Consider the following 72,089-nt stretch of genomic DNA (forward strand, 5'->3'; position numbering starts at 1 on the left):
AAGTTATCCATTCTCATACTGTCAGCAGTAAACACATATACCTGTGTGCAACACAAACAAATACAGCACATGATATTTACAATTTATGTATACATATATGTGCAAGTTACTATACCATTTACAGAATAAAAAGCAATTAATTTGATCAGGAGTAGGAGAGCTCAGGAAAGATTGGAGGGAGCAGGGGAAAATGGTCTAAATGCAGTACTCATACAAAAATTTCTCAGTAAATAAATAAAGGAAACAAAACCAATTTAAGATAAAGTTCTCCAAATGTACTACTATTTCTAAAACAACTGGCATCGACAAATGCAAAATTGAGAGGTTATCTTTCATCTCTTTCTTAGCTTTTTCTTTTCTTCCTTTGGAGCATATGAGTGTGTGTGTCTCTGTTTGAGTGTAATGATAAGTATATCTGCATGTATGCATAAATTTACATATATAAGAACATGTATGACTAATAGGCATGTATATATACAAATATATACACATGAATAAATATATCTGTATGCTTTATAAAAGTATACACGTTCTCTGTACATATTTGTATTTTAATAATTGTAATATTCTACCATGTCTTTGAAAAACCACTAAGAGCACAAAGGAAATAAGATCACTCCTAAAACCTCCAACTTACTGTCATCCTCCTCTGATAGGCATGTTTTTGTACTACTATCATGACTGTTTTAAGTTTGCTATGCCTTCCTTTCCAGCCTCTGCCTCTAACCCTGCAGCTGCTGCAATATTGATGCATAAGAAGAACCGGATTGGAATCTATGAACTCCTTTTTAAGGAATGTGTGATGGTTGCCAAGAAAGATGTTCATATACTCAAACACCCTGAGCTGGCAGACAAGAGTATGACCAACCATCATGTAATGAAGGATATTCTGTCTTTAAAAATTAGAGGCTATGTGAAGGAACCATTTGCCTTGAGACACTCTTTTGGTACCTTATGGATGAGGATATCCAGTATCTCTGAGATTGCCTCCAACTACCTCCAGAGATCATGCTAGCCACCCTGCTTTGCAACCATCCTGACACTGGCAAGCCTCATCCCAAAAGTCCAGAGAGTGAGGGACCTGCAAGATTCACAAGAGAGGAGGTAGGGAGAGAGGCAGAAAGAGTGCTGTGTCCCATGGTGCTGACAAGGGAATTGAGGTTAGGCCTGGCTAGGCAATGGAATCCCAGCTTAGAGGCTGTGGTGTAGTTGTGTCCAGCCACCTGAGTGAAGTTAGAGATTGTGTTGTATTGAGTAAACTTTAAAGAAAAAACATGGCCCACAAGAAGACCATCATGGATGGCAGATCTGGACCCAGGGGCACATCCACAAACTGCTCTGTCAACCAAGGACAATGCATGCAGTAAACTCAGACCCTTGTTCAGATCTAGGCAATGGACAGCTCATTCTCCAAGGTTGTCGTGAGAGCAGGGACTGCCTCTGACATGAACTATGGTGCCTCCTATGACCACTTTCCCTTGGTGGGGATGCCTGGTGGCAGTCAGAGGAAGGGAAAGCAGGCTACCAGGATGAGACCAGATAGCCTGTGTTCATATGGTGTCAGAGGTCTAGGGGATGGAAATAGGGTGAAGGAGTGAGGGAGGATGGGAATGGGAAGACACAAGTGAGAGGATAACAATTGGGATATAATCTGAATAAATTATAAAAAGAAAAGAAAAAGATTACTTACAGTTGGCAACAGAATTTATGTTTTATCCCAGTTCTTTTCAAAGATTTGGATGCCCTTAAAATTGCTCTTTGCAAAAATGTGGAACAACCTTCAGCATATTGGCACCAAGAAGGCTTTTGGATAGAATACTGTTAACACAGGTATTAAGATCATCATTGAATAAGTGGGACCTCATGAGACTGAAAAATTTCTCCACGGCACTACAAAATATGCCATCATTAGGACAAAGCAGCGGCCTTCAGAATAGGACAAGTTTGTTTACACAGTCCATATCAGATAGAGGGCTAATTCTGAAAATATATAAAGAACTCAAGAAACTTGATATCAAAGGAAATAAATAATTCAACTAAAAATATGGTACAGATATAAACAGAGAATTCTAAATAAAGAAAACTCCACTGAATGATAATCACTTAAAAAATAATATCCTCACCTATCATGAAAATGTAAATCCAGACTACTTTGAGATTCTATCCAACACCTGTCAGAATGGCTGAGACCAAGAATGCATGTGAAAGTTCATGCTCGACAGGATGTGGAGCGAGGGAAATATTCATCCATTGCTGGTAGGAATGCAAACTTGTCCAGATACTATGATAATCAGTATTATTTTTCCTCATAAAGATAAGAATTGATCTATTTTGATATTCAGCCACATTTGGGCACATACCTAAAGGACATATCATCCTATCATAGAGACACTTGTTCAACTACTGATTTTCAATTTGTAATAAACAGAACTTGAAAACCACCTAGATATCCCTCAACAGAAGAATTGATTAAAGATGTAACACATTGACACAATGGAATACTACTCAGGTGTTTAAAAAGTGCAAATATGAATATCTAAGCAAAGTAGATGGAACTAGAAACATCATCCTGATTTTTGTTTATGTAATCCAGTCCCAGAAAAAAAATCATGATATGTATTCACCTATATGTGGATATTAGTCATTAAATCAATGGCAACTAAACTACAATATCTGGTTCCAGAGAGGGTAATCATAGAAGAAGGGACTAGAGGGCACATATGCTTCTTGCTGCCAATGGGAAACAGAAAAGCATTTATGGGTAGATTGGAGCCAGGGAAGAGGAAAGACAAGAACAGAAGGATCAGGTGGGAAGTCAGAGGAGATACAGGATTGAGGAAGGAAATGAGGGAAGAGACAGCTGGAAACAAAGGCTATTAGAGGAGAGGTATGGATTCCTAGTGCTGTGAAAACACTCTACTATATATGAAGGCAATCACACTGAGATCTGCACATAATGATAGAGATAGAACCCTGGGGTGTCATGTATTTTCACCAAGGCAAAGTTGCCAGCAGTGAGCCCAGGTTTCAACCAATTGAATTGTTGGCTGAGAAGGTACTGTGGAAATCCCTGAATAACCCAGGCTGTTTCCAAGACAATAGGTTGCTTTCTACTATCTGAAAACAAGGATTCACTGCTAAAAATAACACCCAAAAATGTATTGAATATGGCAAGGTTTATCTTGTGTCAATGTAGAACCTTCACCTGTATATTATAGTGTCTTTGGTATGGGAAGTTCCTCTGAACTCTACCAAAAGAGAAACACAAACACCAACGAAACCACAAACTCTTTCATTTAAATCTTTTCTGCTTGAAAAATATGATAGAGCAATGGTGGCACAAACCTTGTGGGAATAACTAGGCAATGTCTGACTTATGAACCACCCTGTGAGATGGAACCCATAATGGACAGTGCTTGGGTGACAAAGAACCGGAGGCTAGATAACTCAAATACCTGGAATAAAACCAAACATTTATGCTCTAAAAATACAGTAATGGTAAAATGACTCCTAATGATATTCTGCTGTACTCATAGATCTGTGCCTTATTCAGCTATTAACAGGGAGACGTCCTCCTGAGTCAGATGAAAAGAAATGGAGAGCCCCATAGCCAAATATTATGCAGGATGAGGGGGAGATCTTGGGACAAATATGTCCGTCATATCCCTCCCTTTAGTGCTCAGGAAACCTGTGGAAGAGGAACTAAAAGAAGTGATGGAAACAAAGGCAACAAGGGATACCAGGAGAACAAAGTTCTCTAAAACAACTTAGGAAAGCTCACATTAACTAACAGACTGAGGCAACAATCTCAGGGACTACACAGGTCTTCACCGGGTCTTCTTTAAGTTTAGTATTTTTGGGGGACACATGAATGCAAAAAGGAGTGGGTCTCTGATTCTTGTGCCTTACCTTGGGTCTTTTATTTTTATTTTTGCTTGGCTTGTTCAAGTTTATTATTATTCCTTCTCTCTCTCTCTCTCCTCTCTCTCTCTCTCTCTCTCTCTCTCTCCTCTCCTCTCTCTCTCTCCTCTCTCTCTCTCTCTCCTCTCCTCTCTCTCTCTTCTCTCTCTCTCTCTCTCTCTCTCTCTCTCTCTCCTCTCTCTCTCTCTCTCTCTCTCTCTCTCTTTCTCTCTCTCTCTTTCTCTCTCTCCTACTACATGTCTGTTCAAAACAGAACATGAATCTGAAAAGAATTAATTTAGGAGCATGACCAACAACATGGAGTATACAAAGAGAAAATGATAATATAATACAATGAATACAGCAACTTTGGTATACTTGAAGAGTTGTTGCTATCCTTAAGAACAAAAATCACTGACAAAGAAAGTGCTTTCAGGTAGATATCAAATAGATTTCAAGTATGACCCACTATATTAGTAGAACATTCTACTCGTACATTTGTTCTTTAAGTCATTTTCATGACAATTATTGGGTATATGCTGTCTATCAATTTTAATTTTTATTATTTATTTATTTTTGTTTTTTGTTTTTAAATTTTTATTTAAATAATTTATTCAGACTACATCTAAATTGTTATCCCCACATTTGTATCTTCCGTTCCTGCTTCCCACCTTCTTTCACCCTATTCCCCTTGCCTAGGCCTATGACAGAAGAGGACCTCATCACCCACCATATGATCACAGCTTATCAAGCTCATCCTGGTAGCCTGCTTACCCTTGCTCTGAGTGCCACGGGGCCTACCCACCAAGTGGAAGTGGTCAAATAGGGGTAGCCAGAGTTCATGTCAGAGTCATTCCCTGCTCTCCATACAACCCTGGAGTATGTGCTGTATGTTGGCTACATCTGAATAGGGGATCTGGATTTACTGCCTGCATTATCTTTGGTTGATACAGTAGTTTAAGCAGACACCCCTGTGTTCAGATCCACCAGCCTTGATGGTCTTCTTGTAGGATTCCAGGACTCACTGGTTCCTTGCATTTACCCATTCTCCCATACCTCTCTCACCTGGACTCCCAATAGGAAGTCAGAGCATCTATCCCAATCCCCCACTAAATGAAGACTCTTGGAGGACATCCCTGTTGGGCTAGTGTCCAATTATAAGTGAGTATATACCATGTGAATTTTCTGGATCTTGGTTAAGTCAGTCAGGATGATCATTTCTAGTTCCATCCATTTGTCTGCAAATTTCAAGATTTCCTTGTTTTTAATAGCTGAGTAGTATTCTATAGTGTAAATGTACCACAGTTTCTTTATGCATTCTTTGGCTGAGGGACATCTAGGTTGTTTCCCAATTCTGGCTATTACAAATAAGGCTGCTATGAACATAGTTGAGCAAATGTCCTTCTTGTGTGGTGAAACATCTTTTCCGTATATTCCAAGGAGTGTAATACCTGATGTTTAGGTAGCGCTATTCCCAGTTTTCCGAGAAAGCACAAGATTGATTCCCCCAGTGCTTGTACAAGTTTGCTCCCCCACAAGCAATGAAGGAATGTTCCCTTTTCTCCACATCCTCGCTAGCATGTGTTGTCACTTGAGTTTTTGATCTTAGCCATTCTGATGGGTGTAAGATGACATCTCAGATTTATTTTGATTTGCATTTCTCTGATGACTAAGGATGATGAGCATTTCTTTAAATGTTTCTTACTCATTCAATATTCCTCTGTTGAGAATTCTCTGTTTAGTTCTGAGCCGCAGTTCTTAATTCAGTTATTCAGGTTGTTTAATGTCTTGAGGTCTTTATATATTTTAGAAATTAGCCCTTTGTCAGATATAGGGTTGGTGAAGATCTTTTCCCAGTCTGTAGGATGTTGCTTTGTTCTATTGACAGTGTCTTCTGCCTTACAGAAGCTTCTCAGTATCATGAGGTCCTATTTTTTTAATTGGTGACCTTAAGGCTTTAGCTTTTGGTGTTCTGTTCAGGATGTCATCTCCTGTGCCAATGAGTTCAAGACTCTTCCCCACTTTTGGTCTAACAGATTTAGTGTATCTAGCTTTATGTTGAGATCTTTAATCCACATGGACTTGAGTTTTGTGCATATTGATAAATATGGATCTACTTGCATTTTTCTACATGTAGACATCCAGTTAGATCAGCATCACTTGTTTAAGATGCTATCATCTTTCCATTGAAAAGATTTGGCTTCTTTTCAAATATCAAGTGTTCATATGTGTGTGGTCTTCAATTTGACTCCATTTATCAGCCACCCTATTCCTATGACAGTACCATGATGTTTTAATTACTATTGCTCTATAATACAGCTTGTGATCAGAATCTAGCAATTTGTACAAATAAGAACTTCATACTTAACAGTTTTCTAATTTACACTTCAAAAGGAGAGGCACATGGCCCATGAAATTCTGATGAGGGTAGAGTTAAGTCAAAATGGCAAGAGTTTTCTCCCCACCTTCTATGGTACACTGCCTTGTAAGTATGTAAAACTCTTTCCTAGAGCCCTTTCTGAGAATATGTGGGCAACCTGTTGACAAAACATCTAATTTGAGTTTTCTGTGTTTCTAAGTCCACTAATTAAATAACATGTTTAAATAAATATATTTTGTCCTCCTTGAGTTTGGATGTAACATATTTCAGACAATTTAGGCTATGCCAATGAGCAAATAGATTATAATCTATTTTAACTCTCACAGGATGAAGGGATGCCTTCTCTCATCTTCAAGAAAGGCTAATTCTAAATAGAATTAGATAAAACACTGAATCCCACAGGTTCAGGAATGGGTTGTCTTAGATCTTTCTACTGTTGCAGTCCTCACTGGTCTCTATAAAGAGGACAGTAGCACATAACACTTAAAGGCAGAGTGACTAGTGCTCTCCCCTCCTGGTTGCCGCATGAATGTTAAGTTCAGATATTCTATAGAAATTAGGTAGGATCTCTGATATTGTCTTTGCAGGTCCCAAAGGAAATAATTATACTTTCTCACCTCTGGTCTGGTCTCCATTCCAAGACCAATGATATTTATAACTTTGCAATAATCTTCTGTCTATGACGTAAGTTGTTTCAAATCATTTACTTCTAATAAATATACCCAATGGCTTAATATTAGGATCTATCTGCCCATTGTCACTTTATCAGGAACTTTAGGGTCAGATTTATTTTGGAGGAAAGCACATAGAAAGAAAATCAAGGAAATATAGGAAATTTTCTGGTGTGTGTTTTAAAACATAGTTTTATATGTATTTTCACTCAAGATTCAACAAGTATATAATAAATAAATGAGTAAGCCAGAAAGTTAAGTGACAACAATTTACAGTTACTATTTTAAGTGCATAAATCGCATATACTCTGATAAATTTTCCTTAGTTTTGTCTCCATTTTTAATATGAAATATAAAAGACCCGGACAAGAAATAAATCATTTAAGACATGAATATTAGCTAATCCTCAAAAAATTTAAATACACAAAGAGAACTTATAGGAAGAAATGTAAGAGAAATGAAGAAGTATTAATGAATGATATTAATGGATTTTTGTTTTCTAAAATATAGTCCCAAGTTGGTATGAATAGAAAACGTTGAATCAAAATATAGCATTGTCTTTGTAACAGCAACACATATTAAGTTCTAAGAATTCTTCTTGAAACTATTAGTGGGCAGTATATTTTCTCTACTTCTTTTACATAATGTATCCAAGGGTGGGGGAGAAATTATTGCATGACAATGAAGGCTTTGGATTCATCTATTTCTTTTTACTTTATTAAAACACACAAAAATTGCTTACAACTTCAAATGTAAAACATGTTGATGTTTATTTAAGGTAAGTAACTTAAGGGTAGATATTCAATTTTAATTTTGTGGGAAACACCCAACTGAACCCAGAGATTAATTTTTCATGTGTGACTAGAATGGGGCTTCAGAGCATGTTCAGTTTTCCAGTTCTTCCTTTCTTTTCAGGACTTGCAACAAAGCTACAATGATTTTTTTTTTTTTTTTTTTTTTTTTTTTTTTTTTTTTTTTTTTTTTTTTTTTGATGGTCTATCTGTCTCTCTATTCTGTTCTGGGTCTGAATGACAAGTCAAGCAGGGAAATTGAATTTTTCACTTCTCTAAACATTTTTGGCCCCTAGGAACACTGGAAAAGGTCAATAATTTTGCAGCACGTTCTTCCCCAGGCTACAGGATCAAAACTTCTTTTTAAAAAGGTTGTTTCAGGCCCAATGAGACAATCGGGCATGATATAGAATATAAAGAGTAAGGTACATTCGCTGCTGCTACACATTCTCTGCTTGGGAAATTAATTCTGATGCCAATTAGTCCCCAGTTTTCCCCCAATAGGGTAACTGTTGGAACAAAGCTTAGTTTGACATAAATCAGAAAATATGTAAGTACACAGATGTGAAAATCATGGCCGTCTTAATTTTGATTTTGCTCTCATGGCTCCATTCATTTTCTGGTTGTGTTTTGTTCTTGTCTTTCTGTTGTCCTTTTCTTATGCCTGTTTCTTGTTATCAGTCATTTTTGGCATCTTTTTCTTAAATTTCTGATCATTACTTTTGTTAGAGTTTTGTTTGTTAACATATCCAAATACTGATCTCTCAACTTAATTTCAGTGGCCCCAACTTCTTGCAAACATATCCTGTACCAGTTGATCTTATCGATTGTATATTGAATCTCCCAACTTGGTTTCTAGAGGCAGAATGTGCTGACATCCTATGATGTATTTCATCATGGAGGTTATAAATATTACAAGGTTTGTATTGTTCAGAAATCTTTCCTCTATTGAAAGAGAGTGCTGCATGATGAATAAAGTATCTCAAGATACTAGCCATCGATAATATGACTTATAAATAGTGACTTAGCGAATTTGGAAGACCCTTCCTCAGTTCAGCCTTGGAACGAAAGATATCAAGGTCACAGACTTTGCAGAGGATTCAACTAAGCTTGTCTAGATACTTAATCCACAGAACCCATGACATGGTTTTTATTATTTCAGGCCACCAAAAACTGAGTAGCATGTTATTCAATAGATAATTAATGTTACCCGCAGATTTGTGTGTCTGCTTTTTATTGACATCGTGTTTAAAATTTCCTAGTTCTTATGTAGAAATATTCTAATTTTCAAGTGATATTGTAAGCTATGGAAATCTCTCTGTAACCTCCAAACCACATATGCATCTGAAAACAAAATCTGTATGACAATAATTTCAGTATTCATGGGTTTTACTTAATTATTCTTTTTGAAAAATACAAGTTTATTGATTATTTTGTTAAAAATAAGTTAACAGTCAACAACTGTCTTTAATATATTACATCTAGGACTATGTGGATAGCACAATCTCTAAATCCCTATACACTCTCATTAAAATACGTTACTTAAATCACTCAAAAGTCACCCAGGTTTCAATATTAATTGGTAAAAACCTACAATCATTGAAACTTTAAGAAATAATTGCCTTGCCACTTTGGAAATATCTGGCACTATCTCAGAAAACTGGGAAATTGGCTTCCTCAAGACTCAACTATTCCAATTCTTGAAATATACCCAGAAGATGCTCCAGCATACAGTAGGGATATATGCTCAACCATGTTCACAGCAGCCTTATTCATAATAGCCAGAACATGGAAACAGCCTAAGTGTCCCTCAGTAGAAGAATGGATAAAGAAACTGTAGTACATTTACACTATGGAATACTACCCAGCTACAAAAACAAGGAATTTACAAAATTTGGGGACAAATGGATTGAACTAGAAATGATCATAATGAGTAAGCTAACCCAGAAACCGAGAGACTCAAATTGTATATACTCACTTATAACTGGACACTAGGGCAAGGGGCATGCTCTCCATGAAAGTCTTCACTTACCAGGAAGTGGATCAGAGGGGAGGACATCCTATTGGGACGCTAGGTGAGAGAAATATAGGAGATGAGGAAATAGAAGGATCTAGAGGATCCTAGAAACTTACAAGAAGAACACTATGATAGGTGGATCTGGGCCCAGGAGTTCTGTTTGAACTATGGCACCAACCAAGGGCAATACGTGCAGTCAGCACCAAACCCTTACCCACATCTAGCCAATAGACAGGACATTCTCCACAGTAAAGTGAATAGTGGAGACTGACTTTCACACGAACTCTGGTGCCCCATATTTGGCCATGTTCCCTTGAAGAGGAGGCCCAATGGCACTCAGAGGAATGATAGCAGACTACCAAGAAGAGACTTGATACCCTAGCATCATATTCAGGGGGAGGAGGTCCCCCTCAGTCACAGTCATAGGGAAGGGAAATGGGGTGAAAGAGGGAGGGAGGGAGGAATGGGAGGATGCATGGGATGGAATAGCAATTGAGATGTAATGTGAAGTATTTTATTTTTCCATTTAAAAAAAGGAAATAATTGTATTGTTGACACAGTGACTCACCAGAATCTACCAGAGTAAGTAACTCAGAATAAAGCAGGGTGTTGAAAATTGGCATCTAAGATACATGGAGTAAACACAAAAAGTAGAAAATTATACATACCTCAAAGGGGAAGACTTCATCTGATTTTATTTGTTGAAAAGAGGGAGTGATAGCTTTCAGGCAACATTCTCTACATAAAAGAGTTTGACTTACATCTTGAAGGCTACAATATATTTTTGCATGCACATCTAATGTCCTTTGCACTTCCATTAATTTTACTACACTGATTGTATAATCAACGCCTGTTCTTGCAAAGCCTAACTGAAATTCCTTTTATGACACCATATATCATCCTTGAAGATGAATGCTGCTTTTGTTCATTCATCCTCAGATTCACTGACTTTATGTAACTAAAATCTTTCTTAGATCACTTATTTGGCTTTTTTATTAATCAAGGAGATAAACACAAATCAAGAGGAAAGGCTTAGTGTACTCACTGTTAGGACTCTACAAACATAGATGATGGAGATGAGAAAGAGACAGAGCAATGTTATGTAAGAGAAATAAAAAGATGTTTGTTGGAACAAAATATATTAGAGGAAAAGGTAACTTCTGGCTATTCATTGCTTCATTATTTTTTTGCCAATAAGATTACTAATATGATTTCCATTTCTCTATTTTTCTTTCTCTTGTTTTTGAACTTGAAACTATATTATTGTGATGCCTTATCATTATTTTTCTTTTTTCCATATGCATTTATATTTTTACACATATATACAATAAACAAAAGATCGAAAGAAGAACCATGAAACAGTCAGGGATTATGAAGATATTACATTCATAATGTTTTGGCTATTTGAATTTGGCAACCTTCAATAAAATACCATTCCAATCTTGATGAGTCTAAAATTCTGAAGGTAAATCATTATTTTTCAAATCTCATCTCTATCAATTTAAAACATCTATCTAGACTGATAAACATCTTAACCCCTAAGCAACTAAGCTTAATTGTAAAACTAAAGTATCTGGCCTTCAACTCTAACAAAGACTTGAGAAGGAATAACATTAATTATCTGAGTAAATAGGAAGTGCATATTTGCAGCTTCCAAAATGAAAACTTGATAGCAACAGTTTGCTGCTTGAGCAGTCACCTAAAACTCTCTATAACATTGGAGCATCATCTTCAGCCTTCTGGTGTTGTGATGTTTTTAATGGCTCAAAAACTACTGCAACCTGTAGGTGCCTTTATTTATCGGTTTTATTTTGTTGTGGTTTCTTATGCCTCTACCTTCCATCTCTACCCAAATGCATTCCAGCATCCCAACAATGGGAAGGAGAGAAAGAAGGTTAGTGGGGATAGACGGTTCTCTTAGAATACTTCCTTCTGTTGAGGGTCCTTGGCTTCCTTGGACAAGTCCAATCTTCATTTCAGGATATTTCCCACATCTCATCTAATTTCATCAACAAGGACCAAGAGCAGACAGGCGGGGACCACCAGAATTCTTTCTTGGAGCCCTTTGTCTCTCTCCAGGATCTTGGCATTTATTTTCTCCCCAGAGTCCTCAGAATTAAACTATCTGCAGTTGGCAATGAGCCCTTTACAGAGACTGCATGAGGCAAATAGTTCACTGCTGTTGGACAACCTGAATCAGGCCAATATCCCACATATGGGATTAAAGGAAAAATATGTTTACAACATAACTGAGTTTTAAAAGACACCAAAACTTTCACCACACCAACCTGCTCTGATTATTTCTTGAACTTGTAATATATGTTTTTATGGAAAATTAGAGAAAATGGTGACAAGTGATTGAAAGCTATCTTTTGTTTAGTAATAAACATAATTTTAGAGATTCTAAATAGAAGATAATTCAAGGTTTTGGTTAATTAAGATTGTGTTTATAATAACACACTTGAGAAAGATATTTTTTTAGAGATCATGTCATTGCTATAATTTAAAAAAATTAATGTTGATCAAATCTCTGAAAAGATACACTAGTTCTCAAAATTGACCATGAGAACATATGGAAGCCTGAAGGCCTGCACTTCAACAATAAAGATGCTATGACACCCTTAAAGAATCAGTCCTAATAATTTGTACAAAATGAGCAAAAATATTGGAAATAGTTTCAGTTATCAACAGCACTTCAATGGTATTGGGTATTTCAGTAGGTCAAATATTGGAAATAGTTTCAGTTATCAACAGCAGTTCAATGGTATTGGGTATTTCAGTAGGTCACCCTAATGAATTGTAAGGACATCACTATAATGATAAGTTAACAGGAAAAGTAATAGAATCATAAATATAAATGAATTTTCATGGTAATTATATAAGTCACAACATTCATAATTACTAAAAAGGAAGATAAGGTAAGAATAAGAGAAAAATTAAGTCAGATGCTATGCTAGAATAAATATATGTACATGGGGACATATATGTGTTCGTTTGGAGGATTTTGTGCAACCGTGAGTTTAGGCTCCCATTACTCCCTTGGTAAGGTCAGATTTTTCATGCTCATGATGCAATTCTTATTCATGTATCTAATAAGCACTTTTCCAAGTAGCATTTTCTCAGCTTTGATAATCTTCACCTATACATTGCCAGATCCCAAGCATAAAGCCGCCTCTAAATGTGTATCTCTACTTTATTTAAGTATTTTAATTTATTTTTCAAATACTCATTTTTAAATGAAAAATCCTCCATGGATAAAAATGATAAACAAAATATTTTATCCTTGACCTGGTATTCACTCTGTAACTTAGACAAAGAACAGTTGAAATCAGCAATGTTCTGCTTACATCAGACAGGGGAGTAAAGCATTAATGTGTGCTGACCTGCTTCAGGATGTCAGCAAACCCTACCTTTCTGAGTAGTTGCAAAATAGGGAAAAGAAATGAGCGTGTGTTATATAAGGATATCTTTTACTGACACTGCAAAGTATTTTTATCCTGGTGGAAGTTGCCTCTGGGCTCTGAAACCCTCTGACAGGGTGCAAAGAAAACTAATTGCAGTGAAATATCTTTTCAGGCATCTGCCCATCACCAAATTCTATATGTAATGGACAATGCCCATTTACTTTAGAAAATGTTTCAGGGAAGGCAAGTCCCAGAGGAATTATTTTTAAGGTGAAGGAAACTTCTACAGAGCATAGGACTGAAGTTCAATGCAAAAAAATGTTAAGTTTTGAGGGGTCATTAAAATCTTCAACAAAAATTCAAGGAACCATATCCTCAGTCACCTGGCTTGACCACTTGTTTTATATTCAGGGAAGTGATATCAAAAGAATTGTGCTATTCATGAATCCAGTACAATTAATTAATGGCACAGGATACTGTGAAGTCATGTCATCCTAAAGTTTCTTACCTTTAGGCAAACATATTTATAACAGAATGTTTCTACCCCGTCTTGTGAGTCATGTTGACACTTGGAGTCCTGCAGTTATCAAAAAATGCCATTGAATATCTGATCAGTAAGTCTGAGCAGCAACAGGAAGGACAGAATCAAACAGATACCTACCATTCCTTTAGGGAGAAAGAAGGACAATTGCCAAGAATCAGATCAGTCTCAGGGATCAGAGGACTAGCAATAATAATGTCTTCCCCGCTTGCATAGGGGTAGGCCAGCATCTATTCTCACCTTTAGATAGATACATGAAAAAGGGAAAAATCTATTAAGGATCCCAAGATGGGCCACTCTTTCTTGTCCATATTTGTAGCCAGTGTTTCAATAAGAACCCTCACTTATAGATATGCCAATGTGTCCACAGTGCCAAACACAGTAAAAGCTGTACCAGTATGAGAAGCTGTCATTGACCATAAATGCTTACAATGTGAGGCACGGCCTATCTATTAGTTTCTCTGTAATAATATACCCTGTGATATATCTACCTGAGTTGTCATTGTCGTGTTTTTAATGTAACCTGTTTGGGTCTTTGTGTGATGAGATCTTCTGAAGTCTGATGGCAAGTGCCAATCAAACAAAAATAGGCATTTTATGGGAAAGATGATGATACTGTTGGTATAACTGGTATAATGACTGAATACAAGTACCCCATCCTCAAGTGTTGTTGGCCAATCTAGGAGCTTGTAGATATAAACTATCCACCAAGGACCAGCAGCTAGGAACTCATACTAAGAACTGAGAGTGATGAGACTATGTACTAGACATTTAACAGAAAAGTCTCTTCCTTGGATATCAGTTCAATTTCTCCTCTAGTAAGTTACTCAGGCTTTAAGTATTTTATCATCTCAGCATTGTCGCTTGATTTTTTTTTTTTTCTTTTCAAAAAGGCACATCTCTTCAGCTACCAAAACGCCCATGTCACAGCACAGGGTAAAGTGAAAGTGTTTATTGACTTAATTGATAGAAAAGGGAACACAAAGCTGCAAAACCACGAACTTCAAAAAGCCTGTGTTTTTATATTTTTGTTTAGTTTGAATATTCCACTCCTGATGCTTTTCTTTCTCCCTTCTATTTGTACTAAGGCATACATGAGGCCCTTATAGTTTATAAACTAGGTCCTCTGTTTCTGTTGACAAGTTGTGAAGTAGCTGTTGATTCCATGAGGGTCTTTCTTTCCATCTCTAATATCACAAACCTCAGGAAAGTCCCCCAGATTTTGCAGGAATGCCAGCATGTACACAATGGAGGCACAGAATGCTAGCAACGAGGATATTAAAGCATAAAGAACAATCTGATTGGAAAAAAGTAGACTATTACCACTTATTCCAATTTTATGTTAGTGGAGAGTAATTGATTCCTTGATTACTATATCTTCTATTTAACTAATATATTTGTCTTGAAACACAAGAAAAAAATCCTGCATTTAGTGAAGCATTTGTTGGGTGCAACATTCTTCTTCTGTATGATAGCAGGGTTTGCGAAACTGGAATGGTAATTCTTATTCTGCTGTGTCATATCCCCATTATTGTGGTAGTAAGTAAAGAGCATTCAACTCATACTGACTGGAAACCTAGAATAGAATTAACATGCCACTGAATTCTTAAGTCTCCCCTCTGTACTTTTTGGATTAATTCTCTCACTGTTCTTTATCTGTTTTTTTAGACCCATAAATCATTCTTGACAAAATGTAGTCTAACGCATATGCAGTAAAAATGGTACCAAATACTTGTGTAATTTAGAAGAAATGTACTCCAAATAGCTAACATACAAGTAAAAAGAAAAAATTCTGCACACATGAGTAAAGTGGAAACTAAAAGTAACCGAATCTCACAAATTGTCCAACATCTGCTAAAGTTACGTGCTGGATGTCAGTTTAAGCAATGAGTGGTCACAAAATCTTTCTCTGTTTCTTTTTTTTCCTTTCCTTTTTTCTTTCTTTTCTTTCTTTCTTTCATTCTTTCTTTCTCCTTCTCAATCCTTCCCTTACTTCTTCCCCCCTCCCTTCCTTTCCTTTCTGCTATTTTAAGTTTAGTAGCTGTCCACTGAAACCAGACTTTTAAGTGTGTCCTTAAATTAGGTTCTTTTCTGATTGTGTCTAATGTGCAGAGAGCAAGACTACCTACTTGTTGGTAATAGCTAAGTAAGGATCCTAAATATCCTTAGTGTAGTGTATTGTTGTGTGACACTGTCCCTGTGATGGTATGAACAAAGATTTACTCACCCCAGATAGTTAATTGATGACATGCCAAAGTACAGATACAACCAAAGTTCAACTTGGTTACACAGTGACTTTTATTGGAATTTACTTAAAGGAATATAGGTAAGAGCCTTTTCTCTCTCTCTTTTTATTTACACTTTTAAGCATTATTTTTACATATATATTTATATTATTAAACAGATATAAAAATAAACTACATACAGCAAGAAGAACCACAGAACAATCAAGAATCCTGTTCATGATACATTCATACTGGTTTGGCTGTTTGTATTTGGAAACCTTTAATAAAATATTTTCCTATCTCACCGAGTCTAAAATTATGAATGTAATTCAATATCTATCATATCTCATCTCTATCAACTTAAAACATCTCTCTAGACCTAAAAACAACTTAATCCTTAAACAACTAAACTTAATTGTGAAACTAAATTATTTTGTCTTTAACTCCATCAGAAACTTAAGAAGGAGTAAAGTTTACACCTTCAGTAAAAAGGCTAGATTCAAATTAACTCAAAAATGTCAGTTGCCTTCCTGTATACAAATGACAATCATACAGAGGAAGAAACTAGGAAAAGTAAACTCTTCCTGAAAGCCACAACCAATATAAAATGTCTAGGAGTAACTCTAACCAAGCAAGTGATGGACTTGTTTGAAAAAAGCATCAAATCTCTGAAGAAGGAGATTGAAGATGATATCAGAAGATGAAAAAATATCCCTTGTTCATGGATTGGGAGAATTAATATAGTAAAAATGCCCATCTTACCAAAAGCAATTTACAGATTCAATGCCATACCTATCAAAATACCTACACATTTTAAAAGACATTGAAAGATCAATTTTCAATTTCATATGGACAAACAAAAAACCCAGAGTAGCTAAAACAATCCTGTACAATAAAAGATCCTCTGGAGGAATCTCCAAACCTGATCTCAAGCTTTACTCTAGAACAATAGTAATTAAAACAGCATGGCACTGGCATAGCAATAGGCAGTTGATCAATTGAATCGAATCAAAGACCCAGAAATAAATCCACACACATAAGAACACTTAATTTTTGGCAAAGAAGCCAAATCTATTTAATGGAAAAAGGATAGCACCTTCAACAAATGGTGCTGGTCAAACTGGATGTCTACATGTAGGAAAATGGAATTAGACCCATATTTATCACCATGCGCAAAACTCAAGTCCAAGTGGATTAAAGACCACAACATAAATCTCGATACACTAAATCTGTTAGAACAAAAAGTGGGGAAGAGCCTTGACCTCATTGGCACAGGAGAGAGCTTTCCGAACATAACACCAGCAGCCTGGCTCTGAGGTAAACAATTGAAAAATGGTACCTCATGAGGCTGAGAAACTTCTGTAAGGCAGAAGACACTGTTAACAGAACAAAGCAAGAGCCTACAGACTGGGAAAAGATCTTCACCAACCCTATATCTGACAAAGGTCTAATATCCAAAATATATAAAGAATTCAAGAAATTAAACACAACCAAACTAAATAACCTAATTGAGTAATGGGGCTCAGAATTAAACAGAGAACTCTCAACAGCAGAATATTGAATGGCTGAGAAACACTTAAAGAAATGCTCAACATTCTTAGCCATAAGGGAAATGCTAATCAAAATGACTCTGAGATTCCATGTTACACACATCAGAATGGCTAAGATCAAAAATTCAAGTGACACCACATGCTGGTGAGGATGTGGAGAAAAGGGAACACTCCTTCATTGCTGGTGGGAATGCAAACTTGTACAACCACTTTGGAAATTAATATGGTCTTTTTCAGAAAACAGAGAATAGGGCTTCTTCTGGACCCAGCTATTCCACTCCTTGGAATATACACAGAAAATGCTCCACCACAAAACAAGGACATATGCTCAACTATATTCATAGCAGCTTTATTCATAATAGCCAGAACCTGGAAACAACCAAAATGCCTCTCGGTTGAAGAATGGATAATGAAACTGTGTTACATTTACACTATGGAATGCTACTCAGCTATTAAAAACAAGGAAATCCCAAATGTTTCAGACAAATGGACGAATCTAGAAATGATTATACTGAGTTAACACAAAACATTCACATGGTATATACTCACTTATAATTGGACACTAGCCCAAAAAATTTATATTATGAAAGTCTTCACTTACCAGGAGATTGGGATAGATATGAGAACTTCCTATGAGGACTCTAGGTGAAAGAAGTATGGGAGAATGGAGAAAAAGAAGGATCCAGAGGGTCCTAGATACCTACAAGAAAAACATCATGATTGGTGTCTGCTCGAACTACTGTACCAATCAAGTAAAATACATGCAGTAAACATTGAATGCCTACTCAGATCTAGCCAATGAACAGAACATTCTCTAAAATTTTGTGGAGAGTGGGGACTTACTCTGACAGGAACTCTGGGGCCCCATATTTGACCACTTTCCGTGATGCTGAGGTCTGGTGGCACTCAGAGAAAGGATAAACTGGCTACCAAGATGAGAGAGACTTTATAGCCTATGACCATAATGGTGGTGGAGGAGGTCTCCTTTTGTCACAGACCTAGGGTAGGGGAAAAGGGTGAAAATGGGAGAGAGGGAAGAATGGGAGAATACACGTGAGTAGAGAACAATTGAGCTATAATCTGAATAAATTAATTAAATTAAAAAGCTGGAGTAAAGGTAATTACCTGATTAAACTAGAAGTATAGCTTAGTAGCTTCCAAATTAAAAAAAAAAATGACAGAAACAGTTTTCTGCCTGAACAGTCACCCATAACTCTCTAAAACTTTGGGGCACCATCTTTAGCCTCTGGCCTACTTTATCTGACAGACATATCTGTGAGGCAGGAGTTATTGAGGACATACTTTCCCTGTCTTGGCAGAGTTTATCCACAAAGTCTGCATGCATCCAATCTTGCCAAGTTTTAGGCAGAATTCTGTCAGTGGTCGAAATGAGGACATTTTTCCAAGTTGCTTGTTTTCCATATATGAAGCCATCTCTATAAGGAGGTTCATTGAAGCTCATCATCATCTTTGAGGTAGACTGGGTGTTGCCAGGAATTAATGTGCCTTTTTTGTCAAAGAATCATTAAAACAATAGCATAGAACAAATGACCCAAAGAGAACTGAATTGCCAAAGCCCACCCAAAGATGAATGATAGCGTATAAAAGCTACAAGCCTGCAACATACTGCACAGCCTACACACAGACCAACAGCTTGTATGTGTTTCTCCCCGGGCAGCTCATGTCTTTGCTTTTTCCAGGCAGTATAACTGGCCTCACCTAATATCAGGCTGACTTTCTGGTCTCTGCTTCTTTAAAGATACTTGTCTGAGAGTCTTCTTTGCAGCTGGCTTGTCTGGCATTCACCTGTTTTTCTTGTTTATATCTTCTTGGTGAGTAAATGACCTAGTGAATCTCATCAGGCTCCTGGATTTCATGGGGATATATTGAGTTGTTTCACTTACTATCATAAGGGTCTTCCTTGGGGGATAGAATGCTTTAATCTCAGAGGAATCAGCCATAGCACTAGTCTTTAAATAGAATTCCTCATATTTTAGGATTTACTGTAAAGACATGTAGCGACATGTATGAGCTACATGATATTTACAGCAGTATGGATTTAGCCTTCTACCTCTGAGGGGCAAAAGTAACACCAACAGCCAATAATGGTTTGGGAGCATCTTTGACAACACGGACCAACAAGTCAAAAGTCAGCTTTTCACACTTGGCATTGGATGTTTTATTAAATGGTCTATTGTTCTCAGATGTAGCACTGTCAGCCCAGATGAAAATGGGATACAATTCAATTATTTAAAAAAGAAATTTTCTTCCATTCCAGTCTTTCCCTCTTCATTTTAAAGAAAGGACTCTGGAGTTTTTACTCTGTTGCCTGTTCGGTGACAGAGCCTTCAAAGGACAATCCAAGACATTAGAGACCACGTGGTCTGTTGGAATCTGAATAAAGAGAACATTTCAAGAGGTGTTCTGTTGGTTTATATGAACTTAGTCAAAACCAGCAGTGTATGTATCTCTCTTGAAATGCTCTCTTTCTATGGATTCTAAATAGACCACATCACTATATACTGTCTTGGTATGTCCTTAGGAGGCTTTGTCATTGAACAGGTAACTTTTTAAAGATGGGTAATAGAGCTAACCCCATCTGTATGATTGAATTTTTATTGTTTTACCCTGTGTACAAAACCTTTTTTGCGTTGGGGATTGTAAAGGAATGTTTAACATGGTTTTTTTTTTCAGTGACTTTAGGACAGATTAAAAGTCCTAAAGTCTGAAAAAAAAAATAAAATAAAAAAGAAATTTCCAGGTAAAGGACAATACCAGAAAAGGTACCATTGAACTCAGTAATTCAGACCCAGAAAAACATAAATCACTTATTCTTTTTCATCTGAGGTTCTGAGCTTCAAGTCTTCAGATGGAACCTCAAGTGAGCACAGAAACCAGGAAATTGCAAAAGGTAATTATCCCAGATCTAGCCAATGGACGAGACATTCTCCACAGTTGAGTGGAGAGTAGGGTATGCCTTTCACACATACTCTGGTGCCTCATATTTGACCATGTCCCCTGGTGGGGGTGACCTGGTGGCACTCAGAGGAAGGATAGCAGGCTACCAAGAAGAGACTTGATACCCTATGAGCATATAAAGGGGGAGGTAACCCCCCTCAGGCACAGTCATAGGGGAGGGGAATAAGGGGAAAATGGGAGGGAGGGAAGAATGGGAGGATACATGGGATAATATTGAGATGTAACAAGAATAAATTAATAAAAAAAAGGTGATTATGTGAGTGTGGATGGAAAGGATTAAGAGATAAGGGTACAAGAGACATAAAGGGACTATAAAAAGGGAGCTCTAATTATGGACAGAAAGGGAGATAAATACAGATGGAGGAATTGTCAAAATAACAGCAAGGATGTATGAAAAAGTCATAAGGACTCATACTATTTTCTATCTAACTAAAAAACCCATTAAATTAATTAAAGCCAGATTGCTTTCTCATATAACAGAGGCTCACCTACATAGGGAAGGCACCACACACAATTGATTGGGTCCTCCCCCATCAATCATTAATCAAGAAAACTCCAATACATCCATTTGATAAAAACAACTACCCAACTGAGGCTCCTTCTTCCCAAAATGCTCTAGATTGAGTCAAGTTGGCCAAAACTAACCCTCTCCGATCTCAAATACGTAATGTAGTTGACCGTTTACATGAAGCCCATTGTACAACTTTGTTGTTTTGTACAAGGGATCTGGAAGAAAACCTGGAAAATAGATTTCTATGAATAATAATTTTATTTTCTGCTAGAGAGAAAAAAATGATTTTAATCATGTAAAATACTCACTTTCGCTCCCAGGTTAAGAGGCAGTACAACTGTGTTCAGTGAATTTTCTATTCATAATACCTGAAGTATTATTTCTTACAAACTAGGATTCTAATGACTATTTATGTACTTATTATAACAATCAAATTCTTAAAAAATTTAGTCATAGTCTTTTCATGTTTCAATTAAGAAAACAACTCATTCATTTTTAATTAAAATGTCAAGAGAGAGTCAGGGTTCAAAGTCATCAAGACACTTTCTCACTGAGCATGCTGTCTTGGAGGATACACTTTAGTGCCTGCATGAAACTCTGAAGTTTGGGAGATACTCCAAGGGCAGGCTTCTGAATTACTAAAGAACCACATGGTTTTTTACATGTTGTTTCCCCACACTGTGTTAAGATAGTTTTCTCTTATTGGAGGGTTCTTGTACAGAACACCTAGGTATCATTAATAATTATCAAGAAGTCACTCAATGCTTTTTCCTTGTCTTTCCAGTCTGTGCTTAATAACTGAGCACCATTTGGAAAACTCTAAACTTGGGGGTACATAAGGACACAGAGGCTCTCCTAATATCTGGCTTGAAAGTGCTCTTCAGAGCAATAATTGAACAGTGTTTTTGGCTTTAGCTCAACCTGCCTACGTGACAGTCTGTTCTCCCCGACTCAGCTCCCTGTGTCCAGACAAATGATTCACTCTCAATGCATTTTTTTCTGGTCTTACTAAATAGGCCCTCTAACCATCGCTGTATCTTTCAATTCCAGCTAGCAGCTTGGACAGCATGTTTCTTTCTTTTATTTTTTTTTTCTTATGTTACTAAGCAAGCATGCTTTGTCAGAGAAATTGTGCAGACCGCTCTGCAAATGCTTGCTCATATCCTCTGGGCTTCAGGAGATTGCTTCTGTCTCTTAACTCAGGACAAAGTCCATCTCATGCATACTATTCCTTGACACATTGTTTATCAGCACTGCCATTTTTTTGCAGTTGTGCCTGAACTTATTAAACTCTAAATGTAGGACAAGCATTATGATAAACAGGGTCTACATATAATCTCATTCGATTTCTACTCCTGCCTCTTTGAGATCAGTATTCAGAGCCATATTTTACAAAAAAGAAAAATGACGCTTCAAAGACATAGCTTGTTTGTCCAAAAGCATATCAATAGTAAATGAAAGAAAATAATTTATACCAGGTAATTGACTACTCACTGAAGAAACTATCTTAACCTTATATTCATATAGTAAGGAATAATGGACAGTATAGGCTAATATCTACCTTTAATATATTGTATAGCTTCAGCCATTTTACCTCAACTCTTTGTGAGTAATTTCCTTTACATCTAAAAGAAGTGACATGAGAGACTTTGCTGCTTTCAGTAAAATCAGTTGCCTGTAGCAACTCAATGCTTAAGCATAGCATTGACTAGACAGGTGAGAGAGTAGAATGGAGCAAAATTTTGCCTCCAGTTAGGGTTGTACATCAATGAAAGAGCAAGCTGGTGGCACCAAGAAAAATAAGATAACCTTTTTATCTTCAGTAGTGAAGCCAAAGAAATTACCCAGAAAAATTATTATCCATGTTTGGGCTCCCAAATTCTCAGTAATGACCTTCATAACAGTCCATGGGACCACGCATATTCTAAACTTAGAAATGAGATATGTTCATTTTAAAACGTGTTTATAAGTGCGTGGAAAGTGTAAAACTGTAGAGAAAGATATACAGAGACCTACATCATAGAGACAGATGACTCATGCCCTCGCTGCCTTATGTGTTTCCTGTGTATCCTGATTCAATGTAATATTCCTTTAATGTTATGGTTATAGTTTGTTCTAGTTGCTAGTTCCAATGACAAAACACTTCCAAAAACATTCAGAAATAATGTTTTATCACATTTCTTGGCTACTTTAAACCCTGTCAAGTTGAGATAGAAAATGAAACACGTCAAAGATTATTAGAAGAAAAATTGGGAATAAGATGGGAAAAGATACAAAAAAAAAACCTTTAAAATAATAATAAAAGAAATTATGAGAGTCAAACAACACAATCAGTTCCCAGTATTTTCTATGAGTAAATAGGTGGCATACATGATTGTATGTGTGTAAACCTGTGTATGTGCATACATATATGCACAGGTGTAGAAGCATGTGCAAAGCAGAGGCTGAGTTGGCCTTTTCCATATCACCTACCACCTTATTTTTACAAGGCAAATTCTTTCAGTTAAGTGGGAGATCACATATTTGACTAGTCCAGGTTGCTGGCAAGCCTCAAAGTTCTGTGTGTCCCTCATTCAAATCTCTGCTATCCTGAAGTTTATGAGGAGTCTGGCAATTAAGGCTTTTTCTTTATTTGTGGATGTTCTGAGGTTCTATGTCTACATGCTGAGCCACATGGAAAATTAGTTTTTAGAGTTGGAATTTTCGTATTTCTAACATTTCTCCTAAACCTAATTACTTGATTTGATTAATGGCCTAATTTGACTGTCATGGGAATCCGAACCCTTGGGAAGGGCTTTGTCTTAGCATTGGTATTTGACCCTACTGTGGATGGTCAGAAGACAGTCTTTCTTTACTTTTTGACAACTTCTATTAGATATCCTTTAAACTAGCAATTTTGTCCTTTTTTAGAATAGAATTAGGAAAGACAGTACCCCAACAGGCTTCATGAACCACTGATTTTGATTTTTCTCTCTCTGTGCCTCAAGTAGGAGTAGTTTTTCATAAATGAATGCAAAAGGTTTTGTTTTGCTTTGGTTTTTGTTTTAAAATGAGTATGGTAGGATACCCATCAAAAGATTTATCATATTGTAACATGATTCAGTTTTCTCTCAGCATAAATATGTCTTAGCAGAAAAAAGTGTATGGGACCAGAATTCTAGAAACAGTTCTGATAAGACAGTGATTAACTATCTGGATCATATCCTGTAAGTCAAATATTGAGATAATTGACCTGGAGAGGGAAGATTTGAGATTCTTAAACTTATCTTTAATCTTTGACTCTTTCTTGTGTATATATTGCATCTCCTCTACCCCTTGCTATGCTCTAGGACCTCTCATCATATCTCCTTCCCAGCTTCAGGTCTTCACTTTATAATTGAATTAGTTTTTAAGTGTTTGTATTACAGTACATCACATGGTACAGTAAGATTGCCCTGTCTGCCTCATGATGCTCAGAAGTCCACAATTTCTATTTTACATTCTTGTGACCTTTTTTTTTTTTTTTTTTGGTTTTTCGAGCCAGGGTTTCTCTGTGTAGCCTTGGCTGTCCTGGACTCACTTTGTAGACCAGGCTGGCCTCGAACTCACAGCGATCCACCTGCCTCTGCCTCCCGAGTGCTGGGACTAAAGGCGTGCGCCACCACGCCCGGCTCTTGTGACCTTTTTTGCTGTTAAAGTTTAAGAAAATGACGGGTAAATGCATCCTTTCTGTGATCACATCAGTATTTAAACAGAAGGAAAAAACCTTACCACTTGGCCCAGACATCTCCTTTTCAAATGGAATTGGGGTTTCCTTTAAGACTTTCTCACGTACTCTGGTGCCTCACATTTGACCATGTCCCCTGGACGGGGAGACCTGGTGGCACTCAGAGGAAGGACAGCAAGTAGCCAAGAAGAGACTTGATACCCTATGAGAATATATAGGGGGACGTAATCCCCCTCAGGAACAGTCATAGGGGAGGGGAATAATGGGAAAATGGGGGGGGGGAGAGGAATGGGAGGATACAAGGGATGGGGTAAACATTGAGATGTAACAAGAATAAATTAATAAAAAATAAAAAAAAAGAAAAGGGGACTCAAATTTAAATTCTGGTTGCTACCTATTACTTAATAACTAGACAGTCTTAGTCACATTACTGAATATCTAGGAGCCCTAGTTCCTGAATGTGGAGAATAATAAAATAAATAATACAAACAGTGCTATATATCATAAGCCTTTTTGTCAGGGAAAGTAAGATAGTATCTGTAATATGTTCAGAAAGAGTTTGCAAAGAAGAATTTGATAAATTGTAGTTAGTTTATTTTAATCAGTGTTCACACTCTTGAGCAAGTTGGTGCAACAAAAACTTTCTCCAGTTAAATAATAGTTTCTTCAATGATAAATCTATATAGTATAGAAGTTATACCTCAAATGCTCTCTGTATAGCTAAGTCTGAGTGACTCAAATGTGGACAAAGAACAATCAGTGAATATATTACTGACTTTTAGGAAGATAGTTTCCAATTGAGAAAGTAAAATATTTCATGGATGTTTTGCGGTGTTATTCAACAATGACAACAGAGCTTGCATTTTTATTTACCTTTAAAACTTCATTTAATAAAAGAATAAAGTAGAAGCAAAAGAAATAACCTATCCATCTAAAAATAATGTCTTCTTATGTCTGGATTTCAATCTCAGCATATTATTGCATGTTAGAAAATATATAGTTTATTTTCAATACCTTAAGAAATATTGTACATTATAATGTACATGCTCAATATATCTGTTCAATACATGTATCATTTGAAGTCAAGGGGATTTCTGCTAAGAACTCTGTAAGAAATTTGAGTTATCACAGGAAATCAGCTACATATGGTAAGCAAGGAGTTGACAATCCTCTATTAATTTCAATTTCACAGTGTTGCCTCAAACACACATCAATATATAATATACAAAATATAGTTTCGTGTCTTTCCCATTCACCTCCACATTTCCTTCTCTCTTTTCCCCCATCTCCAAGCTAACAAAAGAATGATAAAGGAAAAAAGTAGTTTGCTGAGTTGATAGCTCAACTTAAAGGCCTTAACTGTGCACACAAGGTTATTTTTAAGTCATTGGTGTTAGGCTAGAAAGCTGAAGATGAGGTTCCAACGTTATAAAGTGTATTGGGTGACTGGTCAGGCAGTAAACTGTCTTAAGTCAATTTATACATCTTGGAAAGTGCTAACCCACACTGCTGATTCGTTCAGGAATTTAAGTTTTATTCCTTCTCAAGTCTCTGAGGGGCATTGAAGACAAGATAATATAGTTCTATAACCAAGTTTAGCTGGTTAGGGGACAAGATCGTTTTAGATCAAGATAAAGAAGTTAAGCTATTACAATTGAGATAAGATAGCTATTGAATCTCATTGGAAAATCTAGACCCAACAAGGCAGGAAAAACACTTACTTCAAAAGAGATGAATGCAGATGGCCAAGTCACTATGAATGTAACATATATAGAACTCATTGTTCTCATGATTGTCACATGGATCTCCCCACTGTATGTAGTTTGTTTTATACATGTGTAATAAAATAAAAGTATAAAAAACAAAAAGAAATGTATATGTTGGTGCAAAATAAGTTTAATTTCAATACATTGGTTTAGAATTCAAATTTAAGATTGTTCTTCATTCAGCATATATATATTCTTTTTTGAGTTATTAAATCCATACCACTCAACTAGAATACAATGTTTACCTCCAATACTTTGAAAATGCCACTGCAGGCTGTTTAGGATAATGAAGTTAGACTAGTAATCATCAATTGATCAAATCTTGGTCATTTCAATTGCTCATTCATCCTAGAAGTAATAGATAGATATAATTCTGTAGACAAATAAAGTAAAATAATTAGTTACGGTCTTCAAAAACCTCAGAGTCCTACAGCATATAACATTTAAAGATATGTATATTGTTTTAACCATTCTTTGACAAAACGATAAGTTAACACCTGGCAACATGCAACCTACCTCAAAGAGGATGGAGATCATCAAAGAACCTCCTTATGGAGATGGCCTCAAGTGTGGTAAATGAGCCACTGGAAAAAATGTCCTTGTATCTACCACAGACAGACTGCTGTCCAAAAAAGGGCAAGCTTGGATGCAGGTAGAGTCAATGGCTACACTCTACCAAAACAGAGTAAGCAAAGTCCTTAATGGTTCCTGCCTTACAAATATTTCTGTCAGACATACTGGGCCAGAAGCTAAAGATGATGCTTCAATGTTTTAGAGAGCTATGAGACTGGTCAGGGATCAAACTGTCTCTGTTGATTTTCCTTTTATTATTAAATTAGGAAGCTTCTGAATCGTACTTCCTCTTTATTCGTGTAATTAATTTAACTCCTTTTCAAGTCTCTGATGGGGTTGAAGACCAAAAAGTTGAGTGCCACAATTGAGCCTAGTTGTGTGGGGACTGAGATGTCTTCATGTCTAGATAGATGTTTTAAGTTGATAGAGATGAGATATGGTAGATATTGTGTTATATTCAGAATTTTAGACTCATTCAGATAGAAAAATGTTTTATTCAAAAATGCCAAATAGAAATCCCCAAAACACTATGAATGTAACATGAATGTAGTTCCTGAATGTTGTTTGGGTTTTTTGCTGTATGTAGTTTGATTTATGTAGGTGTAATAATATGGATGTATATGTAAAAATTAATCATAATATATATATATATATATATATATATATATATATATATATATATATTTCCCTCAATGCTGAGTATGAGCCAGGTGAAAAACAGTAAGGAGAGGGCCTCTATTAATAGCTGCAAGGAAGTGGGAACAGACTGAGGTGGATATATTTTTATTGCTAGAGCCCATTTTCCCAGTTGTGCAGGTATCTATGTATAATCCAGACAATCAGCATCCACTCATAGGAGAATACTTCAGCTAAATGCATTTCAGTATAGGATAATGTTCTCTTGTTTCAGCCTAGCTTTGAAAGTCTAAGAACTTATTAATGAATATATAAACACCACCTGTATCCAGTCAGGACTTCCAGTGGCGGGAAGAGATCCCAACCTACCACAAAAACCAATCAACTCAAAATATGCCCTGCCTAAGAAGTATAAGGATAACAGTGGACACCTGATTGAGGGAATGGCCAAGCGATGACCTGTCCAACTTGAGACCCACCCAATGGGAAAGAGCCAACCCTGACATCATTAATGATATTCACTTATGTTTGCAGAAAAGAGCGTAGCATAACTGGCTTCTGAGTAGCTTCATCTAGCAGTTGATGGAAACACATATAGAGATCCACAGCTAGACAAGAGAAAGAGCTCAGGAGTATTGAGGAAGAGTGGGAGGAAGGATTGGGGGAACTGGGTAAGTAAAGGTCACCACAAGAAGACATACAGAGTCAATTACCCAGGCCCATTGGGGCTTACAGAGACTGAACTACCAAAGAGTCTATGCATGTCCTGAATCTAGGCTCCCTACATATATGTAGCAGATGTGCAGGCTATTCTTCATGTGTATCTCCTAAGAATTAGAGCAGAGGCTCTCTCTGACTCTGTTGCCTACTTTTGGATATCTTTACCATAGCTGGGCTGCCTTATCTGATCTCACAAGGAGATGACGCCTTTAGTCTTGTTGTGACATTATGTTGCAGGTTGTATTGCTGCCCATGGGAGGGGATTCCACTTCTCTGAGGAGAAAAGCAGTTGAGAATGGAGTTTTGAGGGTAGGACTAGGAGGGGAGGAGGGAGGGGGCCTGTGATCAGGATGTAAAGTGATTAAGTTAATTAATTAATGAAAAATATCTACCTTACCTACAAATGGCATGTCTATAAAAATGTAGCAAGAATAGATCTCTATACCAGAATATAAGCCAAATGCAGAGGTGTAAAGTATAGCAGTTACCCTCTACCAGTAATGAAATCATGTTGTTAAGAATGTTACGTACATCCTTCTCTGGTAACAAAGTAATATTTTGTTTTAAAACTTGCTTTTTTCTCTCTGACAGTTCAGTTGTTCAATATCTTCTACAGGGAATGACATTACCTTGTGAATGAACTAGAGGAGAAACTTTTTAAATGTTCTCTACGGTCATGTATGAATTGAAAGGTGAAGAGCATGTCCCTGTTTTTTTTTTTTTAATAGTTTTAGCAACTTCCTTCATCCCTGTACATGTTTATAGCTTCAGACATTGAGCAAATACTGTCTAATACAAAACATCCTTGGTTTCTCTCACAACAAAACACAGGAAGAAAAAAAAGAACAGGTCTAAGGTAGACACAGAGTACACGCTTCCCATTTAGAGGTGTGTTTATATTCACAACCATACAGTCTTTACATTTGTATACTTATGCTGTAAATATTATCTTTTTAACCTGCTGATTCTGTGAGTATATTGTCTCCTTGATTGATTCTGTGTGATCTGTGTATCTTGAAGGAATGGACACAGTTGAACGTATAAAAGAAGTTAGGCATTACTTATCATCTGATTTTTGCTGATGGAATTGTACCTGGTGACAAGCGTATTTGCTTTAGAATATAAATACAATTGAATTTTCCACTCAGAGATCTCTGAGTGTCTAGGTTCCCAATTTAAATCACAGCTTGTGGATAATAATGTTGGTAGGCATTAGTCAGTCAGCAGAAATGCTTTTCGAGCAAAGCAATGGCTTCTCTGAAGATGAATTTTCTCCTCGAGACAGAAGTTTAAGATTCTCCCTAGGGGTTTTATCCTATATATACTGATGAGTTCAACCCCCCAAGAAGTCTGCCTGACATATTTTGTGGTTTCTTAGCAAATAACTATACCCGTCTAAATTTACATCATGTTACATTTAATAGTTTTATAGTTTTAACATTTTTATTGTTGAATATGGGCCAAATCACAGTTATTAGCATATAAATATAAATTTTATAATTCTTTATTGTAATTATATTAAAATTCTTTTATACATATTTTTATGTATAATGCATTTCTATAAGCTTTATTCCTCATACTGGGTTATGCAGAACAAGTTATAAAAGCATAGCTTCTATACTGGTTGTCCAGTCTACTTGATTCCATCCTCTGCATATATTAGATTACACTTCTGCAATTAAACTCTGGCTAAGGATCTTCCTAAATATTATACAAAGCACCAGTCAGAAGGGAAGAAAAAGGGGAATGGAGAACAAATGGATTTAAAGATGAAACATAATTTCTTTTCAAAATTGGAATTTAGATTTAATATTATCTCAGTATAAATTTGAAGAGAATTCCTAATAGCAACTAAGGAGTTGATTTTTTAAAAATTCCGTCATATGGTCAAGCTCCAGGAGTTTCTTCTTTTGACATAAGGTAGTTGGTGGACTTTCTATATATGATTAACATATTTATCTAATTTTGAGACTTAGATTTCTTCAGTACTTATTTTCGGGGCCAGAAACAGACAGATGAGCCTATGGTACAGATGCTGATATTCTCAAAAATGGATTTATATATCTGATATCGGTTATTTTCAACAAATGCTCACATGCAATTTAAACACAAAATATCCCACATTCATTTTAACATATACTGAAATTAAAACAAAATTAACTGCAACATAATCCTGAACTTTAACAAAATGTTTAAAATGACTTGAAAGTTGATCATGTGCCTAACTAACTAATATTTGATATAGAACATGTAACTTAAAGCTATAATATTCAGGAGAAATCTAAAAGAAAAAAATCTTCAATACCTCAGCTAAGACTCAGGGAAAAACTCATCCATGAGATCTTCTTTAAAAATGTATGTACAAATAATTTTTTTCTTCAATTTTTTTTAATACAATGCACTCACATTAAATCCTGCTTCTTATCTCCTCACTTGTATGTTCTTGTTTCTACCCTACTCCCCTCCTCTAGACTTCTGACAGAAGGGGACGTCCTCCTCCACCATATGACCACAGCCTATCAGGTCTCATCTGGATAACCTGCTCCCCCTTTTTCTGTGTGCCTCCAAGCCTCCCCATCAAGGGGATAAAATTGTTCTCACCAGAGTTTAAGCCAGAGGCAGTCCCACTCTCCCCACAACCATGGAGAATGAACTTTCCACTGGTTAGATCAGAACAGGGGGTCTAGGTTTACTGCATGCATTGTCCTTAGTTGATGCAGGAGTTTGTGCAGGCCAACCTCGATCCATTTTCCCCAGCCTTGAGGGGCTCATTGTGGGGCTCCTGAACCCTCTGGGTCCTTCCATCCCCTCATTCTTCCATTCCACTCTCATCTAGAGTGTAGAAATGAATGCAAACTTGTACTACTGCTTTGGAAATAAATCAGGCATTTTCTCAAAAAATTGGGAATAGTGCTACCGCAAGACCCAGCTGTACCACTCCTGGGCATGCTCCACCATCCAACAAGGGCATTATCTCAACTATGTTCATAGCCACCTAATAATAATATCAGCAACAACAGCAGCAGCAGCAGCAGCAGCAGCAGCAGCAGCAGCAGCAATAACAATAAATAATACCCAGAATCTGGAAACACCCTAGATGTCCCTGAACTGAAGAATGGATAGAGAGACTGTGGTACATTTACACAATGGAATACTCCCCAGCTTTTAAAATCAAGGAAATCTTGTAATTGTCAGGCAAAGGAATGGAACTAGAAATGATCAACCTGAGTGAGGTAACCCAGACACAGAAAGACATACATGGTATATACTACATATAAGTGGGAATTAGCCCAACATAGATGTCCTCTGAGATCTCCACTCACTGAGGAATCAGGACAGATACCATGCTATTTTTATTCTCTGTAGTACAACTTGAGACCAGAGCTGGTGATACTGCTAGCAGTTTTGTTAATTCAGGATTATTTTATCTCTCTTGAGCTTTTTGTTTCTCCATATGAAACTGAAAATTGTCCTTTCAAGGTACACAAAAACTGTATTAGAATTGTGAAGATCTCATTGAATAAGTAGATTGCTTTTGATAGGATGGCCACTTTTACTGTATTTATCCTGTTGTTTCATGAACATGGGAGAGCTTTCCAACTTCTGATATATTCTTCAGTTTCTTTGTTCAACATCTTCCTGGTTTTTTTCTCTCCTATAAGAATATTAGTTACTGGTAAGAATTATCTCAAGATACATTTTAGTTTATTATGAAGTATATGGTTTTCCTGATTTCTTTCTCAGTACATTTGTTATTTGTATATAAGAAAGGTACTAATTTTGTTAATTTTGTATCCTGCTACTTTGTTTGAAGTGTTTATTAGATGTAGAAGTTTCTTAGTGGAAATTTTCGAGTCATTGATGTATAGTATCATATTATATGCAAACAGAGATGTTTTGAATTCTTCCTTTCCAAAATGTATCTCCTTGATCTACTTTAGTTGTCTTATTGCTCCAGCTAAGACTTTAAATTCTATACTCAATAGGTATGGAGATAGTGGACAACTTTGCTGTGTTCTTGATTTGGGTGGAACTGCTTTGACTTTCTCCCCATTTAAGTTGATGTTGGCCATGTGCTTGCTGTAAGCTGCTTTTATTATGTTGAAGTATGCTTCTTTACATTGATATTCGAACCAGGACTTTTCTCATGAAGGAGTGTTGTTTATTTTCAAAGACCTTTTCTGCATCTATTGAGATGATCTCCTGTGGTTATGTGATTGTGTGTGTGTGTGTGTATGTGTGTGACTCGCTTGTTTTCAGATTGTCTATATGGTGGCTTACATTTATCAATGGGCAATTGTACATTTTACAATGAAGAATCACTGCATGTCTAAAAGCCTAAAAGATAATGGTGGATGATGTTTTTCTCAGTGTGGTTTCTCTATTGGTTTGCAAAGCTTTTATTAAGATTTATTTTGCATCTACGCTCATAAGAGAAAATTTTCTGCAATTCTCTTTCTTTGCTGCAGCCTGATAAAAAAACATTGGCCAATATTCCTTCTGTTTGTAATTTCTAGAATAATTTGAGGAGTATTGGCATTAAATATTCTTTAAAAATCTAGTATAATTCTGCATTAGAAAATTCTGACCCTGAAATTTTTGCTTGATAACTTTTAATGACTGATTCTTTTTCAATAAGGTTTATAGGTCTATTTACATTGATAAATATGATCTTGATTTAACTCTGATATTTACATTTTATTAATAATTATAACTTATTCATATTACATCCAAATTGTTATCACCACACTTTATCTTCCAGTTTTTACCCTCTCTCCATCTTTTGCTCTATTCCCCTCCTCTAGACCTCTGATAGAGGGGCCCTCCTACCTCACTGTCTGACCACAGCCTGACTAGGTGGGGAAAAGATCCCCCTGGAAGGGGAAATATATTAGGTGGTTAGGTATGGACAGGGAAGGATGACGGAAATAGGGTAATTGAACAAGAAAAGTGAGGGAAATAAATGATGAGAGAAGGAATATGCAGATGGACATCTAAAAATAAAGACCATTTGAGTGGTCATTTGGTAGTCTAACACAGGGGAGCTCCCTATATTATATACATGTATGAAGGTCATCTAAATGAAACAGCCACACAACAGGGGATACAGAGCTCTAACTGGGCATATCTCATCAACAAATAAAGCTTCACACTGTGAATAGGTTAAAACTAATCATGTTGATCGCCAAAGGGGTCTCATGGGAATCCCCAAGCAGGCTAGGCTGCTGCCGAGTCTATAACGTTTTCTCCACATATCAAAAGCAAGGCCTTAATGATGAAAAGAATACTTCTGCAACTCATTAAACATGGAGAAGTTGAGCTGGTGCCTACCTAGAGCCTTCGTCTACCATCTTGCGTACAGGTTTATTCTCTTCTTACAGGAATGTGCTCTGCATGCTACCCAAGGAGGGACCTGCAAACAAAACCTGCAGCTATAATCTCTTTGATCTACAATGGTATCCTGCTTGTAAAATATGCTAGTGAAATACCGACACAACACATTTGGGAGTAACCAACTAATCCAATTTTATGTAAGGCCCACTCTATGTCATGCAACCCATGACCAACCCTGCTGAGGTGACTAAGAACCTGAAGCCTAAATAGCTCAGTAGCCTAAAGGAATCCCAAATACAAACAGGTTCTATGAAAAAAGCATAGCAATAAAATAATTCCCAATGACATTCTTATACTCATAGACCCGATCAGTGCTTTGCTCAAGCTTCATCAGAAACCTTTCCCTGTAGCAAATGGGAACAAACACAAACACTCAAGGTGGACATTATACAGAGAGTGAGAGATTTGGAAGTCTCAGTGCTAAAGATGATGTCTCCATTAAATTATAATCCTCAGAGCCCAGTGAACCCTGCAGAAGAGGAGGTGGGAAGAGTCTAAGAACCACAGGGAATGGAGGACACAGCAGAACCTATATACATATGAACTCATGGAGACTGAGATAGCAAGCACAGGGCTGTATAAATCTGCACCTGATGGGGTCATAGAGCTGAAATGGGAAGTAGACACATGCTCCCATTCCTTACTCAGGAGTTCTCTCCAAATGATAATCACTTGCAAATGAAATTTTAGCTTACCCCCAAGAGAGTTTCACTGGAGAAAACTCCAGGGGATGAGTTCTCCTTTTGGCACAGAGCTGGGGGAGGGCAATAGGATGAAAGAGAGTGGGAGGGTGGAACAGTAAGATCCACGTGAGGGGATGATGACAATTGGAATGTAATCTTAATAAATCACTTAAATAACAATTAAATAAAAAACCTACTTTTAAAGGGAGGCTGCATGCTCAGAAGTAGATGATAAACAGAAAACAAACTCAATGGTATCTTTGGAAGGTTCTGGTCTCATAACTTTGTATCAGGGCTTTTATTATTATTATTATTATTATTATTATTATTATTATTATTATTATTATTATTGGTGGTAGTAGTAGTAATAGTAGTAGTAGTAGTAGTAGGAGGAGGAGTATATTACTTTTATTTTACTCTATTTTATTACTCTCTAGTTTTTGTATATATTCTGATTTTGTGTTTTCAGAATTTCTGAATGTGCAGTGTGCAAGTGTGACTGTGTGTATCTTTATCTGTTTCTTGTGCTCTTTTTCTTATGTTTATTTGTCTTGTCCTATTAAGATAAATAAATAAATAAACGCATGAATAAATAAAAGGATGAGATATATTTTATGATAACAGAAAGTTCCTAAAATCTCAAGAAATATACACATTAATACCTACAGGAAATCCGTGAACCTATGCAGATTAGGCTCGTCCCTCTCCTAACATCCATAAGTAGTAAGAACTGTTGAGAGATATGCTTGCAACAACTGGAAGGGCTCATATAGGCTCAATTTTCTTAACAATTATATTTTATTATGAACTTATCAAATTAGCATACCTCCCTTATAACCCAACTAGCATAAACCCAAGGAAGAGAAAATTAAAGACCACAGAAATGAAACATCATGGGTATCAGTTCCCAGGAACGACTCTCCTTGCGCTGTCAGCAGAATTTCTTCTGCTGACTCCTGGAGCAACTGGAACCCAAACCTCGGCCAGAGCTGGAGCCCATTGAGCAGTAGCGGAAGCCCAGAGTTCTGAAGCCTTCACTGGAGTGGTTCCCTTGAGGAGTGTCTTGAAAGCCAGCAATGAGCAGCCACTCAATCAGAAGTCTAAAATGACCACTCCTCCTGTTTTTGGCTCACCTTTATATCTCCTCTCAGAATTTGTTCAAGGATGTTTTTCAGCTGGTAACAGCCAAGTTCCCCCACAAAGTAGTTCGACTTCTAGTGGGATAAACATCACCTGCTCTCTCACAAGTCCGTTCCTCATCCCACACTGTAGATCTGAACAAAAACATGTTTATCTCTCCTTCAGGCTCAGATCTAGTGATCTGTCTGGTAGAGGCATTCTCCAAATTAATGAGTTACCTGCAAGTTCTTTAGTTTGATCCAAGTTTTTAGCTTTCAGAAGCCATCATTTTGATGGAGTGAGCTTTTGGCAATGAAGTTATGTTTGAGTAATTTCTCCTCCTTAGTAAGCTTTTAACTATAATTATAGTACCCCAGTATACTCGTTCGTGCACAACAAACAAATTCGATCAGACATGAATATAAAAGGAAATAAAACATTTTAGATTTTATCAAAAAAACTAAACTATGTGTCTTTCAAATTCATTAATAAGGAAATGAAAACTCATATCAGGGATTGATTGACAAAATAGGTGGCTATCTAAAGCAGAGTGGTAAGCCCTGAAATCATACATACACAAACCAGAAAAACAAACTCAGGATGTTATATGTCTCTCTCTCTCTCTCTCTCTCTCTCTCTCTCTCTCTCTCTCTCTCTCTCTCTCTCTGTGTGTGTGTGTGTGTGTGTGTGCGCGTGAGTGTGTGGTATGTCTGTGTGTGTATATTTGTGTATACATATTTATAATACATATGTATATGTGTAACAGTAATAATCTAAGAACTAGAGGCCATCAGATTGAGAGTAGGGTTCATGGAACGCATTGAAGGGAGTGTACATGGAAGAAGCTGGAGGGTGGAAAGAGAGGGGGAAAGTGATGTATTTATGATTCAATTAAAATATGTTTTGAAAGATTTTCATAAAAATATCTAATAGAGACACATTTTTGTAATATACAAAGACATCTTTCAGCTCAATGATAGATTAATAAGAAACCAACTAGAGAAAAGACAACAAATAATTTGAACAGGTAATTTGTTACGAAGAAGCACATGAAAATACACTAATTATCATCAATTGTTATAAAGATCATTTTAGAGGACAAATCGCTAGTGACAAAATAACTAATATGGTTTTTAAAGTGGATAAAATAGGGACTGAGATGATGATTTAGAAAATAAAAATTTTTGTCTTACAAGCTTGACTGCCTAAGATTAATATTGGAAACCCACCTATAGAGGCAGATTCAGTGGAACATGTTTTCCTCCCAGCACTCCTATAACAAAATAAGACACAGGAGACAGTAAAGTAAGTATTTCAGAAACTTGAAGGCCAACTAGACTGGGTTATCACAGCAGCAGATATAAGAAAATAATTTGGGGTAACAATGTAGAAGGAGAGAACAAACTTCCAAAATTTGCTTCCTCACTTCCTCATTATACCATGGCATCTGTGTGCCTGAACACGCATGCATGCACATGCACGCACGCACACACACACACACACACACACACACACACACACACACACACACACTACACCATATGAAATCTATCTGTAAATTACAATATAAACATTTTATTCATTTTCAAATCATTTATTTTCAGTGTATATGTTTCCTTATGTGATTAAGTGTGTCCCATATGTATAGAAGAGTATGGAGATGTCAGAAGGTGGCAAAGAATCCTCATAAATTGAAGTTACAATAGTTTTTGAGCTACCATATAAATGCTGAGCACTAAACGATGGTCCTTTGCAAGAGCTATAAGCACTCCAAACCACTGATTTCTCTTTTCAGCCTCTAAATATTATATTTTTAATGACAAATAAATATTAGCAGGAATACAGACATGGGGATCTACTAGGCAAGTCTGATGAGTAGAGATAGCTCTGAAGAAATACTTAGCAATTTATAAGTATAACCTTATCATATGGGTCAGCAAAATACATATACCAGTAAAATATAAATGCATGTTCAAAGAACAAAAACAACAAAATAGTTGTTTATAAGCATTATTAGTAGTTTTATTTATCATCATTCTACAATGGAAACAAACTGAATATTCATCAACTTAACATTCTTTATCATCTGTGTTGGTAGATAAAAGACAATCATAATTTCTCAAAGTTCACTTCACTATACACATTGCACACCTGTTATTTTCATTTTCTTCCACTCAATAGTATTTAAATATACCTAACTTTGAAAATGTAAATCACAAATAAATTAAATTTCTAAACAGGAAAGAAAAGGAAAAATTCTATATCTGTTATAAAATATTATGCATATTTTAACAATTTTTCTTAGGAAATATCATATTAAACAAGAGCCAGTTAACAAGACTGATCATTTAACTACATTAAAATTGAAATTCCTATTTGTCAAGACAAATCAAAATGTCAAGTGGCAAGCTACCAACTGGAAGATATATGCTGAAGGACGGCGTAAAGTATTTCATAAATCAGTAGGAAATGAGACAAAAATGCACTATTATTATTGACAAAAATTCAAGAAGGTATTTTGCAAGGATAAAAAATGATATAACATGAATATATAAACATGTTCATCTCCCACAAAGATGAATTGCTAAGTTTTGAGATAATTTTACATACATTATTACATATTTGTAAGATGGTAAACTGGTGCCAATGCAACTTAAAGTAGAAATGTGTATTTTTATAAGTAGGTTACCAAATAATGAGGCCTTGTCATTAATTGGGACCAGAACAATTCAGTCCTCATATGTGGATGTAACATGAACTCTTGTTAGTGTAGCTAGTCATTACATAAATGGATTGTAGAAAGACTATTTTGAATATGAACAACACACTTTGAAAAAAATCTTTAAGAGATGAGTCTGTGTTCACCATGTGTATACATAGTAAAAGTGCAGAAATGAAAAAACTGCTTATGGACCAGGAACTCTGGACAAAATTTATTGCTTTACAATAAGGGACAAAGAGAAAACAGCATAGCTCAGTGATTTTAGAAGTGACATATTTTAAGCCATGAAATTGTTTCTGAATGAAACTTTATCATGCATTGTGGTTCTATTATACATATATGTATAAAAACATACATTTTAATTTATTTTTGACTGGGTGGAGGCTTGTGCATGGTCCCACATACATGTGAATATCAGAAGGAATATAGTGAACTCTCTTCTGCATGCATATAAGTTTCAGGGATCTAACTTAGGCTGCCTGAATGAAAACAGTGCTTTATCCACTAAACCTCTCTGCCAACACTATACTTACCAACTCTCATAATTATAAAGTTCTACATAATTGAAAAATGGTACCATGACTAACTAGGAATATTGGGAAGGTCTGAAAGTTGCTGATGTAGAAGTAACTAGAACTTGAATGACGAGAGCTAGGAATTGGATCACTTGATTTCTAAATTTTGAATAGAGATTTATGGAATGATTAATCTTCATAGTAATGTGTCAGGTAAATATGTGTTTGGGGTTAACCTAGGGTGACATGAAGGTTAAGTTATCCAAGGAAGCACTATGGCATTTTATTAAGTGTTTCTCAGCCATTTGTTATTCCTCTGTTGAGAATTATCTGTACAATTTTGTACCCCGTTTTGCTTTTGTTTTTGTTGTTGTTTTGGGGTTTTCTTCATGGTTTTTTTTTTTTTAGATAGGGTTTCTCTGTGTAGCCTTGGCTGTCCTGGACTCACTTTATAGACCAGGCTGGCTTCAAACTCAGTGACCCACCTGCCTCTGCCTCCCAAGTGCTGGGATTAAAAGCATGCTCCACCACTACCTGGCCTTTGCAGCCCCATTTTTTTTTTTTTTTTAGAAAAATCAATACAAATATATTACACCAAAAGGATAAAGAACAAAAATCAATTTATGTGAGAAGCTAGAAAATACAAGGAAATAAAGAGTAAACAGATTGGAAAGGGATGAACAGAAACATTTCTGCTCTTATATAGTATGAATTGTCTCCAGGAAAACATCTTTTACAGTACCCCTAAAATAATTGGATGATTTGATTTGGTGGTGATTAATTTCCTATGTTCTTTATATATTTTGGATATTATCCCTAGGTCAGATATTAGCCCTAGGGTTGATGATGATCTTTTCTTAGTCTATAGGCCATTGTTTTGTTGTTGACAGTGTCTTTAGGCTTACAGAAATTTTCAGTGTCACGAGGTCTCCTTTATTAATTCTTGACCTTAGAGTCTGAGATACTGGTGTTCTGCTCAGGAAACTGTCTCCTGTGTCAATGAGTTCAAAGCTCTTCTCTGCTTTTTCTTCTAACAGATTATGTCTGGTTTAATGTTGAGATCTTTAATCTACTAGGTCTTTAATCTTGTGCAGGGTGATATTTGCGTATTTCTACAAATAGACATCCAGTTATATCAGCACCATTTGTTTAAGATGCTATCTTATTTCCATATGCTTTTAGATTCTTTGTCAAGAATCAAGTGTCCATAGGTGTGTGGTTTATTTCTGGATCTTCAATTTGATTCAATTGATCCTCCTGTCAGTTTCTACACCAGTATCATGCTGTTTTTATTACTGTTGTTCTATATTACAGCTTGAAATCAGGGACAGCACACCTCCAGAAGATCCTTTATTGTGTAGAAGTGTCTTAGCTATTTGAGGCCTTTTGGTTTTCCACATGAAGTTAAGACTTGTACTTTCTGTGAAGAAATTGTTTCTGTAAAGAATTCTGTTGGCATTTTGATAGGAATTGCACTGAATCTATAGACTGTTTTTTGTAAGATGGCCATTTTTACTATGATAATATTACAGATTCCTGAACATGGGAGATCTTTCCATCTTCTGATATCTCCCTCAGTTTCTTTCTTCAGAGGCTTGAAGTTTTTCTCATACAGGTCTTTCATTTGCTTGGTTAGAGTTACACAAAGATACCTTAGATTACTTGTTGCTATTGTGAAATGAATGTTTTCCTTAGTTTTTATTTTGTCTCTGACCCAGATGTCATTGGGTATGGAGTTGTTCAGTTTCCATGAGTTTTTAGGCTTTCTTTTGTTTCTGTTGTCATTGAGTTCCAGTTTTAATCTGTGGTTGTCAGATAATATGCAAGTGTTAATTTTGAATTCTTATATATCTTGAGGTTTGCTTTATAACCAATTTTCAAGAAGGTTCTGTGAGGTGCTGAGATAAAGGTATATTCTTTTGTGTTCAGGTGAAATTATCTGCTGATATTATCCATTAGGTCCATTTGATTCATGATATCTATCAGTTTATTATTTCTCCATTAATATTCTGGCTATAAGTGAGAGTGAGATGTTGAAGTATTCCAATATTAATATATGGAGTTCAATGTGTTTTTTAAGCTTTAGCAATGTTTCTATTATGGATGTGTGTGCTCCTGCTTTTGAGCCATAGGCATTCAGAATTGAGAAGTCAACTTGGTGCATTTTTCCTTTGATGAGTATGAAGTCTCCTTCCCTAACTATTTTTGTTAGTTTTGGTTGAGATTCTATTTTATTAGATTCTAGAGTGGATACTCTAGCTTGCATATTGAGGCTGTTTGCTTGGAATGCCTTTGTGCTACTCTTTACTCTGAGGTAATGTTTATCTTTATTGCTGAGGTGTGTTTCTTGTATGTAGCAGAATGATGGGTCTTGTTTTCACATCCATTCTCTTAGCCTGTGTCTTTTGGAGGGACTTGAGGCCAGTGGTTGTTAGTTCCTGTTTTTTTTTTTTTAATATTGTTGTTGGGTGTGTGTGTATGTGTTTCCTTGTTTTGGGTTTTTTGTGGATGAGGGGTTATTTATTTCTTGTGCTTTCCTTTAGTGTAGTCAGCCTCCTTCATTAGAGTTTTCCTTCTAGTATCTTCTGTGGGGCTAAATTTGTGGCTAGGTATTGTTTAAACTTGTTTTCTCCATCTATGGTGATTGAAAGTTTTGCTCAATATAGTAGTCTGTGTTGACATCTATGACATCTGTCCATGTCCATCTGGCTTTCATAATCTCTGTTGAGAAGTCAGGTTTAATTCTGATAGTTTTGCTTTTCTTTGTGACTTGTGGGATACCAGAGCAGCTTTGGGCTTATACCTCTCTCCACTTACCCAGTCTTTACTGGACTGGCCCATCTGGGACACAGAGAATGAACAAGCAAATGTGAGTTGGACACAGGCCACAACGCACATTAGCTTCCATCCCAAAGAGGCCTGTGAGATACATTAACAGTTATGGGTTTGGGTCTCTCTCTCCCCACTACTTACCAGCCTAGACCTTCTGGGACATTTAAAGTTGTGGGTTCCTTTCTACAGAAGATAGGGCTGAGAATCTGGTCACAGAGTTTTCTTCAGCCTTCTAGAGGATAGCTAAAGAAGGTTCTATCCTGAGAACCCGTGTCAAAGAAGGCCTTCTGGCCAGGGAGCGAGAACAGGGAAGCAGCGGTCAGCTGGGTTGAGACAATAGAAATCCGCTTCCCTCGCAGAGGGGAAAGGGAGACTCTGGCTTGTGAAAGGCCGGACCACACTTGATTAAAATACAGACAGTCAAGAATCAAACAACTAGATTTTAATTCACTAAGCTTAATGATAAAAGAAAGACAAGGACAGAGAGCTATGAGGGAGAAATAAGGATTGTGCTCCCAAACCTTCCAGCCTCTGGGTGTTTAAACTAAGAGTACTTGAATAGCAGGAGACACTTCCCAAGGCTTGTCTCCAGGGTACCTTTGGTATATTTTTCTTCAAAGAGGCAGCTTTTGACACCTTTTGTGTGTGTTAGACAAGGAACTGTCTTTTTAACACATTTGGATCTGGTAAGTTGTTATCAGCAGGGGGGGTTCGCTGACCTATGTCCAAACAGGAAGGTTACCAGGAGGGAGCAACGTCTCCTCTGCATGTAGACAAGGGCACACAGAAAGTGAACAAGCAGAGGTAAGTCCGGCACCTTCCATCACCCAAATTATCCAACATACCAAGGAGGTTTGAGGGGCACAAAAGCAGCTTTCGGTTTGGAGCTCTCTCAGCCTGCTCCTCTCTTACCAGACACAACTAGGACACAGACAGAGAACCTACCAGAGCTGAACTGCGTACAGTCTCTAACACCCAATGTTCACCATCTTTCAGAGGCCTCTGGGGAGCCCTTTCAAACATTCTTTGGCATACAGCTGTCTTTTCTGCCCCCAACCTGCCTTACCCATTTTGGAGGAATCTCCAGCCCTACTAACACCAGAGACAACCAGACAGCTAGAGGCCAGCACAAGCACTCAAGCAACAAAACTCAGAGCTATAAGACACCACTGGAAACCAATAATCCTACCACAGCAAGACTTAGAGATACTAACACCCACAAAGTGCAAGAAGAAGAATTTAAGTCTGATGCGATGAAAGTGATAGAAGCTTTGAAGGAATAAAATAAATCTCTTAAAGAAATACAGAAAAATACATTTATACAGATGTAGGAATTGAGTATATCTTATGAGGGTTTCAGGAAAACTCAGGTAAGAGAAATAAAGGAAAGAAATGAATAAAACCACTCAAGACCTAAAAAGGGAGTTAGAAGCACCAAAGAAAACACAACCTGAGACAATCTTGGAGTTGGGAAACCTATGGGAAAAAACAAGTGCCTCAGACACAAATAACACCAAGGGAGTACAAGAGATGGAAGAGAGAATCTCCAATGTGGAAAAACTGGTTGAAGTTATTAATATACCAACCAAATAATGTTAAAACTAAAATGTTCCTGACACAAAGCATCCAAGAATTCTGGGACACAAGGAAAATATCAATCTTAAGAAAATTAGGAATAGCAGGAGAAGACTCCAATCTCCATGTCCAAGAAAAAATTTTCAGCAAAATCATGGAAGAAAACTACCCCAACCTAAAAATGGAAATGTCCATAACATATAAGAAGCCTACAGAACTGGAAATAGATTGGACCAGAAAAGAAAACACTCCCAGAACATAATAATAAAAACACTAAATGTACAGAACAAAGAGAAAAAGGCAAAGTCTGTGCCCAACTCACCTTCACTGGTTCACACTCTGTTTCCCTGATGGGCCAAACTGTTAAGAAGCCAGTAGGTAGAGAGAGGTAAAAGCCCAAAGCTGCTCTGGTGTTCCACAATCCTTGTCAGGATGGTGGCTACTGTGGGTAGTGACTGCATGTGTATATTTTAAACAGAAGTCAATGTTAGAACTCTTCTTTAGTGAGTCTTTAGCTCATTTTTGAGATAGGCTCTCTGATCCAACCTTGAAGTCACCAGTTTTACTATAATCATAATATCCAACTAGCCATCACTGAGATCTTCGGGTCTCTTTTTCTATAACATTTCAACCACAGGCACATAATACAATGTCCAGTTTTCAGGTGAGTGCTAGGAACTGATTTTAGACTCTAATGTTTGCACAGCAAATATTTAACCACAGAGCCATCGCCACAGTTCCTTGTGATTTGTTTCAAAAGATCCAATTTGTAAATAGCGAGAAAAGGTTTTTTCAGTGTTGCCATAGTAAAGTAGAAGGAAAATTATTGATGCGCAATCTCACTCTAAAATACTTAAGGAGTATGCTTAACGGAAAATAGTTGCACCAAGTATCAATTAGAAAAGAAGATAAAAATATCTTTAAAGTGGAGATCAGAGAGTAAAGAGAATCTGCCTATAAGTATACAAAGATATAAGTATATATAAGTATACAATATTGGTAATGTTAGTGAATAAAACAACAAAAACTGGTAACATGTACAAGTTTTTAGTTCTGATGGTATAACGCAGACCAAACATCACAGCTTAGATATTTCTTGGTAAAATCACATATGATAGACTCTAATGTTTATGTAAACATGGACACCTTAAAGTCTCACTATTGCTGTGTCAGAGGACAGCGGGGTAATTAAGGTTAAATATATTCACAAGATGAAGGATTGTATATAAGATGGTTGATATGCTCATAAAACACCGTTCATTTTCTTCGTCCTCTTCCCACCCCTCTACACAAGCACCAAAGAATGTCTGCTGAAGTAAAGGAAGCAATGTACAAGACACTAATTATTAAAGTATGTATATTTTACCAGATATCCTGGAATATCATCAGTCCTGAAATTAGTGAAATGTGAAAGGCATGCCAAATAGTTAAGGTGAGAATCTTTAAAGATTTCATTCTTAGAAAGGGAAGGAGCTGGGTTGGCTTTATTTAGAAGATGTTGTGTGTCTATTGTCTCCCACAGCTGGGGGATTGTTATCTTGGACATACACAGAAAACAATGGGTGTATATCTCTATTTTCCATTAGCTGAATGAGTTCTTTTCTTTATTATTAATTCCAAAACTCAGGGCATCCCTTAGTACCTTCAGTTCGGTATATTCTTGAAATCTTAAACAAGTAAAAAGATAGAATATCTCCTATTGAAAAGAGGTTTTTTACAACATATAACACTGAACGACAAAAAATGCAAAATTACAAAGGTCATAGACCAATAGTGGCTAGCAGGAATTCATTACTTTTATCAGGAGAAAGATTTTATTAAATTGTACTGTCTTGTAATTTTTGCCCAGTAGTCCTAACTGTGCTTCTAAAAACCAGCAGGAATTCCTTAATCACTCAGACAGAGGCAGCATCACAAGTTCAGAAAGATAGCTTTGATGACTTCTTGTGATAGTGCCCAGTGGTACTAACTGCGCTTCTTTAGACCAGCAGGAATTCCCCAATCACTCAGATATAGAGAATGTCAAGTCCAGAAACATAGCTTTGGTGAATTGCCATGATAGTGCTTTTCCAGGTTTTATGATCCTCCTCCCCTCAAAGAAAGGTAGCACATATCCCTTCCATCTAGACAGAGATTCTCAGTTTGCTAGTGCCGATCTACTTCTGTTAAGACTTCTCATCTTCTACCTCTAGCCACATGAACAGTTCTTACCTACTAATAGTTTTACCCACCTCTCCTTCTAAACCAGTGTTTCAGTCTCTTATTTTCCTCTGAATTAAGTAAAAACTCCTTACAGCAGGCAACTCTTTTTCAGCTTGCTTCTTTAGCATCGTTCATAGTCTTGGCCCCACCTGACCCATGTTCAGGATTATGTACATTTTTGATCAGTTCCCACCTAGTATTCATTTACTGACACGTTTTGCCTATGGTGTTATCCTTCTGTAATTATCTTTTTATTGTTATTTTTGTCTATAACTTACCTCTACATCTTAATCACCTCAAAACAGCCACCTCCCACCAGAAGGCCAGGGGAAAAAGCACATGTACTTACTTTAGATATGATTAATTTGTCATGTCAACAATTTCTTTCAAATAATGGTCATTCACACTTTCATAAAAACATGTAATAGAATTTACCACAAGTACACCATAATTCTATGACGGTTGTTTCATACCTTTCTTTGTGGTCTGTTAATGCATTCTCTCAACACAGGGTTGGGCACAGAATAGGCATTCAAGTAATAATCTGAGAAAGAAGGTAGGAAAAATAAGAGGATGGCCCAAAAGAAAGAAACTATTGGGAAGTTTAAGCTCTGTGTTAGACTAACAACAACAACAACAACAACAAACAACAAAGTCATAGCCTTTATATTACATCACTACATGTATGTGAGTGTGATGGTAATATCCAAGGCTGAAATAACATGAATTTTTATGGGTATGCTATTGTCTATACACTTATACATCTGGGCCTGGTACCACCAAAACTCTACTATATCTTGCTCTTTCATTTTTTCAATATTTTTACTGTTTGAAAGCTTCTTACATGTATATAACAAATCTCAGTTATTTTTTAAATCATGCTACTCTCTCATCCTCATCCTACTGCTACAAATTTTCTCTTTCAATAAATCTGCCTAATTTTTGTATGTGGTCAATTGTATTTGATTGGAGTTTCTTGCTCCAGTGTAGGTAGGAGGTTATCAATTGAATCAGGGCAACTTTTCAGTGGTCAAATCAATGAAGAAAATTATACTCACTCCCCCTCCAACCATTAACTGCCCATAGTCCCCCAGGGATGCCTAAAGATTCATTGGAATCCTTCATCCATCATAAAATGTTGATGGGCCCAAGCAGATATAGTAATCAGATTTAGTAATCAGTTGATGTCGAAAATGTTTGTGATATCATTTCTTTATTGTGGCCCATAAACTAACTCTCACATTCTTTCTGTCCTCTCTATGTTGTTTTCCTTGAACCCTGGAGAAATGATAAAGGGTTGAGCCCTACACCTTCACTTCTCTTTGTACTTTGGCTAATTATGGGTTGATGAATGCTTGCTTTTATTCTCTCTTTTCAGTTTATGAATCTGCTTAACTGGGCCAGCTCAATCTCTTTAAGGGATATTTTTAGGTGGGGGAAGTAATGTGATTGCTGTAATGTAGATGATATAAAATGAATGATTTGCATATTTCATTATGCTAATGTAGTCTTGTGGAGAAGGGAAGGATTTGTTTTACAGTATTTTAATTCATTAAACTTATTATTATTTGGAACAACAATGCCAAAAACTAAAGAGGGAAAACATAAGAAATAATGCTGAGCTGAATTCAAAGATTTGTTCCATACTCAAAAGTAGCTTTTACCATGAGAGAGGACATGATCAGGCGGTTTGACCTTCTCTATTTCTTTCCCTAACCTCTGTAGGAGATTGTATATAAACGTGTCACGTGAACATTAAATGGACAATTCTTCATTATCTGAGTGGACATTAAAGGAAAGGTGAGATAGTCTTCTACTGAGGTTTCCCTTATTACTCATTCTAAAGCCAGAAAAGTATTGCAATATTTTAATTACCCAAACTGGTCACTACTTCTGAAACTATGAGAGAAAACAATGTGAGTAGATGTCATGTGTGCCTCTCTGGGTATGGCTTACCTCTCTTAGGATGATTCTTTCTAGTTCCATCCATTTGCCTGAAATTTTTACTATTTGCTTTTTTTAAAAAATTGCTTAGTAGCATTCCAGTGTGTAAATACATGATATTTTCTTTATCCATTCTTCAGTTGAGGGACATCTAGGTTGTTTCCAGATTCTGGCTATTATAAATAAGGATGCTATGAACATAGTTGAGCAAATATCCTTGCAGGATGTTGGAGAATCTTTTGAATATATGGCCACAAGTGGTATGGCTAATTTTCTAAGAAATCACCACATTGATTCCCCAAGTGGTTGTCCAAGTTTGCACCCCACTAGTAATGGAGGAGTGTTCCTCTTTCTCGACATCCTTGCCCCCACATGCTTTCACTTGAGGTTTTGATGTTCACCATTCTGACAGGTGTAAAATGGCATCTCAGTCTTTTTTATTTGTATTTCCCTGAAGACTAAGGGTGTTGAACATTCCTTTAAGTGCTTCTTGGCCATTGGAGATCCTCTGTTGAGAATTTTCTATTTAACTCTGAACCCTATTTTGAATTGTATTATTTGGTTTGTTAGTGTTTAATTATATATATATATATATATATATATATATATATATATATATATATATATATATATATATATATATATATATATATATTGGATATTAGCCCTTTGTTAGATGGAGGGTCAGTGTAGAGCTTCCATCAATCTATAGACTCCCTATATGTTCTGGTGACAATGTACTTTATCTTACAGATTTTCAGGCCCAGAAAGACACACATTTTATGTACTCACTTATAAGCAGATATTAGCCATTTGTTACTTGATAACCACACTACACATCACAGACCCAAAGAAGCTAAGTAAGGAGGAGGACTCAGAGGAGGTCTTCCTTGAATTTCATTCAGATAGGGAAATAGAATAAACAGTGGAAGAGGAAGTAGGGAGGGAACTATTTAGGAGAGGGTGTTGGGAGGGAAAACAAGGTGGGGATCAGATATGCAGAGAGTGGGGAAGGGAGGTTTATGGGCCTGGAGATAAAAGGGAAACCAAAGGCAGGGCCATCATTGAGACAAGCTGGAGATCTATAACAGGGAGGACAATAAGGAGGATATGGGGATGTCTCTAGCTGAGCTTCCTAGCAGGAGCGGGGAGGAGACTGAGGAGACCACCTTCTAGCCAAGCAGGACCTGTAGTGGTGGGAGGGGAACACCAATCCACCTATAAAATCTTCAAACTAAAATCTACCCTGCCTACAAGATGTGCAGAGATTAACATATAGTATACACTGAGGGAATGAGCAAACAGTGCCTGGCCCCACCTAAGACACACCCCAAGTAATGTAGCCAATTTTTTACACCATTAAAGATAATAAGCTAGTTTATAGACATGAGTCATTTAACCATCCTCGGAGACACCCCACCTTGCAGTTGATGGAATCAGATGCTGAGACCCACAGCCAAGAGTTAGGTGGAGCTCAGGGAGTCTTGTGGACAAGAAGCGGGGAAGGAGAGTAGGTTCCAGAGTGGACTAGGATTTTTTCACAAAGGCCAGCAAAGTCATTAACCTAGACCCATGGAGGCTCCCAGACATGGAAGTACCAGGCAAAGAAAATACATGGATTGGCTCTAAGCCCCTTACACATATGTAATCAATGAGTAGTTTGATCTTCAGGTGCATCTGATAGTAAGCTGAGCCACTGCTGTCTATGATCTGCTGCCAGCTTTTGATAACTTCTTCCTAGCTGAGTTATTTGTCTGGCCTCAATGTATGAAGGGAAGCTCAGTCCTGATATGACTTGATATGCTGGGGTATGTTATTTGGGGTAGGGTCCCATAGGGGATGGGATGCCTGGGAAAGAGAGTAGGAGGGCTGGAAAGAGAGGAGGGAGGGGCATATGATTGAGTTGTGAAGTGAATATATGAATTAAAACTAAGTTTAAAAAAGAAAACAATATCTCGTCAATTAGTACCATATGTATTTGGTTTTTACTTCCTTCTCTGATTTTCCATGTATCTGAGTTTGTGTTATTCATTCTTCTGTTGTTGATTTTGATACATTGTCTCACTAAGTTGTCCATGGTGGACTTTTGTTGCTGTCTTCTGGTCTCTGACTCCAAGTGCTGGGATTGTAAGCAAGTAACAGCACTCTTAGCTCTGATGCCTTCTATTCTAATACTCTTTAATGGGGATAAAATTTGCAGCTAATAGATTATGAGGCAAATATATTCTACTGGTATCTTAGTCTTTAGAGTGCTATTAAGAAAGCTGTTAACCTTCTAGTGGGAGAAAGGTCAATTTCCATAATATAGTTTAATAAATGAGACAAATGAACTAAGAACAATTGAATTTTTAAAGCTGCAGACAAAACATCATTCCAGAGGTCCTACTATGTATATGGTATTTTATTCTAATTATGTATACATAATAATGGAGGAATATATCATGAGCCTTTTCTGTAGTGAAAACTATTTTTATGATTAACATATGTCAAACACGTTTATACTACTACTAATATACCATGTTTAACTTGAGAAAATTAAGACACAAAGACAATTAATTTACCTAGTGTTTTGCAAATCAAAGATGAAATGTAAACCTAGGATGTCTGACTCAAAAGGTCACATTCTTCACCATGACTCTGTATGTTTTCCTGGAAGTTGTACTGTTGTAGACTAGTGTGAAACCACTGCAGAGGAGTCTAATGAGACAAATATATTAACATCCAAACTCAGATCTCCAAATCCATTGCTCATTCTAACACAGAAGACAACATTTTTTTCACTTTATACAATGTTCCTGGTCTCTACCTATAGGATAAGAAAGAAGATGTACATCATTGAGTGCTGAGGGATTTGTTTATATGCTCAGTCCATCATTAGGATTCATTCTGGGCACCAGGGAATTGTTAAATCATTCTGTGTCTTTGTACAACTGGCTGAATGCTATGATGATCCAGTTTTTTTTCTGAAATAAAATAATGCTAGCAAATGGAGACACAGTGTTTAAATAAATTTGTTAGTTTACAGCATTGGGCCCAGGCTTACCCTAGCTCTTTGCTTAAGTGTCACATCTAGTATAATGCTATGAGTGGTAGCTATACTTTACATCATAATTGTTCAAAAGAAGAATTTGTCATTTCTTGGAAAGACAGGAAAGGCTTCACTCAGAATCATATTCCTTTAAAGGTGGTTTCAGGTATGACATGAGGAGATTAGAAGATTTTACAACAAAAACATAATAGTAAGCCAGAATACTGACTAAACTTATGCTCATGGGGCTGCCCTTCCTCCACCCAATTCACCAAGGCTGCTGCAGCACTAGAGAGAGATGAAGGCATCCTGACTGTCAGATTTTGGAGGTCACAATCCATCTTAGAGTGATGATAAATTGCAGTTAATTTAGAGAAGACTATTTGGGAGCAAGTTGACACAGAACTGATCAAATTAAGATTTTTGCCTGCAAACAGGCATGTCTCTCCCATATAAATGTGTAGGCATTTTTCAGACCTTAATGTCACTTTTGCAAAGTTGCTTGAGTCTGCCCTGGTTTCATTGTCAGATGACTTAGTTCCGGTTCAAATCCTCCGCTTAAGCCCTTAAACAAATGAAAAGCAAAATTGTCACTTTTAAATAGAGTCCACACATAATCACATTTTGAAACGGTGCTCTTCTGGCTGAGGAGAAGTTGTGTGCATGATAATATTGAATTTTAAATAATATATTACACAAAATAGTTTCCAATTTGATTTGGGGGCATATATTTTCATGAATTATTGAGTATCTGATTATTGTAGAAAGCTTTAGCCATTATGCACTGAAACTGTCATTCTCTCAGCTCTATGATGTATGAGCCCACTTATCAATATTTAAAAGAACAGTTAGCTCACTGTGTGGCAGCAGAAAGCCTAGGCTAGACAGAATTTTGCAGCAGTGACTCAGACAGGACTCCTGCCAGACTCAAAGGTGCTTATGGATGCTTTCCTACCCAGTATTCCATCGGATGTTATTGATACCTGCTAGACAGCAAGCATCAGTGGAGGTAGGAGTCAACATTAAAACAAACTTGCATCTATATTTAGGCTTTAGTATTCCTACAGATAACGTTTACTGGCAGCACAACTAAATGAGGGTGAAGAAATATGTTTCAGTTGGTCTGATTCCTGTAGCTATAGAGTAAGTTCCCAAAGGAGAGTGTTACTACCTGTCTTGCTCATGATTTGGCCCAATATTTATTGAAGTGTGATTTGGAACAAGTCACTGACTTATTTTTTAATTAACTCTGTATTAAAAAATGGCTCAATGATGGAATGAGTAATAGGTTTTTAATCAGTAACAACTCTTTCATTCCTTCTCCTTCCTTCCCTTCTTTTCTCTCCTCCCATTTTCTTTTCCTCCTTTCTTTCTTTTGTTCTTTCTGAGAGAGTCTTACTCTCTAGCCCATGTGATCTTAGAAAACAGTATGAAGCCCTTCCTGACCACAAAATCACAGCAATCTTTGCACCTCAGCCTCTTAAGTACTGGTTTTATAGGTATGAGTCATTCTATCTGGATATTTGTTAGCAAACTTTGCCTATGGTAGAATAATTTTAAAATATCATTGTAAGAAACTAATATACTATGATTGCGTTTTGCCAAAGTATAACATGGTACATAGATATCAGCATTCTTGAGTTATAGGCTTGAACTTGGTAGGCATTTCTCTTTTCCTTGGGGATTTTTCCCATGTATACAAATTTGAAAAATTATATTTATTAATATGGTAAAAATATACAAATAAAAAAAAGAGGGCATCTTAGTACACAATGGTGGAAAAAGAATATCTCTCATAAAGAGGTTTTTCTTTTAAAGTAAATAAAACATGGTACAAACAGAGATAATAATGGCCCAAATGAAGTGGGAAGGGAAAAGGAAAGGCTAAGTGTTTCCGTGGGCAGGGACAGACTTCTCTGAACACATTTGTCCTGAACCTAAATATATCAAGTAATCCGGTATTATACTCCATATAAAAGTTAGTTGAGAGTTAATCTCCTGTTCAAGTGATTTTGCGAAAAGAATGAAACTTAACAAGTACTAAAATAAAGAGTAATGGGTGAATTGATATGCCAAAAGTACCCTGTGCTGCACTCTTAGATAAGGAACAAAAATGTACCTTGGCCACGACATGTGCCTTAACTTCCTCCGTAACAAGTGAAATACCATGCATGAAAGAAAGCAGAGGTTCTCACAGGCAGAATTCCATGAGGATCTTAGGACATCTTAGTTCCCTTAGCCTGTCTCTTATCTGGTGCTCCTCTCTCTCTCTCTCTCTCTCTCTCCTCTCTCCCTCCCTCTCTCCCTTCCCCCCCCCCTCTCATGGGTTCCTCCCTCGTTTTCCCCTCTTTCCTCCCTTCTCTGTCAACACCCACCATTTTCACACACAGCATGGTAAATAGGCTCAACACACATAATTCTCTGTATTATTTCAAGGGTCCGGATTCTCTATAACATAAATCTCATGCTGATTTCACTCTTCATGCTCATAGATGTCAGTGACAAAGCACAACGTCATCCATAGATAATTAGCATGACACTTTGTTTGACAAAAATGCATCAGTATATTTCAAGGCATATTTGAATAGCTTATCTTTTGAAACAGAATTTGCTATGCTAACTAATATGCTTCTCATTTATATAAAATAATTGAAATGGACTTTTTTTTAAACAGACACATATTCCTGTTCTATGTGCAACATGCTGGAATTTTTTTCTCCACTTGGTCTTTTGAACTGCATGTGTTTGTTGCAGGGAAGGACCAGTTACTTATGGGGGCTACCCTATTGGTCATGCTGAATCTACATGCCAGCACAGAAGAAGCTTCTTCCTCTCTACAAAAAGACCCTCTTCTTCTACAACAGGGACCCTTGGGATCCCATATGACTTTACTGGTAAACTCTACCCCTGCTACTCACTGAACTGCCGATAAGTACAATTTATATGCTGAGAAAATATGTCCCAATCACCCAAATTTATGACATGGAAAAGGTGGAGAAAGTGATTAAAAACTCATGCAAGGTTTTGGCTTCTCTGACATCCCCTCTCCTAAACAATACAAACCTGTCACTTTGTCTCCTATTCCAGACCTTGAACTTTACCTACAAGCTCCTTAAAGTCACTCAGCATGGCTGCTTTTCAGATTGCTGGCTATGCCTCCTCCTGGGACCAGCCCAGGGCTGCCACTGACAGTGTCCCCAGATACCCAGTCAGATAACTTCGCCATTAATTAACTGCCCTAGTTCTGGTGTTGCCATGACCCACTACCTCTTTCATACAATCCTCTTTGGAGTGGTAAGTGGTTTCAAGGCATCTGGAACACATTCTGTAGGATTGTTAAGTTCCTTAGACTGCAATGAAACTATAATCCTCGATACCCCATCTCACCCCCAATGCCCTACTGTTCACAACACCTCAATTCTTTGTGGTACTCAGCCTATCATTGTCTACCTGCTGACTGATGTGGAGTTTGCACACTGATACATGGAGAAGAGCCTTTGCCATCCCGGTTGAGGACTCCAAAGCTATTCACTACAATAAGTGGGCAGTCCAAATTCTGTCCCTTCTGGCTGTAGTATTGGAACAGAAACAGCAGGACTGGCCACTTTACTTAACTTTTTGTCGTCAGATTTCTTCTGTTTATCCAGGATCTCCAGCAAGCAGCCCAAAGGATACTAAGTCTTAAGGGAAGAATCGAATCTTTGGCAATATTGGTGCTCCAAAACCGATGAGGACTGGATGTCTTCACAGCTAAGGAGGGTGGTCTTTGTTTCTTTCTCCAAGAGGAATACTGCTTTTACATCAAGCAGTTGGGTAAAGTAAAAGATAAGATTTAGCTCACTTATATCTGCATACTAGCCCAAGGGGCATGTCCCACGAAAGCCTTCACTTACCAGGAAACAGGGACAGAGGGGAGGACATCCTATTGGGACTCTAGTTGAGAGAAGCATGGGAGAATAGCAAAGTAGAAGGATCCAGAGGGTCCTAGAAACCTACAAGTAGAACATTATGATAGGCAGATTTGGGCCCAGGGGTCCCACTCACACTAAGGCACCAGCCAAGGTCAATACTGGCCGTAAACATTAAACCCCTACCCAGATCTAGCCAATGGTCAGAACATTCTCCACAGTTGAGTGGAGAGTGGGAAATGATTTTCTGACGTACTCTGGTGCCTCACATTTGACCACGTTCCCTGGAGGGGGAGACCTGGTGGCACTCAGAGGAAAGACAGCAGGTTGCCAAGAAGAGACTTGATACACTATGAGCATATACAGGGGGAGGTAATCCCCCTCAGGAATAGTCATATGGGAGTGGAATAAGGGAAAATGGGAGGAGGGAAGAATGGGAGGGTACAAGGGATGGGATAACCATTGAGATGTAGCAAGAATAAATAAATTAAAAAAAAAAAAGATTTAGCAACTTCATCAGATCTCTGAAAACAAAGGGAACAGCTGGAGGCTTCTAGCCTCTGGACCTGTGAGAATCCCATATGGAAATGAATTTTACCCTTCCTGACTCCTCTTCTGCATGTTTTTCAAATCTTGCTGTTCGCACTCTGCTTTATTAACTTCTTCTCTACATTCTTCCAACACCAGATACAAAGAATCTCTAATCAAACCTTTAATGAATTGTTTTTACAGGATTAACTGCCTTTGAACAGAGAACCAGATACCAATGACAATCAAACAAGCCCTGATGGTGGAAATTAATACATCCTAAGAAAGCCAATGTTTCTCTTCCTCAGGAAGTAGCATGATGAACAAAACTCCATCCATATTTCCTTGCCCCACTGCCACTCCCCCTCTGGTTCTTCATTTCTTTTTATAATAACCAAAAGCGAGGAATGTTATTAAACCAGGAGCAATACAGCCCCCTCCCAAAGGCCCTGATGACTGTGGGAAAAAAGGGAACACCAAAGCCACTCCAGAAGCATGTCATTGGGAAACATGTCACTGCCCACCTGCAGGACTCAGCCCTCTAAGCCGTGTGTACACCCTCTGCACATGTCTATGTGCTTTCCGCACATGAGCTAGGTAGCTTATAAAGAGAACTCCTCCCATCCTCTCTCTTTCTTCCCTTGTGTGTCTCCATAGACTGTCTCTGTGTTGTGTCTGCTGTGAGGAAGAAGAAATACAAAGAAATACAGTGAGTTTAACATTTTCTCTCTCTCTCTCTCTCTCTCTCTCTCTCTCTCTCTCTCTCTCTCTCTCTTTCTTTCTCTCATCTCTTTTTCTCTTTTTCTTCTTGGAACACCATGTCACGGGATGCTGTACTCCATCACATCCTTGCTTCTATGATGGATGTACTCCCTAAGACCAATTTCTGTATTAAAAAAAAAAATGGTCTGAATTTAAATTTAAAGAGTTCTTATTTCCAAACCTAAGAATTGAATATAAAGCAAAAGACAGACATCTCTGAGTCCAACCTTCTTTTCTCTTTAAATAAGACCAATAATAAATTATAACCAACTCTCATTAATAATAACTTTCTATATCCCCCTAAAGCAACCAAAAACCTACCCAACCCCCTCTTAAAGGAAATGGGCATTGTTCTCTTAAGCTTTCTTCTGGCTGATTTGTGATAAATAATATCTTTGTAGGGGCCCAAATAAAATAGGGGAAATCATTAAACAAGCTAAGAATAGAATTTGTTGCCCAGTTTGTAAATGTTGATAGATGTTGAAAAGAAAGAAGGGGGAATATAGAAATATATATAGGAAAGATAGAACAAAGAGTAGATTAGTGAATCTACACCTCAACTTAATAATACCTCAATTGTCCCTTGCAAGGTTATTTTTAATTCACTGGTACAGAATTTTGTATATAGAAGCAAAATAAGTTTACTTTTAGGTACAGTTGTATAGAATTCAAATGTAAGAATATTCTTCACATGTTTTATAAATTTCTCGTCTAATATGAGGTTTTGTACACATATAACTGAATTATAATACAATGTTACTTCCAATACTTTGAAAGAACTATTGGAGGCTGTTTAGGATAAGTAAATTATAAAAGTTAATTGTTAGTTGATCAAATCATGGTCATATCATTACGAGTATATTTTTATCACAAGAATATATATCTTAGGTGCAACAGATAGATATGATTCTATAGAAAGATAAGGTAAAATAGATAAGGTGTTTAAAACCATCAGAGACATACAAAATATGGCACATAAAATATTTTTATTATTTTAAAAATTCACTGATAAGGAGACAGGTTAACTCTCGGAAACACCCAGCATACCTCAAAGAGGAACTTGAGCATCAAAGAAAATCTTTATGCATATGACTTCAAATGCGGCAAACCAACCACTGGGCAAAATGTCCTCATTTCTACAACAGACAGAATTTTGTCTAAAAAAGGGCAAGCTTGGATGCAGGCAGAGTTGACAGCCAAACTCTGCCAAGATAGGGTAAACAAGTCCTCAATAGTTCCTGCCTCAGAAATATGTCGGTGAGATATATTGGGCCAGAATAGTAAAGATGATGCTCCAATGTTATAAAGAGTTTTGGGTGACTATTCAGGTATCAAACTGTCTCTGTCCTCTTCTCATTTGGAAAGCTACTAACCTGTCTCCCTGCATACTCAAGTAATCACGTTTGTTCGTTCTCATGTCTCTGACAGAGTTGAAGACGAGGCAGTTAATTTTTCAATGAAGCTCAATTGTTTAGGCATTAGGATGTTTTTAGGTCTAGATAGATGTTTTAAGTTGATAATGACAAGATGTGATGGAAATTGATTTACATTCAGAATATTAGATGCACCAAGATAGAAAAAATGTTTTCTTCAAGGCTGTCAAATACAAATAGCCAAAACACTAAGAATGTAACATTTATATCATTACTGATTGTGTCATGGTTCTTCTTGCTATAGGTAGTTTATTGTATATATGTGTAATGATATAAATATATATGTAAAAACTAAAAAAAAAACTTTAATGAAAAATTTTAAATGGTAATCACTGGACCTAGAAAAAAAGGGCAGGAAACTGTAACCTTTCACTCAAGGCGCTTCTAGGACTTTTGCAGAATACTGAAGGAAATGATCAGACCCGGGTGTGATGGGAAGGGCGAAAGGTTCAATATTATCTTATACATTCCCATAGATGATAATGTTCGAAATAAATGTTCATATTTATAGAAATAGCCTCTTAATAATTTTACACTTTTACCTACTATTTGACAACCTTTTCCGAGCAGTGACAAATCCAAATTTAGTCATGTCCAAGCTCATTGAGATTTCATGAAGTCGTGCCTTTCCTCTGTCATGCCCATCTTGCTTCCTTCATGGCATATTAAAACATTTGGATTTATGTGTTAAAAAAGAGAGTCCTTACTTCTTCGTGTACTCACTGAAAGAATTTTCCTTCAGAGCAATCTCAAATATCCAATTTGGAGACATTCCTGATCATTACTTGTCAAGGAGTTTTGTAGAAAAGTAGCTGCATGCCCTTTTAATTCATTATGTGAATTTCCATATTCACAACCCTTTCTTTCATATACCTGTTTCCTGCTGTGTCAGGTATCACCTACTTCCCTTCATTACCATTCACTGTGTTTTCATAAAGAAATATAACTTCCAGGTGCAGAAGCTGTTTTTTGGTAGTTTTTCATTTTCTTTTTAATTTTATTTATTCACTTTAATTTCCTGTCTTTTTCACTGCCCTCCCCTCATCTGGGTTGCACCTCCTCCTTCTTACCTCTATCACCCCTCCTCTCCTCCTCAGAAAAGGAGAGTGGCTCCCCCATTCAACCCACCCCACCAGATAAAGTCACCCAGTACTGAGCATATCCTCTTCCATTGAGGCCAGGCAAGGCAGCCCAGCCAAGGTTCGTTATCAGAAAGTAGGCAGCCAAGTGCTTATCAGTGATAGCCTTCCTCCCCTTACTAGGGGACTCAAATGAATACTAAGCTGTCCATCAGCTAGATATGTGTTGAGGGTATAGGTCCAGTCCATGCATGGTTCTTGGTTGGTGCTTTGTTCTTCTCAAGCCTCCCTGGGCCCATGTTATCTGACTCTGTTTGTCTTCTTGCGGAGTTCTTGTGTCCTTCAGGTCCATCTATCCTTCCCTTACTATTCCCCAAGGATCCCTGCACTCTGCCCTGTGTTTGGCTGTGAGTTTCAGCATCTGCTTTGATCAGTTGCTGGATGGAGCCTTTCAGAGAACAGTTATGTTAGGCTTCTGTATAAAAGCATATCAGAGTGCCCTTAATACTGTCAGTGGCTGGTTCTCTCTCATGGTGTGGCCAGTGATGAGTTGGACCTTGCTTCGATCTCCGCTCTCCCTTTATCCTTTCACCTAGTAAGCAGAGTAAATTTGGGGTTGAAGTTTTTGTGAGTAGGGTGGTGTTCCTGTTAGAATTCTGCTTCAGTCTGCCAACCTGTGATGTCATTGCCTACCTGCCATGGTGGTGTGGCCTTGCCCCAGTATCTAAAATAACAGACTCACCTCAGCCCTCTCTTTTACCCTCTTACTTCCTTTTCCTCTACCCCCTCCCTATTCCCCACTCTTCCTCTCTCTTTCTCTGTCTGTGTCTCTATGTCTGTATCTCCCACCCCTAATCTCTGGGGAGCTCCTCCTCAGTTTCATTCTCTACCCATGCTCACTTAATAAATCTCATGTAATCTAACATCTTTTGCCCGGCATCTTATTATCTTATATCATATTTAATTATAAAATTAGTGGCTTTCCCTCCATTAGAATATCTGTCTCCTAGGAGGTGGCCTATTGAGTCTCTATGACCCCTGCTACTAGTAGTCTTAGCTAGAGTCATTCATAAATCCTCCCAGGAGGATACTGTTCTTATAGTGTGATGTCTGTGTAACCATATTCCTGAATGAAACTCCATTTTTAAGTGAAAAAATGGCATGGGCACGAACTTCAGTTTCAAAAAAATCCACAAGAATGTGCTTATATAAACTCACCTCTGATAATGTTTAACCATCACCCCTAGCAACAGACAGCCAATCATAAGTGGTGAGGACACCTGGCCAGAGGAAGATAAGGTTGCTTAGCTACTGCTTTGATAAATCCACTAACCCCTGACCAGAGTCATCTAGCTTTCTTGGGTATTGGCCAATCTCAATCGGGGTCAAATAGCCACAGCAGAAACTCCCCTTTCTGGCCTTTAAAAGAAGCCTGAAGGGTCATCACCATTTTGTTTGAGTGATACAGCACAGCATGCTGAAATAAAGGCTCTTTGCTTTTGGATATGACTTGGGACACCTGGTGGTCTTTGGGGGACTAGAGGTATGGGCATAAGAGTAGGTTTCCATTTTGTCTCACAGATGCCTTCCTCTTGGTTTTGCTTCTCTTTCCAAGCTTTCTTGTCTCAGGCTGTGGGAGTGAGGGGGCACTCTCTGCACATTGGACCCCATCTTCATTTCCCTACCCGTTCATTCCATTACCATGTTCCTTCTCTTCATCTACTTCCGCCATCTGTTCTATTTCCCCCTTTGAGAGAGAATTAAGTGGCCTCCCTTGTACACTCCTTGTTACTTAAACCCAGCTATACCACTCCTTGGCATATACCCCAAAACTTTCTGCCATACAATAAGGACATTAGCTTAACTATGTTCATAGCAACTTTACTCATAATAGCCAGAAACTGAAAACAATCTAGTTGTCCCTCAATCAAAGAATGGATAAATAAACTGTGGTGCATTTATATAATGGAATAATAATCAGCGATTAAAAACAAGGTAATTATGAAATTTCCATGCAAATGGATGAAATAGAAAATATCATCCAGAGTGAAGTAACCCAGATCCAGAAAGACACACAAGGTATGTACTCACTTATAAGTAGATATCAATCATGTAGTAAAAGATAACCATGTATAAATTCACATACTCAATGCACTTAAGTAAGAAGGTTTTCAGTATGCTAAGTGGGAGAGTCTAAGACAAGTGATGCTTCATTCATAGTTCTATCTAATCTTATTCACTTCAGTTTTCTGGGAACTGAAAGTTTAAACCAAGGCATCCACTATACTTGCAGTATGGATCCATGTGTTGCCTTTTTGTCTGTTGCCACCACTATTTGTAAAATTATTAAGCTTTTTTATGCCTTTAAAAACTAAATCCTGACTAACCAGCAGCACTGATGAAGCAAATCTGAGTGAGCATTTCAAAAATAAGAAGGTATTTACATGCTAAGAGTATGGGAAAAACAATTAGAAATTTAAGATAGATAGATAGACGGTATGTCAACTATAAATAAATATATATGAAGTAAAATTATTTATCACGTCTCTTCTTAGAAACCTGCTATCCTTCCTCTGAATGCCACCAGGTCTCCCCCTCCAGGGGACATGGTCAAATATGGGGCAGCAGAGTTCGTGTGAAAGTCATACCCCACTCTCCACTCAACTGTGGAGAGTGTCCTGCCTATTGGCTAGATATGGGTAGGAGTTTGTAGTTTACAGTCTGTATTGTCCTTGGCTGGTGCCATAGTTTGAAGGGGGAAATGGGAGGAAGGGAAGAATGGGAGGATACAAGGGATGGTATAACCATTGAGATGTAACAAGAATAAATTAATAAAAAAAATTTGAAAAGGCTATACATTGCAAAAAATTATTTATCACAAATTCAAACTCATTTTTGATAAAACTGTGAACATTTAAAAACAAACACTTTGTAAAATTTATTATTCTTTGTTTTCCTCAGTCCATCTTGGGCCTGATATTTGGTGAAGTTACAAAATTGCTTTCTAATGTTCTTCAGTGTTTGTCCTTGTTATTAATTTCTAAATCATATGAACTGTTCTTAGAACTTGAAGCATATGTAAGTCTGCAATTTAATTAGTACAGGTTCTATTTTCTTTATCTAAGGTCTATTTATAGAAAAAAGAACATGTGTAGCTTATTGAAGAACAATTATTTGACTGGTACATTTTTTCACATTTTATAAGTTAGCAAACTACTGTAAGATTTTGCCATTTTCCCACAATGAGAGGAGCGGACAAATATTCCTTAGAAGGAGAGTCTGTGACTGTTTTTTATAGAAACACAGGGTCCAGTACTCAGAAGAGGATTATGAAAGTGTTCTGCTAAGTGGAAGGTATATTTAGCTAGAAACAAATGTACCTCAAGAAATCTTTCAGTGATTTGACATGTGGGTGTCACTCTTTTCCAGTGGCAACGAATATAACTTTAATTATGTTTTTGTATGGTGATCAGTTGTTTCTTTATGCAGCGATATTTTAAACTCATATTTATAAGATCATCGATATCATATGTGTCTGTTCAAGCATGTACCACAGACATCTTTATAGGACATTAAAGCAAGAGTTGTATGAATTGAGAAAACTCACTTCAGAGAAGTTTAAAAATAAGTCAGGGAGACAGCCAGTTAGGTATCTGAACTGAATCCCTGAAGGGAGATTGCACATCATTTTTAAAGTATAGGAACACAAAGGAGCCAGGTGGGATACTGCATTTACCAACCATATTTTGACCCTAGGTGTCGAGCAAGGACTTAAACATAAATGGTTGGGGCTTTTCCAGGTCACCTAACTTCAGGAGCCTAAACTCAGCTTTTTGCAGTCAAACACCTTTTTAGACCCTTGATAAGGGAACAAAGAAGTGGGCAAGCTTTAAGTCAATGCAAGCATCACTATCATGACTTGTGCCCCTTATGTAAGATAATAGAAACTTCCCTCTTGCATCCGTTACTGCCTAACAGACAAACATGAGCATCTGAAGAAGCAGGACAGGAGCCGGTTCTGGAAGCTCGTCTCTAGTAAGATAGAAGTTGTTCCTGAGATGACAGGACTCAGATGTCTGTTTCTTAACAGCTGTATACCACATTAGCTAGGAAAGTGTCATAGGGCTTCATTTTATGAAAGAAACTCAACCAAACTACCTCCGTATTTTGCCCGATCTCAATGTGATGCCATAGCCACCACCTCTTGCTTTTTTGTTTACTATGTTCTCCTACAGGTGAGAATTCCCTCTCCATTTTTCTTTTCTCTCCCTTAAATGTCCTAGCACATAAATTATCAGGACCCCAAGCATGAAAATATCGGTTTTACTGAAATGAGTGATCTCCTATGGCTCTATGAGTTGTAATTGGCAAGAATGTTTAAATGGACCTAAGATATCTCTTCCAATAATTTTGTTTTAGTTTGTGAGAGTTTCTGTTTATAACCATCATTATTGTGCTATTTGTTTTGGAAATATTACTCATCAGAAATTATGTTTTAACCTTTTACTCAAGGCAGCTGTGCCCATTACAACTCTGATGACTGAATTCATACTATGCAGATCATTGTAACAATATATTGCAAATCATCATTTTTATTAGCCTAAAAGCAGTTTTATTTCATATTGATTGTTGTGGTACCTCTGAATGTATACAATTTTTCATGTTTTATATTTTTAAAAAAATAAACACCCCATTTTAGAATTATCCACCATTATTATTTGATTGACAAACATTCTTAATAACAGATTAACCCACATGGATAATTTATGGCTTAAAATTTTGTAATTTTACCTTTTACTTTTTCTACATATCTACAAGTAGTTACTATAATTCATAGTCACAGATTTTTTTATTTTTAAAGCCATTATTATTTCTGTAAGAAATGAAGCAATCCTTCCTCCTTATGTTTTCATAAATGATTGTTTAATTAACATTTTCTAATTGCTTCATTATAGTACTAATTTTCCTATCTTTCTAAATCCACATATTTCTGAGCAGGAATACACTAATGATTAGAATTAAAAATCACACTGACATATAAACTATGAAAATAAGAAGCCAGTAAAGACAAATGCTTAAGCAGATGCATGCCTGAGGCCAAAAATGAAATCAAACAGAATTTCTTTCTAAAAAAAGTGACTTGAACATCAAGAATGTAAAATATTTCATAGTAATTTCAAAACTACATGATTATGTGTGTATGCAATTTGTCAACTGACACATTTTCAAAAGTTCACTTATTTTTAAGAGTAATTAAGATTTATTCTCTCTTAAGTCATTTCATTTATTCTTTCTCCTTTCTGCCTTCAAACCCACCCTTATGCTGCTCTTTTGTTTCTTGCAAATTCATCTTATTTTTTGTCAATCGTCATGACACATATTTATATGTATAAGTTGCTAACACAATAGAATTCCTGGTTACCATAATAAATAACTTGTTCTTATACCCAGAGATATAAGGCTCATCAAGGAAACTTTTCTTCGCAGCAGTCAGAGGCCAGTATAGTTAACTACAACCAACTAAAATTCATAGCTGTGTAGCCCAGTCTGAGTGGATACATCTGCAATACAATTTCATGACCTAAAAGTGTGTGTCTCTGTGTATCTGTCTGTCTGTTTGTGTATGTAGTATGCACGCTGATTGTGTAGATTCATATAACCACAGAAGAGGCCAGCGGTATTGAGGAACCTGTAACTTGAGTTACAGGTGATTATAATCCACACAATCTGTATGCTGGGAATTGAATTCATGTCATCCATAAGAGAAGTATATGCTCTCAAAAGATGATCTATTTCTCAAATCCTTAATTAAAATAAATTTGGAAAATATTTTTAATATTAAAAATATTTAAAAATAAACATATTGATATTTTTCAAATAAAAATAAATTGTCCATTGTTTCAAATATTTCATTATTGCACTTTTTCTTACATGACTTATTTAATTCATATAATAATGAGAAAGGTATAGAGGAGTACTCTTTCTACCAATATAATAGAGAAAATGGTGGTTATTAAATAAAATACAGTATACTGCTTTAGATTGCGATGTAATTACTATGGAGTATTAAACATACAGCAATTTTTAACAATTCATAGATTCTTTTGTATATAAATGATAATTAGAACAATGATTTGTAAGTTAAGCCAAATTGTCTAAACTTTATTAGCATACATATACATAAGAAAATAAGCATTCTACTAAATACTTAAAGCAATGCATACTGGTTTCCTCATAGAGAAATTTGTGTGAAGGAATGAATGATAGATTCAACGTTAAAAACTTCCAATTTACATCACTTTTTTTCACACAAAAATATCACTTTTGCGGGAAGTTATGAAAAAAGAAGAAAACTAAAATAAAAATAGGAAGTAAAGAGGAATCTAGTCCTAAGACCAACAACCGCTCAATAATCAATTTTAATAAATGTAGGTTCAATGTAGATATTTCATAGAATTTTTCTTTAAATACATAAATTAAACTTGATTCCCTCTAATCTTATCACTGCTGCTTTGATTTTATGCACATTTACAAATGTCCTGAAATAGGATACTTTATAGACATACAGAAAAAGAGACAGAGATACTCAATCATGGCGTATCTATGCTAGTGGATATTGCTAATATCAATCCAATTCTGCCTCTAGAGACAAAGGTAATGGATTGATCACAGTTACAAACACAATAGCCAATAAAATCAGCTAAGTCCTTAGAATGTTCACTGTGAGTCAGACACTACCCTGCTTTCCATGCATTCTTAATATCCTATTGGTAATATCCCTATGGGTTATGTCCCATTTAGCAGATGTGCTGTCTGAGACAAGCAGTGTTGGGTAAATTGCCCAATGACATAATGTAATTTGTAGCTGAACTATGATTTGATCCAAGAAGAATATTAGCATAAAGACAGTACCATTTGGAAAACATATTTTAAATCTTTTCATAAGAGCAATAGGATGTGAAATATTGAAACACAAATTGAAGTTGCAGTATGCAGTCATAAATAAAATTATAAAATCATATTACAGAGAATTTAAAAGTAGATTTAATTAAATGGTTGGAAAGAGTACATTCCTAAATGACAAAAATTATTAAGACATTTTTTATTAACTTTGTGGGGATTTTGAGTATTTAATTTAATTCAAGTTAAAATACTAACTGTTTTATTTTTGAAACCCAACTAAATTATTTTATATTCATTTAGAAATGTAAGTATGTGAAAGGTTCAATATTTAAGGAAAAAAAATCAATGAATACAGTTACAATCCTATTAGATAATAATAATATTTTTGGTGCTGGGAAGACATAAAGTAATAAACCTGGACAGAATCATTATCACAGAGGTACGAATAATAGATTCTCCAACTCAATTTTGTTTGGCTGTTGCTATATTCACTTGTCTCTAGCCTCAGTCATAATAAGTCTAATTGCAACAGACAAAGCATTAAGGGAACTGGGTTTAAAGATGGGTGCTCAAGGCTCCCATCGTCACTTCCATACAATTCTCCTGGTTCTGCACTCTACTCAAAGTCTTCCTCATCTTAGACTAGTCTCTCTATTGGTTGGATGAGGATTGCTTTGGCGTTTATTTATTTATTTATTTTTGTAGGATAGTAAGCTAGGTAGATTCCATCAAGATCAGACAAAGGATCTGAACTGGAGCCAACATTGTGACAAAGGGATGCTACATACTTTACAGCGCACTAGAATTTACATCGGTCAATTTCTCCTTTGTTGCTATGCAATGTCACAGCTTAGCTTCCTAACAAAAATGCTGTGGCATGGGAAAAACAAAGCACAACTCAACTACCAAGGAGAAAATAAGTTTCATATACAACTGAATATATATGCACATAAATAGTAACAGACACACAAACACACACATACATGCACATATTTGATGCCTTGCTATTTATCTGTTTTGTGCAGACTTCCTGGAGAGGCTGTGGTACTTGTACTGCGTAGACTAGAGAAGTAGAGTGACCATGAGAGAATGGTGGGATGGACAGGAGTCACCTTAGTCATGTGGCTGTAATTGGGACCTAGGCAACTGAGACATGACAAAGGCAGTATAGTATCAAAGCAGTCTCTAAGAGTTAGCTTTGTTAGGTCTTACCATGTATGTATAGTTTCTTAATGTCAGTGTTATGGGCTTCTTCAGCTCTATTGGAAGTCACATACTACTGGGGTGCCATCAGCCTGAGTACCATTCTGAGATCGTAACTTCTTTCCTAGAGAATGCAAAGTGCATTTTCAGTAATCTGTTACATTTTGCAGCATATTTAACCGCTCCAATTCTAAACTTTTCTCCCTTATGCTAACAGTAAAGAATAAGTCAGTTTAAAAAGCTGAGGGTCAGGAAAATAAAGTTGTTATCACCAAAAGGAAAAAAAGGAAACATTCGTAGGAATACTTTAAAAAAGTTAAAACTGTACAAAAATGACATTGAAGAAATTCACAGCATGTATTTTTAATGTGTCTTCTTAGTTGGTTTTTCTGCCTGTGCGTGTGTATGAAAACTTTTATTTTTATCAAAAAGTGGATATAATAGCTCCTGTTCGAAAACCAAAAAATTTCCCATGGTTAGATGTGAATGTTTAACTCGCTGCATTTGGGCTTTGCCTCCATGAAATGTTTTTAGAACCAAAGAGAAGTTCTTATAGTTCAGTTAGGAACTATAAAGTGTAATTCCTTATGCACATTTGTGTTTTTACCACTTCCTCTGTCAAGTTCTTCCTCCAGAATTTTGGAGGTTCAGTTTGTGTCTATATGATGAACGGCCTTTTTAAAATTAGTATCTTGTTTATATTTATTTCTTTATTTTTTTATGTTCTGCTTTTTTACCAAATTTGCAAATTCAATATTGCAATCTACAGCATACACCCTGTCCTGAGCAAAGAGAAAGTGCCCAATTAGAAACATGTCATCTGAGTGCATGGAAAAATCACTGATCTTGCTAAACTTCAATTTACTTAAACTTAGGATCAAGTTATTAACCCAAACCATTATGGGCTGTCATGAGCGTTAAGTGAGAAAATATATGTAAAATGTCTAGCACATTTCCCAGCCCATATGGATACTCAACAGATGATGGGTTTGTGATCTCATGAATATAGATATGAAGATTATGAATTCAGATTTATGCCTGAGCTCAGCTCTAGAAAGCCTTATAGTGGCTGTTTTGCATGGGATAAAAGTGAAGGAAAAGGTGCAGGAATTGAATTCTGTAGCAGAAAGTATTAACTCATCATCTAGCTGATGCTGGCTGTTTTGGATGGCAGTCTTCCAGCTGAAGGATGGAAAATACACTATTCTCCATGTTTAAAAACACCCTGAGACTGATTAATTGTTAGTTGCTGACAGGCAAAAGGGTGTGTACACTACTTTATACCCTGACCTTATGCTCAACACAAAATAACACAGTACTTGACTTGGTCTCCCTGTCATTAGTAGTTTTGTAGATGCTGTAATTATATTAATGAGCATTTATAACACTTTAGAATATAGAAAGAACCTTCTCATGAATTCTCTCATTGGAGCCTCACTATACTTCAAATATTGGAATGAGGTTCATGTGAGCAAATAAGTAGCTTTATATTCATTAAAAAACTGTCTATAATAACAGAATAAAAATTTCCTATTAGTATTTTCATTTTATACATGAAGATATATATGGATACATACTAATATAATATATTTACATATTATATATTATACATTACATATAATATATTACATATTACACATGATATAATAGGTCATTTGCCCAAGGACTCTCAAAAAGTAAGGTAAGGCAGTCCCACATAAAAGAGCTAAGACTCTAAAACCAGTAGCTGTAATTCAGGCTGCTCTCAGATGTATACTGCAGACCAAGAAGTTTACAAACAAGACTTTATCTGCCCATAGTTCTGGTTGCCAGAGTATATATATATGGTATATTAATCAAAATGTCCAGTGAGGGCAGACAGCTGTCTCTTTCTTATGGCATCCTCATACAGCAAAGAACAACTATCCTATAAAAGCATTAATTCCATTCATGAGATTACTTACTGGACTGATCATCTCCAAAAATCACAAGGGAAAATCAGCTTCAGTGTTTGAATTTGGGAAGAAATATTAAGTCCACAGCACCAGTCATCACCCAGCTCATTGTATGCTTTAGGATGCTGAAGTAAGTTGTTTTTTTTATGAAGAAGAACATGTGAGTTTTTCAGGGTTGCTAAAATACAGTATAATAGAGTGGGTGGTTTAAACAATAGAAATTATATTTCACACATGATGGGATCTCATTGCAGACTCTCTTAATAGTCAAGCTATTGTGTTTATGTGGTCAGTCTGTATGCAATAGACTGTACTTTTCTGTTTGATGTTCAAAGTTTTCTTATTATTTAAGGAGAAATTTACTAAGGATTATCTTAACAGTTATATTTCAACTTAATGAGTATTTTATAGAAAATAAATCAAAATATCAGTATATTTGAGACAATGTAGTTTATGATCCAAGCTATTCTTTTAAGTTTGTTGTTATTAAGATATAATTTATTTATATTTTATGTATGAGCATTTTACCTACATGTATATATGTAGATCATGTTCATATCCCATGCATATGGAAGCCATAAGAGGGCATCTCATTCCTTAGAACTGGAATTACATTTAGTTACGTACTACCATTTGGTGCTGGGAACCAAACATGTTTCATCTTAGCATTTCAAGACCTCAGGACATATTCACTCTTGAAGAAGACAAGAAAGACTGCTACACTCAATTTCCAATGAGATTAGGATATTTTTGGTTTACACATATAGATTCATATGTGTGACTTCCTGTTGATAGACACTGTGACCTAAAATACCTAGCAAGGTTCCTAGAAAATTAGCCTGGTATATCTATTAGTTTTGTGTAGCATAATAAACAGTTGCTGTGAGTGCAGCAACCACCAATAAGCTAATCAAAGCAAGGATGAAGAATTGTCACTAAAGACCAGAATGAGCAAACTGAGATGAATGTCTTTACTTCCTATGTGATGAACACTTAGGGAAGAAAATTATCCAATTCGAGCTGGATTTGAATTTGGAGTATTCATTAGACACAGTGAATCTTCTGAGAAAGAAGAGACAAATACAGAATAGAAAACCACAAAAGATAGAAACAATTTTAGAGATTCTCATGAATCAGACTTAAAGTAAGAGTAAGACTTACATTGGGCAGAAAAAGAACACCCAAAAGTAAAGTAAGTTATACTGACATGTATAATTAAGATCTTGTTTAGAGATGTGTCATTCAAGAAATGAAAATCATACCCATGAAGAAAAACCATTTCTTTCCTACTGGATGGCTTTGACTGAAAAATAGATAAAGTTGAAGTGATAGAAAAAATGGACCCTCATGCACCTACAATGAGAGTCTAAAATGATTGAGCTTTTATGGAAAAAAATTTATTTATTATATCCTCAATAAATTAAAAATAGTATTCCAATATGATCCAATAATTCCAATTATAGATCTGTGATTGTTAATTTTCAACTCATGAAAGCTATGATTACCTGGTAGATATGTCTCTGAATATGACAAAGGAGATTATCTTGATTATGCTAATTGAGGTGGGAAGACTTCCTGCTGTGAGTAGCACCATTCCCTAGACTGGGATGCTGGAATGTATAACAATGATAAAGTGAAATAAGCATACACTGTCATCACTCTCAGCGTTTTGACCATAAACATAATGTTATTTCCAGCCTCAAGCTCGTGCAACTGACTTCTTAGTCACTATGATCTGTGAGCCAAAATAAACCCCTTCATTCTCTTAGGTTGCTTTGTCAATGTATCTCCTTATACCCGAAGAAAAAAAAAAGATATGTAATCCAAAAGATGAAATTAGATTTTTCAAAAAGCTTAAAATGAAAATATATACAAGTTGCTCATAGAAGGACAAATCATAGCAGGCAGATGCATAAAAGAGGCTGTTTCTACTGCTAAAGGAAAAAGAATGAAATAACCCATAAAATAGAATGTCATTCAAGCATGAAAAGAATGTACAGATACCTGGAGTAATTTAGAGGGCCTTGAAACCATGTATCGAATGAAAGAGGCCAACACTAACTGACATGTAATATGATTCCATTCTGATACATACCCTAAATGGTACATTCATTGAGACATTAAACACATTGGTCACTGGAAGAGGATTCAGGAAGCAGAAAAGGGATAACTTTCTTTTTCTTTTAAAATTTTTATTAATTTATTCTTGATACATCTCAAAGGTTATCCCATCCCTTGTATCCTCCCATTCTTCCCTCATGGGAGAGAAAACTTTTTTATTAAGTACCTGTGTGACTTTAGTGGTGTTCAATACATAAAATATGGTATTCTCTATAAAATGCAAATAATACATAAATTACATAATAATATGATAATTTTCTATTTTGTACAAATGCAGAACATGAGCAGGAGGTTATTACTAACCTGTAAATTTATGAGAATAAAATATCTCCTTAGATTACCACCTTATTTTGTTCATTAGAATCTGTATTTCAGAAGTTATTACATTTCAGCAAAGTTGGAGTCATACTTGGCTATATGCCATAATATAAATAAAATATACCAATGCCAGGAATATTTCAGAGAGCTTAAGGAAAAGTAATTAATTCATCTAACAAATATATACTGATCACCAATTAGAGGTCAAAACAATCCTAATCAATGGGGATATTATAGTAAATTAATCTATCAACAACCTTAAATTTTGACTATATAGGGACATTTATTCTAGTGGAAGAGACATTCAGGCAACAAAAACATAGGCTAATATGTATGGAAATTATTTCAAAATATTATGCTAGTAAAAGGTCCTTTTATGTCACATACAGTACAGTTTAATTCAGTCAAAAACCTATATACTAAGTGTTGCACACATTACATCTCATAGGTATTTGTAAACAGGAGTCTATATTTCTTCTCTTTTCTAACAGATCTATGTCCAAAATAGCATCTTCATTTATATGAACAGTGAATAGTTTATTAGTGATACAAATGGTGAAAGTGCCCCAGACTCTTTATAAAGAACATAGCAGTAAGATCCCTAGGCACTTAGTATGTGATTTTAGTGCCTGTTAAAAACACTGTTGTGTCACAAAATATGAGGATCTGTAGAATTGTCCAAACAAGTAAGAAATTAAGAGGTAGTTCATTTCCTGAAGCTTCATGGGATCAAGTGTCTTGCTCATGTCACTAACATCAAAGTAGTTTTGAACTTGTCAATACAATGTCACTGTACAATCAGGATGTTTAACCATAGGAATTGAGTTTGAAGAAAAATCTGCACATATGTAAATGTGGAAAATATGTCAGATGCTTTAAATTAGAGTAGTTGGGATGAATTCACATTCTAGGAGTAAAAGAGAGCAAATGTGCTCCCTTAGGAATGTTAACCTGAACTATATGGCTGGGAATGTCTATGTGTGATATGTATTTTATGATTTGGATGCATAAGTCTAAAATCTCTTGGTTCTCTCTCTGATCTAGTAGTATGGAAATGGCTGTCTTCTGTCAATGCTAAAGGATGAATTTCATTGATCCTTTTTGAAGCCAGTACCATGAAAATTTATTTCTACTCAAGCCACTATCAAATGTGTTTCTGCCAACAACAGTAGTACATGTTTACTGCCCAAAGAGTACCTATTATACAATGGGCTAACTTCTCTCTCAGGAACCAGGAAGGAATGCCCTATTTACATGTAATACTGATAACAATTTTGTTGCCTTTGACTCATAGAAAAAATGCTAGCTGGGAAAGGTGTCAGGGTAGGGAGCCCTGAAAAGATAGAGGATACTCCTCACTTTTATATCTCTGTTACTATACCCAGTTATAGATTTCATTCATTTTAGTAATTGTTACTCAAAAACAGATCAAGAAAGAAGTAATATCAGGTTAGTGTGATTCTTTTAAACCATTAGTCTGTTTCTTCCTTTACTACAGGCACAATGCATGGTTAAA

The sequence above is a fragment of the Acomys russatus genome, chromosome 2 (genome assembly GCF_903995435.1).
Source record: "Acomys russatus chromosome 2, mAcoRus1.1, whole genome shotgun sequence".
NCBI classification, from domain to species: domain Eukaryota; kingdom Metazoa; phylum Chordata; class Mammalia; order Rodentia; family Muridae; genus Acomys; species Acomys russatus.